This window comes from Propithecus coquereli, unplaced genomic scaffold (genome assembly GCF_000956105.1).
Source record: "Propithecus coquereli isolate 6110/MARCELLA unplaced genomic scaffold, Pcoq_1.0 Scaffold540, whole genome shotgun sequence".
In the NCBI taxonomy this organism is placed as follows: Eukaryota; Metazoa; Chordata; class Mammalia; order Primates; family Indriidae; genus Propithecus; species Propithecus coquereli.
In genome coordinates, this window is record NW_012151286.1 from 823,047 (window position 1) to 893,764 (window position 70,718).

At 45.8% G+C, this 70,718-nt stretch overlaps 2 protein-coding genes across 4 annotated transcripts in view; both read left to right on the forward strand.

The window, feature by feature from the left end:
- The first annotated feature begins 14,063 nt into the window (after positions 1-14,063).
- Positions 14,064-51,104, forward strand: NUP93 (nucleoporin 93kDa). The gene is made up of 19 exons (XM_012657442.1): positions 14,064-14,126; positions 19,683-19,811; positions 30,228-30,302; positions 32,636-32,725; positions 34,657-34,796; positions 37,698-37,830; positions 38,616-38,773; positions 39,882-40,047; positions 40,318-40,411; positions 41,236-41,427; positions 42,296-42,422; positions 42,525-42,597; positions 42,839-42,883; positions 44,376-44,492; positions 45,223-45,341; positions 46,273-46,390; positions 46,841-46,924; positions 48,367-48,495; positions 50,835-51,104. The coding sequence occupies exons 2-19, from the start codon at positions 19,692-19,694 to the stop codon at positions 50,943-50,945; spliced, it is 2,091 nt and encodes a 696-aa protein (XP_012512896.1). The 5' UTR covers positions 14,064-14,126; positions 19,683-19,691; the 3' UTR covers positions 50,946-51,104.
- Positions 51,105-67,601: 16,497 nt separating this feature from the next.
- SLC12A3 (solute carrier family 12 (sodium/chloride transporter), member 3) overlaps positions 67,602-70,718 on the forward strand; it is a 37,421-nt gene continuing 34,304 nt past the window's right edge. For 2 of the 3 annotated variants that reach the window (XM_012657451.1, XM_012657453.1), the window contains exons 1-3: positions 67,602-67,894; positions 68,690-68,836; positions 70,196-70,271. In XM_012657451.1, the coding sequence (XP_012512905.1) occupies positions 67,622-67,894; positions 68,690-68,836; positions 70,196-70,271 (496 nt within the window). In that variant the 5' untranslated portion in view covers positions 67,602-67,621. The remainder of the gene's footprint in view (positions 67,895-68,689; positions 68,837-70,195; positions 70,272-70,718) is intronic. The other variant, XM_012657452.1, reaches the window with a different exon arrangement.

Sequence of the window (70,718 nt, forward strand, 5' to 3'; positions counted from 1 at the left end):
AAGAAATTAAGATAAATGTACCTGGTATATAGAGTGACAGCATGTTGTACCTCTGAAAGACAAAGTCTTGGTTCGTTTAAAATTTTGAGATAAATTCAGAAGCAGTTAACTCATTTAATAGAAAAAGTACTTGATTCTTCTGAGAATTGTTCAGATTTGTGCCTTGGCATTCTAATATTTTTCTTTAAAAAAACATTTCTTGGGTGGGGCAGAGAGGTATTTGCTTAAAGATTTAAATAGTTGGTTATTTAGGATTTTTGCGGACTTCAAGTAGCAAGTAGTGTGGGTTTTCTTTAGGATTTTTAAAAGAGATACATGTGAAGTGCACAATTCTTGTATGAGGTAAAATATGAAAATAGAATTTCTTTTCTTTGCTAAAAACCAGGTCCTTTGGTATTGTAGGGGTGTGTGTGTGTGTGTGTGTGTGTGTGTAGGATGCCTTACCAAGGAATTTAGTCATTTATATTTGGTGATTAGGGGAAAGTACTATTAGAGATTTTTGCAGTTATCTCACAGGAAATGTTTTAGCATAATGATTTAAATGAGAAGAATTAAATAGTAACACCATTTAAGGATTCTTAAGTATTATCAAATATTGGCAATTTGAATTAAGATAGTTACTTTTTGCTTCTTAAATTCACCCTCAAAAGATTATGATGTGAGTCCTTTAAGTATATTTCAGATTTTTGGCATAGAGCATGTGATTTGTATAAGTGAAATGAAAACTTCCCAAGTCACGTAAGAATTATCTGGAAGGTAATAAAATTATAAATGTTGCTTAGAACACCTTTAATGCCTTGATTAATACCAGAGATAAAATGCTTTTAACTCAGCATTAAAAAGTAGCTTGTTTGTTGTCTTGTCTTAAAAAGAACAACAGAATTATCCCAAGGAATGTATTTGTATTGTGGGACCTGTAGGGTCTGGACCTCTTTCTGAAGCACAGACTTGGAAATTGCTCACCTAGTTGAAGGATTTAGTTCCCTTCGGAGGTGTGGGACTTTCTTTACTCTTAACAATAGGAAGGCTTGAGGAGCTGTCAAGTGGGGAATAGAGGAGAGCTGCTGGGGAAGGGAGAGGAACTGTTGAGAATTTGGCTCCTCTAGCCTCTGGAGGTTTGGATTTACCCAAGAGTAAGATTCCTTTAAAACTCTGACCCGGTGCAGCATTGCAAAGAATTGATTTCTGAGATGAGACAATGAGCTGTGGTTTGCATTTTGTAAAGATGGAGGAAACCTCTAACACTGACCCTGTACCGGAGATGACTCAATTATCCGTGCCTTGGTACAGTTGCAAATTATTTTCCTTTGTCTGAAGTGGGTGGATGCCAGCGCCTTCATCAGAGCTCCTTAATTTAATGTATGGAAAATGTCTCAGCCACCATTTTTAACAATTAGCTGTATCATGGTCGAGGTGAGCTGGGTTCTGAAGGCAACAGCAGGGCCATTCCATTTACGTTAGTTCCTATGGCACAGGAGCTTTGTTACTATAAAACTAAGAAAATAAATTTGCACACTGTATAGAAGAGTTCTCTAGGAGGGTGGAGAACATTCCCAGAAAGAAAATGGAATCCTTTTGTCTACAGTAAGTATTTCTCATACTCATATAGTGGTGACAGGTTGAAAATTTGTCTTTGGTTGAATGGGCAAAATAGACTTTTAAATGAATGCTGCAAACGTGAAAGGTGTAACACGGAGGTTTGTGGATGTATTTTTCTATGTATGTGTTAAAAACCAGGTGTGATATATATACTTGAAATATAGGTTTTATGAATGATTTTAGCACATGATTTTAATTAATTATTCATTAGTAATTTAAGTTAATGAGAAGTGTGAATTTATCACTAGTCACATATGGAAATGACACTTGAGAGAAAAAAGAAATCTGAAATGGTAAATTTAAAAGAGCTCAGGCTTCTTTTCACTTTTAAGAACAGCGTGTTTTCCATTCCTGAAAAGAATTGCTGAATTTTAGTGTCTTATTTTTTTAAGAGAATGTTTCCATGTCGATAACCTATAATAGCTGATTAAAATACATAAGCAAAAAATGTTTTGACAAAATAAGATTGTGTCCTGTAAGATCAATAGAATGAGGCTTTCACTCTCACTCATGGGGACAATTTTTAGTGCCTTCTGCTTAATTAATAGTTGTGATTTCAGAGCTACTTGTTTAAAACTGTTTTTTGTAATTATAAGCTTATAAATCTTGATTCTTAAAATTAATTGGATTTGACCTGGCTTATTTCTTTGTTCCTTTATGCTCTTAGTAAGAGGAAACAAGTGGATTTTAACTTTGATTTGTGTGTTTCTTTTAAAGGCTGAAGAATTTTTATGTTTTAAACCCAGAAGAATTTATAGTGAATGTATTTTACAGTAAACTATACCATGAAGTATCTGCTCAGAATGCTTTAGTAGCTGCTTCAGGAGTTGAATCTTCACAGAACTGGGTATCTGAGAATCCTTTTAACTTGATACCAGATTTATAAAGCCAGCTGTTCTTCTGGGTCTTGTTGCACTAACTGCTATTCATCCTAGTCACTGAATGCTGTTTTCTCCAATTAATATATGTTTGAAACTAGGGAGAGAACAGTTTTCTTTACATCAACCTTTTCGTTGACATAGGAAGGTTCAGTTGTTGTAAGCCCTGGTTAGAATCTTGTAAAGATTCCATAAATCTGTGGTACAAATTTTAACTTGAGCATGAGAGCCTAGATCCCAACATAATTTTTTAATACTGAGAGCAGTGACATTTAATATATTAATTGTTTAGATATATGGTAGAATGCAAAGGGATTCTTTTCCCTTGATTTTTATAAGGCTGGCACCTTGAAATGAAGAGTTTTAGGGTAGCAAGTTAGAACTCCATTTTAACTGCAGCCTTGCTTGTGTTAAAATGTTTGATTGGATGGGATGGGGGAGGTGTCTCAAAGCCTTTCATTGAAATTTTTAAAGTAAAATTTGAAGATCCTGGTCTTATTTCTCTTTGCTGGCTTTATAATAAAGCTGTTTATTAAGTGCTCTGGGGAGGTGGCAGACACCCAGTTTCTTCCTATTTTCTTTGCCTCCACCATGGTCTACTCAAGTTTGGCTGCTGGGAAGAGGCTCTCGTTTCTAGTACTTGTAGGGGATTCCTGAATCTCTTCAATCTGGAAGCTCTTCAGTTTTCTCATGAAAATTTAGCCTGGCTGGTAGTATATAGTCAGGAGTTGGTTCTTTTTGTCACAAAAATGTATTCGTATCAAACCTTTGACTGCTCTGGCAGCCCCATAATGTAGATAAGAAGGCATGTCAGCCAGCCCGCTAGGAAACAGTCCGTGGCACTAAGATGGCAGTGAGGAAGGAGTAAAATGGCGTCACCAGGAGCACTGTGATAAGAGGTGGACTGCACGAGTTATTTTCCTTTAATCAAGTTTGAAGACAGCTTTAGCACTGCCTTGCCAATTTACAGCTACTTTTTATTGTTAGAAGATAGAAATTTTGAGATTTTTCCTGAAGTAAAGTCTTAATTAGCACTTATATCTAAATGGCTTCAAATACTACTTTTAAGAAATTGATGGCAAATGTGGTTAAAATAAAATATTCTAAATTTTATTTAAAATACAATTATCTCTTTTAAAAATATTTTGCATTAATACTTCTGGAATTCCTTGCTTTGTGCTTTCTTTTTCTTTTTTAGTATAGAAACTTACTCCTTCCAGTGTAGGATGGATTTTTAGAAAACAAAGGACAATATGCTTCTCTTTCATGGCAAGGTGAAACTAGCATTCCTGTGAAAATATGTTATTTGTCTCTGGTTTTCATTCTAGTTTTTTGTGGGTTTTGGTTATTTTTATATATAAAATATATGTCAGCTGCCTTCAGTAACGGAGCTTATTTCTTTTGCGGTTCAAGGTATGGATTATTTTGCAAATGTACTATAGTCATAGTGGCAATGACAATGCTAATTTTTCACCTATTCTCACATTTCGTGAAGTTGGAATTTCTGGAGCTGGCCTTAGAGTCTGTGTAGTGTGATCTGTTCATCTTACAGTTAAGTAAAGCAAGGTTTACTGCAGTTAAATAACTTTTCTCAAGGTCATACATCTGGAAAGCAGTTGATTTTTGCCCTAATTCCGGACACCTGACACCTAAAACCTAATCTGTGCTGTGCTGTGCCTCTGTCTGCATCTGACTCCATTTCTTTCTCTTTGCGGGCTTGCTGGTGACTGACTGATCTAACGGATTGAGCTTTCAGCAAAGTCTGTCTTTGCCGTAGCAACCTCCCTCACAGAGATGTTCCTTTTAAGCTGTGTCAGAAACGACTTACTAAGCTGTGCTTGGAGTCTTCCTGGGCCCATGTGGAAGATGATAAGCATTTATAAATTTATCATTTATAAACAAACATTTAAAAACAAGATTTATCCTGCAAATTGAGCTTTTACGTCCATCGCGTTGGCTTGGTCTAAGGGGTGAAGTACTCATCTCCTGGAACGGGCAAAGTCATCACATTCACTCTCTGTGAGCTGGGTTGGAGCTGGTTGAGGGGTCCCGAAGTGCAGAGCCCAGTAAGAATGGACAGGGTGAAAGGTTTTAGCTCCCTGTCAGTTTCAGGAAATTTGTATTTGAAAAATGGTCTTGCCCTCTCTCCTTCTGTGCTTGTATCTGCCACTCCAGCTAAATAATGTTTCATGTTTTCTATACCTGCGACGACAGTGGTGAGTGGTACATTCTACAGTATTCCTCAGCTCTGACAGGGTAAAGTCACAATGTTTCCAAACTTAATTAAGGTTTTAGAGAGTGTGAAATTACATATACCATTAGCAAAGGAATGCCTTGACAAATTCATTTAAGACTACATGGAGTTCTAAAAGGAGAGCTCTCTTTTTTCTGTTAGTAGTAGTCTCCCAAACAAATACATTTTTGAGAAAAGAATTTCTGAATAAGAAGAAACTGCAGCAAAACCAGCACTCCCTTTTCTGTGACAGATCTGTGATGATTGGTGCTCCAATCCCATCAGCATAAGCATTGCTGCATAGCAGTAGGAGCTGTGATTTTCAACTGCAGTGTAAATGACTGACACCGTGTACCAGCAGGGAATTAATGTGAGACGTAGTTCCCAAACATTGTCCTGACTAACAGCGCTCCTTGTGCTTGCTAAGTAGAAGTCTGAGGTTTAATCCTGAGCATTGTAGGAACCAGCCTGGCAAAAGCTACTTGGCTCCCACCTGACTGACTCCGAGATGCACCCTCACTATCCTTTCCTGCTTGTGGCTCCCAAATCTTGCTTTTGTTTCCTTCTCCAAAGGGAACAAAGCACTAGATCTGACAAAGCTGGGCATCTCTGTGTGTATTTTTTTATAATATAGGATTGCTTTAGTGGGTTCTTTAGGGTGTGTTCCAGGGGCTGCGGGAAGGGATGCTGGCCATGATAAAGGCCATTATCGATGTGTTCTCCTTTTATACTGCAGTGCGGTTTTAGTACCCCAAGTTCTTTGGATGTGGACTGATCTGTCTCCAAGATGGAAATCAGGTCTCTAAAGACATAGGGAGACATTTTTATCATCCCTTAATTTATTTTCCTTATCTTTCCATCACCTTAGAGTGACTATGGGATTAATATTTTTTAGATTTATTCACCTTGGGGTGTGGAAATGGTTCTGCTGCAGCTCTTTGAAGCCAGACATACTTCAGCACATGGTTAATATTGCATTTGCAAAGCTAGATTGAAGAACTTTTCTCTTCAGAATCCTTCCCTTTCTCGTGTCTCTAAAGTTTAGCCCTAGCAAGTGTGCTGGGCATTTTGGGGTGGTTGGGGGAATGGGATAAAATGCTCAGAGTTGTCCTTGCTTTTTCTCTGGGGGCCACCTCAGCAGTCTGAGAGGAGTTGCCTGGCTGCCCTTTGTCCCTCCCTGGATTTCTAGTGCTCCTGCTTTCCTTGTCCCCAGCAGAGGCCCCTCCACCACATCATGGCACACACTGCTGCATCACGGTCCTTCTCACTGGGCTGTGAGTGATGGCCAGCCTGTTTTTCTGGAAGTGGTGAGGTGGCAGTACTGAGCAAGTCACATTTCTCTCCCCAGCCCTCTCGTAAACAGCAAAGGAAAGTTGCTTATACGATCTTGAAAGGGTATCGGAGGGCTTTATTGGATTGGGGAGGAGAAGGGGTTCTGCTAAAAATCATTTTTTCCTCCACTAGTGCCTAAGTGGCCATCATTTATTATTTTACTTATTTATATTATGCCCTTAATACTTGTTCTCACTCTCTACAAGTATCCAGAGCCTTTCAGTAACTGAGCTGGATAGACTGTTTTCCTTCCCAGGATGACCAGAGAGAGAAGTAGCTGATAACAAAAATACTCCAGGGCCCCTAAAAGGGGCAGTACTGGCTTTGCAGCAGTAGCACAGAGATTGAAATGGCCCACGCCTATAGTCCCAGCTACTCGGGAGGCTGAGGCAAGAGGATCGCTTGAGCCCAGGAGTTTGAGGTTGCTGTGAGCTACGATGACACACTGCACTCTACCCAGGGCAACAGAGTGAAACTCTGTCTTCAAAAAAAAAAAAAAGGCCCTCCTAGGGATGAAGTCCTTAACCTTGGCCTTCCTCTCTAAGTGCAGCAACCCAACGGGCCAAGCAGCCCCAGCTGGATGCCTGGGTGATAGGAAGCGGTATCTGGTAGCTATGTGCCTACACTCGGTTGACAAGGGAGGTGTGCCATGCATCTGTGCATCCCTCACTGACCTACCAAAGGAGTGGCACGTCCCTATTCTTGCAGATGACTTTCTCTTTAGCTTTTCCTTCTGGATCATGGTGAGTCCCACCTCTTACTTTCTTTTTTTATCCAATGCTGAAATCTTTGAAGTTGGGCTTTTGTTATATGGTGATTTTTTTTTCTTTTTTGTAGGGGGTGCCTAGTAGGGGGATCTGTAAAAGGCAGTTAGGTAGACTTACGTTAGTGGCTCTCTCAAAGGCCTATGGCTTTCGCAAAAGACAAAAGTGCAGATGGACTTATTTCACAGCTGTATTGGCACGCCCTTGAAGAGACCAAGCGTGCCAGTATACTTAGGTAAAAATGTTGCCTGTAAGACCCTTTGCTGGTCCAAGAAGAGGCACTGCCCCATGCCATGTATTCTTGGGTTTTGAACCTCCTGTGCTCATTGAGTTCTCTTCCACCTGTGAGAATTTATAGACCATCCTGAAAACCAGTTTGATTCATGGGGCAAGTAATTTGTTTTGCCCTAATGGACTCAAATCTATCACATAATTGCGTGACCCTTTTTTTAGCCCAATAGCAGAAACCATGTACAAAATGGGACCCGGCAGTCTGACAGTGACAGATGGCCTGGTGCCCGCTCAGCGCCATGTTATATCGCCAAGGTCTGCCACCTGTGGCTCCAGAGATGCCTGCAGCACCGATGGATCTGTGGAGCCAGCAAATGGTGGAACTCCACAGTCACTCTTGCAGCGTCTGCTGCCACCTGCTGAATGAGAGCGGCTAGGCTTTTGCATAAATGCATAGTGAGAAATCATTTAACAGCATTAAAAACATATTACAGTTGGCAAATGTCAGCTCTGCCCGCTTAGCACTGCTTTCTGCAGGGGTATTTTTGAAGTTATATATGCAATCTGTGAACAAATAATTTAAAGTATTAAAATTTTTATAGAAAACAAGCAGAGGGACTTGTTGGGGAATAAACCCTGGACTTGCTATGCAGTCTCTAGTTCTTACGGAAGGAAATTCAGTCTCTCATGGGCCTTGTAAGCTGACATTTTATGTGTTCTTAATTTATTGCAGTAATAGTGCTCTAATAAAATAAATAAACATGCTCTAAAACCTTATGGAAGTTCCCCAAATCTTGAAAATGCCCAAATTTAAGAATTTCTCTGTTCATTTTCTGTGCTTTATCAGTAATGAACATCTCTTTGCATTTGAAAAAGTCCTGGAGGCATTCTCAGCATAGGCACCACAGAAGAAGCTAATGAAAAGCATGTCCACACCATCTGATGAGCCCAGCGGCTGGCTAGCCGGTACTGGCAGGATTTCTGTTGTGCTCATCTGAAAACAGTATCTTCTTCATCCTTCCTCATTTTCTCCATAAGTAGGAATTTTTTACCTTTGTAAAACTTTCATCTAAGAGAAGGTTTCAGAAGAGGTCATTTGTTCAGAAATAGGGAAGAAGGTTTGGGAGAGGTGAAGGGAGAGTAGGGAGTAGTAGTTACTCAGAATGAGTTGAAGCAAAACAATGGATACAATTCTCACTCTGTCTTTATGGAATTTGAACACTTCTTCATCACGCTAACTAAAGTACTAATGAATGTTTACCAGTACTTGTTGGAATTCTTGTTTCATCTTGGAGAAGATCCTCTATTGATTATTTTTTAAGTTTATTTTTTGATCTGCTTTAATTTTTTTACTTCTTCATTGCCTTCCTAGCTGTTGCTTGTGTCTTGGCAACGTTTTTTCCAACAACCCATGATCATTCCCAATGCCACTGCTCACTTTGTGTTAATATTATTTTGATTTGACATATTGGTTACAGATTTCCTATTAATTTGTATATATTCTGTGTATTAAATGAGAGATGATACAAGATATTTGTAGCACCCACCTTGTATTTTGTGTTGTGTTGACACCTTTTGGTAAATGTCTACTCTGTTGTGGCCTCACTTTAAATTTTGACAAGGTGGATTACCAGTTGGTTTGTTTAAGGGAAAGAGACATGAAATAGTCTTTGGTGTTTTGAGGGCCATGTAAAATACGGCTGTTGCTTTGTGGGACCAACTTAGACTCTTATTATTTATTTCTGTTTGAAGTTATATTTAATGTATATGTTCTTCAATTCAAATTATTGAATGTAACTTTTCAACAAATCACTTATTGGTTGTAGATGAGAAGGAAAGAACCATGAATGAATCAATATAAGCTCTTTTTTTTGCCATCTTTCCCGGCTAAAGTGGATACTGAAATTTTTCCCACAGAGACCCTTATTTCTTGCAGTTTTCACTTTTGGAAAGCAAATAAGCTAAGAGAATTTGGCCCTTTGGCAAAACCAAACATCCTTTTGCCCACTCCCCTTTTCCACAGAAGGAATTAGCTTCCATGTGTATTCTGAAACCCAGAATCTGCGTGGCAATTAAAAATAAGGCGATCTCATGCCTGTCTTTCTTGATCTGAGCCATTTACGAGCCACCTCAGCTGCTGGTCCTTGACATGTGACAACATATTTGATAGGAGAATCGACTTACCTTGAGGTTACATTCTGGGTTGTTCTCAGCCAGTGCAAGGCAGACCAGCATGTCCTCTGTCAAAGATGGAACAGGTGGCTGGAGATACTACTTGGACAGATGTATGGTGTTTATTGTTTCACAACAATAATAGTAATAATATTTTGGAGCGCTGTGGAATTGACCTCTAGATCAGTGATTTCAAGCTTTTTGGACTGTGACTCATAAATACAAATACATAGAAATAAAATGCATATAAATATATATAATTGAAACAAAAGTTTCACAAAACAATACCCATACCACATATCTCTGTTGCATTTTATTTCATTAAAAAATGCTAGTTGATTTCATGATGTCTCATTCCTCCCCTGTGTGAAGTGGGGCTGGAGGGGGGAAGGAATAAATATGTAACCATAAAATATCTGTTTATCCCACCTTGATTTACTGTAATGAGAGACAGCACGGTAGACAGTGAAGAAGGGCAAATAAGAGGTCACAAAATTGGGGTTCTAAATCTGAGCTTTGCTACTTATCAACCAGGTCATTTCAACATGGAACCCCACCAAACCATTTCATATAACTTGCTCTCCTTTTAAATCTCCGTTAAAGATTTCCTTTAAAAGTACGATCCAGTTAAGTAGTATTGAGAGGCAGTAGCATTGGGTTAAAAGTGAGGGCTAGAACCAGATGTTGTAACACATTTATGCCTGCCACAAAGTAATCACCGTTTAAGTGTTAGCTGTTATTAGTACTGCTGTATTAATGTTCTCTGAGCCTCAGCTCCATCATCTGTAAAGGAGGTCTAATAACCCGATAAAACAAATTTAAGGATATTTTACTCTCCTCCTGGGCTTCATCTCTTTAAAGAGAGAAATTTTTCTTTACTTTCACAATTTAGAGGTTTACTATTTCCAAGTATCTCAGAAACAATTGGCCTCGAGAGTCAGAACTATGTTGGAATCCTGCCTGTGCATCTTCCTGGTTAGGAATCTTTGGTCAAGTTATTTAATATCGAAACCTCAGTTTCTTACCAGTGAAATGGGGGGAAGGAGGGGTGTGGGAGAGACCAGGGTGATCTTGTCTATTCTTTCATATTGTTAAAGTATTGGCAATAATGTCTCTGAATTGCCTAGAGCAGTGTCTGGCCCTTAATTGCTGCCTGAATAGGAAGCTGGAAACCAAAACACATTCAAGGAGCCAGTTAGAAGAGGATCTATTTCCAGGACTCTGGCAGTGAGGAGCAGTGTACAGACGGGGAAGTCAGGAGTAATCTGCTTACTTAGCCAGCCTGCAAGTGTTTGTGGGGTGTTCTTTACTGAGTGGACCAGCAGTAGAAGGGTTGGCTGGGGGGCTGAGAGCAATTAAAAAGTGCTCGTTGATGAGATCAGGGGATACCAGTGATGGGCGCTCTGAGGATCATAGTTAGACACTGGCATCTCAGAGCAGGAGGTGAGCTCTTGGGGCCTCTCTGTGCCCAAGGAAGGGTCTTAAGGACAGCAGGGAGCTCATTCACCCTTCGGGCCCGGTTCCCCTCTCCAGAGAACCCACTTTCCAGTAAGCTCTGCAAGTACTCTCAGGGGTGAGGACACGAGAGATGCCTCACAGGAGGAGCTGGAAGGAAAGGAAAGACACAGGTAGAAAGGGGAAGTCAAAGAAGAGATCTGTGGGAAACCTGGGCTGAGGCAGGGATGTTTCCACCCAACTTTTTAGTTCTTTAGTTCCTGTGGGCTGTTACTTTTCCTTGAGGTGTGTGTGCTTTAAAAAAACTTACCACCACTAGGTGGCACACAGGTCCCAGCGCTATTCTGACTAGAAATTGTTATTATTTTTAAGATTCTTTTTGAAAGATAGGCCAGTATTATGTTGTTTAAAAATGTGGTGTGTAACCTGTTTTAGCATTTCATTTTAGAAGGGAATAAAGGATGAAAAATTAAAATTCAGAATTTATTTTGTGGGCTCAGTTTACTATAGAGAAGGCCCAATTTTTGATGTACATGATGATTTTTTTTTAAGGTATATAATGGTTAATAGTATTTGTTCATATGGGGGTGAGGTCTAAAATTTGACTCTCACATACAAATACGTCATTTAATTTATTGAGGTTTTTAAAATGTAGCTTTACAAAGATGAGAGTTATCTGCTTTAAAGCAGTAATGTCTTTTCTTTTTTCCTTAACTTCTATTTGAAATTTCATCTCTTAGAAATTGGAGGTTGTGTTTCTTGCAGAATATTATTTTGCTTTTAAACAAATGTGTCTGATTATTGCTTGCGCTTGTGTTTTAATTGTGTGTGAGAGAGAGAGAGATGTGGGTGTGGGTGCAGGTAAAAGACTGGACTGGGCTGGACATTGACTAGGAAGCCGCAAGGGGTGGGGCAGGACATCCGACTTAACCCAGACACCCCCGCCACTACCAAAAAGGAAAAATTAGACCAGGCGTTGTCAGGCAGTGGCTGTCTCTTCACCCGCAAAGGTGGCTTGTTTAGACAATCAGCAGCTTAAGGGCAGCCACAAAAAGGTGCAGCAGAGCACAGGCTGTGCCTGCCCTCTGATAGGGAGCATCGATCATTGATAGTAGTTGCATAGCTGTTTATAAACCGTGACACCAAAGGCTTTAGCTTTAGTCATTGAAGACCCCTCACGAAAGGGAATTCATACCAAGGGTTTGTTGACTTGATGAAATCATTTGCTGTGAAGGGAACAAACAAGGCCCGTTAAAATTTGGGGCATCATCTTGTGTCTGGCTCCCCTGCGATGGCCAGAGGCAGGCATGCAGTGACAGGCTGCCCACTTCTGAATGGACCACGTGGGTTCCTTGCTTTATGACCTCTAGTTTATTGAGGTCATTACACCCCAGCCCCGCACCCCAATTATCACTACGCATATTTGGAGCAGTCTTCCTGTTGTGTCTTCAGAGCTGCCTCAGAGACTGCCCTGGAGGAGTCTTTACGAGGAGACGTTTTGCTGGGCCTGCCAGCCATTGTCCCTCTCCATCCTGGTGCACTTCCCAGGTAGGGGTGTGGGAGTCATGGGCCAATACATAAGGGAGCTGGAGAATCTATGAAGATTAGTAATATTTAAATTTATATCCCGGTATTATCCTGTCCCCTTCCCCCATTTTTTAAAAAGACTATTTGAATGGAACACAGTCATGTGCTGCATAATGAAATTTTGGTCAAGGACAGACCAGATATATAACAGTGGTCCCATGAGATTATAATGCCATATTTTTACTGTACCTTTTCTATGTTTTGATATGTTTAGATACACAAATCCTTACCATCGTGTTACAGTTGCCTACGGTATTCAGTACACAAACATACTGTACAGGTTTGTAGCCTAGGAGCAATAGGCTGCACTATATGGCCTAAGTGTGTACTAGGCTATACCGTCTTAAGCATCTTAAGTGACACATGACTGTATACTAAAACATTACAGTTGTTAAAATGTAGTAAGTGATCAAGAACTAATTAACCATGACAGTAAGTTTCCCAATACAAGAAAACTGTCAAGTGTGTTTTAATTTAGCTTGTCATTTTAAAAATTTTCACAGAATTCTGCTTTGTATTATATTTCTTCAAAGTTTCTTTAAAAAGCAAAAACATGGTTCTGAAAAAGCAAGTCATTTTAAACACGTATAAATGCACCATTAGTGTGCTTAACATGCTTGTGCCTTGCATGGGAGTGTAGGTGGATCTGATGTGTAGGGTAACTTGAATTCTTCCATGTTATAGCTAGACTTTGATCTCTAGTTGATGGATCATCTTCCTTGTTCCTACTCAACCCCATTCCCCAAGCTTCGGAAAAGAAACTCCACCCTTGTATGAAGGGCAAGGTATTAGCATGGAAGCCCACTCTGTATATCTGCATGTGTGTCTGTCTGCTGCTGTGGCTGTCAGGACAATGTCTTGCCCTCTTTCCCACCAGATCTCAGCTCGAGTAAATAAGGACAATGAATAGCAGCAAGCAGGTCACCCTGGGCATGTTTTGTTAATGAAAATCACCAATAGACCTAAATCTAATCAATTCTAATAGAACTATGTGTGTTGAGCCTTGGGCCAAGAACTTGATTACATTATCTTACTGCTGCACGTGGGTAAACTGAGATATGGAAAGTTTGGGTGACCTGGGTAAAGTCCTGCCTTTAGTAACTGGAGGCACTAGGATTTGAAACTGTCACATTTCAAAGCCTTTTCTTTCAGCCATTGTGTTATTGTATAGTTTCATTTTGCAGGGGTTTAACCTGTGTACATTAAACTGGATTTGTAGACTGTCTCTTCGCCTCACCTATATTTAACAAGCAGTGGATGTCATCAGACCTGAAATAGGGAATGCACATGGCAGAACCCTGGAAGAAATGTGCAAATAAATGATTTATAGGGTTTCTCAGCCATTGGCCAACAAATGAATAGCACCCAGCCAAGTGGGCTATGATGGTGTCTTCCATGTAAGGAAGAAATCGAAGAATTAATTGAAATCAACAGAGAAATATGGACTAAGAAACAGAGGAACTGTGAATGGCCACGTAGCCAAAGCAGTATGTACAGTATGAGCCATTTAGGAATTTTGAAGGATAGTCTTGACTGTTCACTTTTTACATGTTTATGGCACATGGGACTCCCCACTACTGCTTCATAGGGTCTTTATCTTAGAACAGTCATGTGCTCCTAGATTGAAGGAAACTAGGAAATATCTGTAAGAATCATTTACTTTGATGTTTTAAAGTTGAGAGAATTTTGTAAGATGGAGGTGGGCAGAGTAGCAGATATCCTTATGGTTATTTTTTTTGTCCTATGGTATACTTTTGATTACTTGAAGGTTAATTTTAACCTAAATTGTGTCATCTTTCTCCCCTTTGATAGGGCTTCCTAAAGAATGAGAAGGACAATGCCCTGCTGTCTGCCATTGAAGAGTCCCGGAAGAGGGTAAGAAAACGAATCAAAATGTAGATGTGTATAGTTACGAGGGCAGCAGTATATACCAGGGGAATGCAGGTTCTGGAAGCTGGAGTCTGTGTTCCAGACCCAGCTCTCTCCTACTGGAGAGAGTTCTTCAGGAACCATTTTTGAGCAAAATACCATGCTTGTAACTATATGTATTTAGTGACTGAAATGCATCCGAGACACTGGACTGGACAATTAATTATTAAATTAATGTGAAAATGGAAGGCCCAGAATGTCTTTTGGTTTCATTATTGTGTAAGTGGTATTTTGTTTCTATCAAATCACTAGTTCAGGAAAGAAATTATGATCATTGATAATTTCCCTCAACTTCTTTTCCTTTTATTATGCAATATGGCTGTACCACCTTTTACATTAACAATTTCTCCAAGTCTTAAAAAAAAAACTAGCTCTGTGCTTGAAAAGATGGTAAATAAGTCAGCCAGAGCAGCCATTATATGTGCAGCAATATTTTGCAAAAAGCATTCCTGCAAGATGCTCAAAGGTCATTTACTAACATGTGTGTTGTCGCCATTTGTTTCCAACAAGAATCAAAAGATCAAAACCTATCCAAAACATCCCCTTACAGAGAAAGAGATTTTCAGGCCACTGGGGTCTTTGGGGGAGGGAGGAGAAAGTTAGCTATCCTGTGGAGTTGGTTCTAGAAGGGCAGCTTTCCCCAGGCAGGAGGCTGGCAGAGTCCATGCCGTCTGCTATCAGTGTCTCTCTGCAAAGGGAGTAGGCATGAAGGGAGACCTCTGCTTTGCTGTTTCCTTATTTAACCCTTGATATAGCAAGTGAAATGTACTTAGGTATCATTTGTGTAATTTAAAAAATAATAAAGTGAAAAAATGCTGCTTCTCAGTGTGCTTTATTAAAACATCTTATGAAGGTGAACATGTCTCAGTAGGACTAATGTGAGACAGGGCAGCGGGGAGGCTTGCCAGCTCTAATTTATAAGACAGTGTTCCAAATGCGTTATTTAAATGACTGATATGTTTGATTATCAGAGTAAAAGTCCCAAAAATTATGTTGTTGGCAACAGTACTTACTCCTAGAAATAGACAAATTCACTTGATTCAGATTTGGAAATAATAAAAAAAAAAAAAATTGTTTTTTTTTTTTTGTTCACACTATGAGTTTCTTACTCACCAGCATTGATTCTCTTGCTGTAAAGGACCAATGAAATTAAATTAGGATTGTCGAATGCTACCAAGCCTTATTAATCCATTTACCCCACAGAATGTGTTTCTGAAATTGGCAGTCTCTGAACATTGTGGCATACTGAGACTAAATGTGCAGCCAGCCAAAACATTTAGGTGACATACCACAGTGCAAAATGTGTGCATATGTGTTTGTGAGGGAGGCATTCCAGTGTTGGGAGCTGGCCTAAGGGGAGACCTTTGACCTGTCTGGACACCAGGAGACTACCACTGAGCAAGACTCATTTTCAAACAAAAGGTGAGCGGCTTTCTGGCATTTTAGTGGCAATTTCATGTTTGAATAACTTGCCAATGTCCTGCTGAAATGCCAAGAAAACAAGCTACAAAACCACAAATGTGTCCTATCTTTTCCCATTTGGTACATCCCAGCAAAAACAGAACAACATTATCAGAACATATGCAGTGTTTCTAAAAGCCAGCAACAGCTCAGTGATAAACTGGTGTGAAGTCAAAGCATATTGCCCTCTTCCCTTTACGAAAATGGGGTTCAAGTGCTCCCCACCTGTTCTTACTTCAGTTGCCCAGTTCTATCCCTGCCTTTTTTTCTTAACTGTGTTCAAAGAGAAATATTTTCCACACATAACAATAACTTGAAAGGTTCAGATTGAATTTCTAATAGTTTCTCCACTGTCTTGTCATTTTCTGTGATGTGTCTTGCCTTCCTTGTAATTTCTAGATCCCCCTTCCTTCAGTTTATCTCCTCTTCCCTTGGGTCTCTTTCTTTCTTGTCCCTACCTCCTACCTCACCTCAGACTCTCACTGTCCTCCTCTTAGTTCTTATTAATAGTTAAGTAGCTCTATTGATTCTCTCTCGTTAGTTCCTCTAGTTAGCATTCTTCTTTGCACCTAATCCACTGGTTTAGACATGGGTATAAACAGAATAGGCTGGAATGGGCAGGTGGGTGGCTGATCATCCCTGATTAGCTCACAAATTGGATGTTCCATTGCCTCTAATGTAATTAAGGTAAGCTGGGGGTGATGTGGTCAAGGGAAGAGAATTTTAATGTTGGGCCATATATTTTTATTTGAAGCTCCTTATCACACTAGCAATGGATGGAACCATAGCGCTATTCATTCAGGTTGTGGGGCAGTTAGTTTCTAAATGAGTAGCCTGGCATACTTCTCAGATATATCTGAGGATTTGAGCCCAGAAAGCTGCTGGTTTTCAAAGTACTTACAAAGTACTGAGCAGGAGTTCTTGACACACAGGTGGGCAGCCTAATTAACAGAGGGTGGTTAATTTCTACTGTTGTCATTCTGACCCTCACCTGGTGCTGGAAATCTGTCGCCCCACTGTCCTGATCAGCAGTTTCTGTGAGTGGTGTATTGTCTTGTTTTCTTCAACTGCCTTTACCCACTCTGCCATTCTTTATTAGCCAGAGATCTTGTCCTTAAGAAGTCTTGTGACACTTTGTGGTGATACCACAGTCTAGTTTGTGCCTCACTTCCTGTTGCAAGCTCAAAAGCTGTATAATGTGTCAACCTTCCCCCAACTCCTTATTTCTACATTCTCTGGTCCTCATTCCACACGGGCCTCCATTTTACCTTGCAGAGAGAAGCTCAAGACTGAGGAGGCTGTTGGTTTGAACACTAAGTAGGAAGAGTTTTAGAAGATGTGGCTCACTTGTGCATGCATTCTTTCTGGATAACTTCTAGGAGAAGTATCTCTTCCCTTTCCCTTCACCCCACCTTTCTGTTCCATCATACTTCTCTCTATTCAAAATGTATAGCTTTCGTGTTTAAGTTTACTAATGAGAATAAGAGGCAAGGATTTTTCTCTGGGATTTCTCAGCTCAGGTTAACTAACTACAATAAGCCATTTTGCCTGTCAGTGAAAAGAAGAAAACCAGGTGGAAGATTATTTTTAAAGTTTATGATTGACATTTCTCCTGTGTGTTAAGAATGCATATTAGAAAGGGGTCCAATGTGCCAACCTTCTTCCTGATCATTTGTGTGCGTGTGTGTCTGGTGTCCCCTTTTCACATTTTAAGAAATATTGGTCCAAAGTCAAATATCCCATTTGTAGGAAGAGTATATGTGGTTTTCTAACAGTTCCCTGAAGTTCATGTATATGGATATTATCAGTATAAATTATCTACATTGCCAAAAATAAAGCAAGCATTACTAATACTCATTCCCTTTATGCTGCCTAATTGGATGCCAGTCTGATTGTAAATGAAATGGCTTCCTGAAAAGTGGGCTTAAGCTGATGGGAAACCCGGTTCCAACTAACATTAACTGCATCTGAGTTGTATTTAACTCACAATAGTTTTGAGCCCGGGGCCTCGTGAAGCTTATGTAACTCACACGTCTCTTCATCTTGGAAGCCGAGAGAAATACTTTTCCAGTTGCATATAACTCATGCACAGAAAACAATAAAGAATAAATTTTTCGTTAAATTGGAAAGGATTGTTTAGTTTTTGAAGTTTTTATTCTGTTTTCATAGTAAAACACCATGGTCCCGAGGAAAAAAAAATTTCTAGTGTGGCAGTCAATGTGTTAAAGAATAATAGGCTAAGAATGGTCATAACTCAGTTTATCTCTGAAAATTGTTTTAATTTTCTCCTCAGAGTTTTTTTGGCCTCTTCTTTCTTCTCTTTTTCCCTTCTACCTTCCCCCCCCCTTCCTCTTTTTTCTTCTCTGCCTGAATGCCTTTATTTTGGCAACTACCAGCAGGTATGGTGAGTCTGGTGAGGTTTGGCAGACTTTTCAATGACTTTGAGTAGACTGGTAGGAAACTTAAATCCAGAATGCTGTTTTTCTTTTATTGGTATGCTTCCTCCTATGAAAATATTAGCGTTTCTTAAAAAAATAAATAAAATCACCAGGAGAATCTTTCATCTTTGTCTTTCCTTATCTTACATGCTTATCAAATCTTAAGATACCCTTGATTTTATAATACATCATTATTTTATGTACTACAAAGAAAAATACTACTATGACATGCCATCAGTTGTAATATACAGCCTAATTTCAGAGGTTTTAAAAAGATGTTTGTCTTAATAAGCACATGGAAAGATGCTTGATGTCACTAATCATTAGGGAAATACAAATCAAAACCACAATGAGATACCACTTCACACCCATTAGGCTGGCTGCTATCCAGAAAACCCAGAATATTAAGTGCCAGTGAGGATGCAGAAAAATTGAAACCCTTGTGCACTGTGGGAAGAATGTAAAATGGTGCAGCCTTTGTGGAGGAGACAGTATAGAAGTTCTTCAAAAAAGTTAAAAATAGAATTGCCATATGATCCTGGCAATTCCACTTCTGAGTATACACCCAGAAGAATTGAGAGCAGGGACTTGAAGAGATGTTTTACACCCGTGTTTATAGCAGCATTGTTCGCAATAGCCAAAAGGTGAAAGCAGCCCAGGTGTCCATCAGTGAATGGATGAGTAGACAAAATATGGTATGTACGTACAATGGAATATTTTCAGCCTTAAAAAGGAAGGAAATTGTGACACATGATACAACTTGGATAAACCTTGAAGACATTATGCTGAGTGAAATAAGCTAGTCACAAAAAGACAAATACTGTATGATTTCAGTTAGGCGAGGTACCTAGAGTAGTCAAGTGCAGAGAGACAAAAAGTAGGAAAGTGGCTGCCAGGGGCTAGAGAGAGAGGGAAATGGGGAGTTATTCTTCAACGGGTAGAGAGTTTCAGTTTTGCAAGATGAATTCTGGAGATGGATAGTAGTGATAGTTCCACAGCCGTGTAAATATACTTAATACCACTGAACAGTACACTTAAAAATGGTTGAGATGGTAGATTTTATGCATATTTTACCACAGTTAAATAGTTTTTTTAGGCCGGGCAAAGTGACTCACACCTATAATCCTAGCACTTTGGGAGACCGAGGTGGCAGAATTGCTTGAGGCCAGCAGTTTGAGACCAGCCTGAGCAAGAATGAAACCCAATCTCTCTACAAAAGATTTATACAAAAATTAGCCAGGTGTGGTGGCGTGGGTCTCTAATCCCAGCTGCTCAGGAGGCTGAGGCAGCAAAATTGCTTGCACCCGGGAGTTTGAGGTTGTAGTGAGCTATGATGACGCCACTGCACTCTAGCCTGGATGACAGAGTGAGACCCTGTCTCAGGAAAAAAAAAGATTTTTAAAAATGTCTTAGTATCAATGAAATAGGGTCGTGTAAACAGTTGTCAGTAAATTCTTTAAGGATAATTTAAAAAGTAGATTGCTTTTGCTCCTCTTAGGGAGAAATGGTAGGTCTGGGGGACTTTGAGCTTCTGTTGGGCTTTAAAGGAAACCGTGTGCTTTGTTCTTCATGTGGGTCATTGCTCTCTGCTCCTTTCTGACAGACCTTTGGCATGGCTGAGGAGTACCATCGAGAGTCAATGTTGGTTGAGTGGGAGCAAGTGAAACAGCGAATTCTACACACACTTCTGGCATCAGGAGAAGATGCCCTTGACTTTACTCAAGAAAGTGAGGTAGGTTGAATCCAAAAGATAAACCACTCAATAAAAATGTGAAGTTGGAGAATGCTTCTCTACTTGACTAGTATTTTTGGCACAGTCGATTACTATCTCCTCCTTGAAACACTTTCTTCACTTGGCTTCTAGGATGTTGCATTTGCCTGGATTCCCTCCAACACGTCTGGCTGCTTCTGCTCAGTCTCTTTTGCTGAGTTTTCCTCAAACTCTCCAACCTCTATATGTTTGAGTGTCCCAGGCTGGGTCCTTGACCTCTTATTTTTTCTTTTAATCACTGCCCTGTTGATTTCATCTGGGCTTGTGGCTTTAAATACCATCCATATGCCAAAGACTCTCAAATTCGTACCTGCAGCACTGAACCACAGACCCATGTACCTAGTTGCCTTCTTGGCTCTACTCGAATGTCTCATAGCCTTCTCATGCTAAATATGTCCAGAACTGAGTCATGATAGCAACTCCCGCCTAACCCGCCTTCTCTCCCCGTAGAGTTCCCCATCTTTATAAATGGCAATTCCAGCTTTTCACTTACTCACATCAAAAACCTCAGATTCATTTTTGTCCTCTCCCTCTCACCCATCTCACACCCAATCTCTCTCACATGTTGATAAATCCAGTTAACCCTACCTTAAAATATACCCAGAATCCACCCACTTCTCACTACCCCCACTTTTAACACTAGTCAAACCACCATCATCTCTTGCTTGGATTATTAAACTGGCCTCCTGACTTACTGTCTTAGTTATCATTGCTCTGTAACAAATTACTTCAAACCTTAGTTGTTGAAAACAAGCATTTAGCTTAGCTGAGTATTTCTGGCTCAGGACCTCCAGAGGCTACAGTCAAGGTGTTGGCGGAGATGGCACTCATCCCAAGGCTTGATGCAAAGCAGATCACTCCCAAGGTCATTCGTTTGGCTCTTGGCAAGCCTTAGGTCCTCTCTGGCTCTTAGCTGGAAACATCAGTTTTTTGTCTATTGTGCTGCTCACAGCATGATAGCTGGCTTCCCCTAGAGCAAGAGGAAGGGGTCTGAGGGAGAACTAAAGAGCCCCCAGGACAGAAACCATAGTCTTTCTGTAACTTAATCTTAAAAGTAATATCCCATTACCTCCGTTGGTTAGAAGTGAGTCACTAAATCCAGCCTACACTCAAGGGGAGAGAGTTATACAAGGGCTTGAATGCCCGGAGGTGAGGATTATTGGTGCCATCTTAGAGGCTGCTGACCACACTAGTCTCCCTGCTTTTGCCCTTGTACCCTACTATAGTCTCTTCTCAACACAGCAGCCAGAGCAACACTATTAAAAGACTGATTAGATTGTGTCACTCCTCTGCTCACAACCCTCCATTGATACCCACCTCACTTGGAGTGAAAGTCAAAGCCTTCACTGTGACCTGTGAGTCCTTACATGACCTGGTCTGGTTGCCTTTCTAAGCTCATCTTAGGCTGCTCTCCCCGTTGCTCTTGCCGCTCCAGCCAGACAGGCTCCTTACAGGTTCCTTGAACAAACCTGGTGGGCTTGCTCCTGCCTCAGGTCCTCCGTGTTTCCTGTTGCTTCTGCCTAGAATGCTCTTCGCCCAAAGAACTACATGGCTGCCTCCCTCACTTCCTTCAAATATTTACCCAATGCCATCTCAGTAAGGCCTTTCAAGGCCCTAAAATCCAAACCAACCGTTTCTCCTTGAACACTTCCTATATCCCCTTTTCTTGCTGTATGTCTCCTTTAAACACTTTCTGACATGTGCCATAGTATATATTTTATGTCTTTAAATTATATATTATCTGTTTCTCACTGTAGAATGTAAGCTCCATGAAGGTAAGGATTTTGGGGTTTTTTTGTTTATTCCTCTGTCTCCAGTGCCTAGAAGAGTCTCTGGAACATAGTAGATGCTCAAGAAATATTTGTTGAGTAAATCATTTGGCTCTAGCTAACTTTGTGCTAACTGAAGTATTAGGGGTATGTTGAAACTGATGGTAGAATGGCTATGTTAAATAACATTTGTCTGAATTGCCAGCATGAATTTAAAAAATAAAGGCAATGTAGTTGCCTTTATGGGGTAGTTGTCCCCAAGTACCCCATTCCCTTCCCCCTTTGCCTTCTCTATAGTTAATCACCATTACTACTTTCTTGTATATATTTCCGGTGTTTCTTTATACAAGCACATGAGACTATGTATTCTTATCCCTGCTTCTTCTTACACAAAAGTTAGCTTACTGTATGCTCTGGTCTGCATTTTTGTTTTTGTCTGAATACATCCTGGAGATCTTTCCTGAGAGGGATTTTGAGGCTGCATCTGGAATCGGCAGGAAAGGGTGTCTTGCTTGATCAGTGATGTCTGCGTTTGTGCCAGGGGAGGTCATAGCTTGCCATACATTTACCGCTCTGGTGTCGGGAGAAGACAGCCCTGGGCTTCAAATCCTAGCTTTTCCAAATCAGCAGTGACTAGGTCTTGAGGCCTTGTCCAAGTTGTTTAACCTGTAGACCATCAGGGTCCTCACTGGTGAAATGGAATTATTGGAGAAGATTAACAATAATGTAAAGTACGTGATCTATAATGGCAATTCCTTGCTGTTGTCTTAAAAAAAAGGTAGATTCATACAATTTGGAGGTGGAGATAAAAAATTATAGTGTTATAAAAGTCACAGTGATAGACATCTTTAGGTAGTGTTACAAGTGCTTCCTGTTAAGTCTTTTTCCCCAGAAGTTGTTTCATGGGTAGCTGGCATTGTCTGTGCACGTTGAGGCTCAGAGAGACATGTGATATGCTGGTGGGTCCCAGGGCTGTTGGCATCTAGACCATCCCTCTATTAAAGTCTAGGTCATGGATAGGTAGGTTGGCAGTTCGTGGTGTCCGCAGGTAATTTTGCACATCCTGTATCTACAGATTTGCTCCTGATTTAAATGCCAGTTTTTCTATTTTCCCCCAAATAAATAGATGCCAAACTTATTTGTCTTAGAAATTGCTCATTAAGGACCCTATCCCATATTTCTTATACTCAAAGACTTCAGACTGAAATCAGAGTCTTTGGTAAAGAAGAACTAATTTATAAGACTCTGGCCAACCTAATGTTTCTTTCTCAATTCTTTGTGAATCTGGGCAAATAACTAGAACGGCTCATGATTTTATAAACTTCATTTTTTAAAATGGTGTTAATAGGTTGAGTTCCGTGTTGGGATTTGGAAGTAATTATAAATTGCTAATGAGATGTTCTTTCTTGATTGCCCTTCTTAAAAATAGAATAGTCTATTTAGTAGACTTTTCTTCCCCGACCTCGAGTCCCCTTGGAAGGGAGTTAACGATGCTTTTGCTATTCCCTATTGTGACACCTAGTAGAGTGGATAGCTTTGCTGTAAATGTTGGCAGGTGATGCAGTTTTCTCTTCAGATTATTCAGGGAATTGCCCTTTTGTGGAACCTTACAGATTTGTTGGTTATTGTTGTTTTGAACTTTTATCCTGAAGTATAACAAATATGCAGAGAAGTGCACAAATTGTAAGTATACGACTCAGTGAATTATCACAAATGGAACAAACCCAGATGAAGAAACAGAACATGACCAATCCCCCAGCAAACCCCTTTGTGTCCCTTTCTGGTCGCCACCCTCTACCAAGAAGGGAGCCATTGTTTTGACTTCTAATATCATAGATTAATTTGGCACTTTATGTCAGTGGAGTCATACAATATATACTCCTGTTACTCTTGTTTCTGGCTGCTCTTGTATAACATTCTTTATATTGTTGCATGTAGTTGTAAGCCATTCATTCTCATGGCTGAACAAACTGCAGTTTGTTTATCCATTCTAGTGTTGATGGACATTTGGGTAGTGTCTACTTGTTGGCTTTTATAACTAGCACTATTGTGAACATTCTTGCATGTATCTTTTGGTGACTATATGTTTGCATCTCTAAGATGCATAACCTAAGAGGGGAATTGCTGAGTCAGAGGGTACGCATATCTTCAGCATTAGTAGATACCGCCAAAATGTTTTCCAAAATGGTTGTATCAGTGTACCCTCCCACCAGCAATATGTGAGAATTCCATTTGTTCCATATTCTTGCCACACTTGGTGTTTTCTGTCTTTTTAAATTTAACTATTCTAGTGGGTATGTGGAGCCATGTGTTTTTATAGGCTTTTTCCACATAATTTCCTTTAAAATGAGGGAAAGGTGATATTAACTCCACTTGGACAGGTACCTTGTCCATTGTGTTTAGAGGAGACCACACAGTGTTGAGGTCAGAAGACAGGTTTTGGAATTCAGCAAGCCTTGGGTTCCTGCGCCTGGGTTTCCTTGTTACGAAATTCCCTTCTTGAAGAACTGTTGTAGGGGAATGTAGAATACGCATAAAGCACCTAGCCCAGTGCCTGGCATAGAGCCCAAACTCATCGTACCCTAGTATTATTTGTGTGACTTAGTACTTGCTAAGATACACATTGTTAAGTTTACTTGCATCATTTTAATATGGATCCATCTCTTTTTAAATAGTTTCCTTGCTTTATAAAGTATTGCTAGGAATGAAAAAATCTTTGGTTATAAACAGAGGAAATAAAGAAGTATGACTTGATAACAAAAACATTCTTTTCTGGGCACCTTATTGTCAGGAATAAGGTTCTTGGACTCTGAAGAGTCACTAGTTAGAGAGGATGCTTCAGATCATTTTGAGCTAACCTTATATTTGAAAGAAAATGCCCAGAGTTGTATACGTTAATAAAAAGAGAGGTTCAGAGCTTTTTTAAAAAAGCAAAAATGGACTAGGATAGGGTGGTTCCTGAAACATTTTTCCCCCAAGCCTTCCAATAACAGGAGTTTCCCCCAATTCCTTCCACGGAGACATTGGTATTATCTGTTCCTGGCAAGTTTTAGTAAAGGAAATGATGCTTCAGTAGCATAAAGTCAATTTGGGAAATTAATTTCCTTAGGTTATCACTGGAAGAAAGGGGTATAATTTTTTAAGGAAGGTGGGAATTAAAAGATTCATAATAACTTTTCAAGTTGTGGTCTGAATAAAAATGTGCTTTGAAGCAAGGAAGTGAGACTTGTGGCTGCAAACCCTCGTGCCCCAGTTCTTGCATGCATCTGGTCCCTGCGTCTGGTGTGTGTGAGGAAGAACTCCCCAGTGCCTCGAGGCCTGCGTGACAGCAAGGGGTATTTGAACAGTTTGGGGAATCCTTGATGTAGCTTAGCCAACTTTTAAAATAGTGTTTAAAGGTAAATTTATCTAACTTCAGTGTAGTCTAGTGACTGGTATTGGACATAGTCAGTGGGTGTCCCTTAAGGTACTGTCTGGAAAAGAGCTTACAAGGAACAGACTTTCTAGAGAATCTAAACTGTACCTTAATAATTATAGATAATGATGGTGACATTCCATACCTGTGATATGTGGACTGTATATGTTGAACATAGTCTCTATTTTTAATAACTGACTTAATACCATATTTCATCAGCTCCTAGTCATGCATCGTTTCTACATTTTGATACCTCTGAAATGAGGATATGTCTTAAATTCAGTGATAGCATTATTTTTTTCATAGTGGTACATAAAGTGATATGTCTTACAATAGATGGTGTAGTAGATTCAAAGAAATACAATAAAATGTAGACTGACGGAGTTTGAATTGGAAAACTCCAGACTAGATGATTCTGAGATATATTTTGTGGCTCCCTGGCAGTTTCCTTGGGGATGGACCTGGTTCACATGTTGGGGTTTGAGTAGGAATTCAAGTATAGAAAGTGCTCTGCCGTTCGTTCAAAAAGATTTTTTTAAAAACCCCAACACAACAGGCCTTTCATTTTACCATCATGATGTATTATATACATGAACACGTGATCTTGCGCACTCTTCTGATGGTAGAGAAAAATAGACCGCCTTGGGAAAACTCTGCTGCCGTCTCCATCCCCTCCCCAGATAAAGCCTCTGCTAGTGGTGCGCCCCCTTCCATTTCCTCTCAGGTACTTACGTGCACATTGGTATGTGGATGTACATCCCATCAATTTATTACAACTGTAAATGGCATCGTTTTATACATTAGGTTCTATAATTTAGCATTTTTTGTTTGATGTGGTTTTACTTATTTTGGAGCTTTTCTAGTTTAGTACACATAGGTTTCTGTCATTTTTTAGTGGCTGTGATAGTGTTCTATCCTATGAATGACCCAAGAATTATTCTCCTGTATTATTCTCAAGTATTATGATTTATCCATGGTCACGCAGTCATTAGTTGGGTTGCATTTAGGACCTAGGTCCTCTGGCCCCCGGTTGGTGTTTTTTTTCTAGAAGTATTGGGCTTTTACATATAGATTTTATAGTCAACTACTGTAAATTAATCACTTTGGTTGTATTTTGCTTACATAAAGCAAAAACATTCCATGGAAGTAAACTCTCTTCCTTCTGCAGTATCACCATATTTTCTTTTTCTCTATACTTGTTTTGCTAGGACTGCTAGTCACATTCCTTTTCCCCCAACTAGAACGTGCCCTACAGGGAAAGAGAGTTTTGTGCATCCCTGGATACCTTTGTACAATAGCAGGTGCTTAATAAAAATTGGCAGTTCCCTCTTGCCACCCTCCAGCCCCATCCTGTCTGTCCCAGGGCTGTTTGGGGAACACCGTCTGCTCTGGCAAGACCCTTCTCAGTTTGTGCTCCCGGAGGCTGCTCTTTCTCCACATATCACCAGACTCCTGGGTGAGCCCCTTGTTCTCTCTGGCTTTACCCTGCTGTCTTCTGTGCCTTTCTGGTCTCCGACTCCCTGCTGCTATCCTTACTGCTGCTTTCCTGTCCTGTTGTTCCTGCTGTGGCTTAGTCAAGCCCGGTGCAGAGAAACCCAGGGATCCATCGGAGGCATTTGGAACGTTATTCCCACACGGCAGACTGGCACCTGCTTTCCCAGCCCTCAGGCAGCCCCTGGCTGTGGAACTCCAGCTGAGCGTTTGCCGGTTACTCTGCTCGGGAATGTGCACGTACACGCCCTGTTGATGGATAATTGACTTTTTATGTGTGGTGAAATAGCGGTCTGGCCAAGGGTAGCTGAAGGAGAGGTACTTCTGAAAACAAGAGCATTAGGCAAAATTAATTTAAATGGAAATTTGAAGGCTGAAAACCAACTACTTTTTAAATGGATAATTTTAAAAATTAGGTTTTTAGTACTGGAAAATATTTCTAAAGGCTATTCCTGTGTATTTAGCTGAAACAACTGTGTCCTTGAAGAAATGCTTCAGTGCTGTTCTCGTTTTCATTCCCCTGTTTATTCCCCTCCAACTAGGTAACTGGAATTAACAGGCTGACTGCTCTGTTCTTTAGAAAGACTATGGGATCTTCAGCTTTCAGATAGTTCTTTTCCAGAAAAGTGGCTGTCTTTTAATGGAACAGTCCTCAACACAGTGTTACCGGAAACACTCAGAATTAGTTTAGAAGTAGAAAATGCTCTGGTCGGTGGGGTTCCCTTCCAACAAGGAATGTGTGTTCCTTGTAGAAAAATGAGATGCGACTTTCCAGCCAGCACAAAGTAAAATATTTTAGGTCATGTTTCTGCATGTCCCTATCTATCCATTGTTCGTCGTAGGATTCGTTCCTGTGTTAATTGTGGTGGTTTATTTTTTGTTTATAAAGTAATAACAGCAGCGAGTGTTTATTGGCCACGTGTTGGGCACTGTGCCAAACTCTTTTTACCTATTCCTCACAGTAGTGCTGTGGGGTAAAAACTGTTTTTCTCCCCATTTAATCTTCAGTCCAAACCTGCGGGGTGAGTACCATCACTACCTCCATTTTACAGCCAAAGAAAGTGCAGCTTAAAAGAAGCACTATGCTCAAGGTCCTGTTGCTAGTAAGAAGTAGAGCCAGGAGTTCTAACCACTGCTGTCTCTATTGTTCTGTGATGACTGGCCTTGGAAAGAGGCCCTGGGCTGCCCTGGCATGCAGGATAGCATAGTGGCAAAGAGTGCAGAGCGTGGTGCCTGACGGTGGATTCAAGCCAGGGACCCTCAGCTTCCTATTGCCGTGAACTTGGGCAAATTGCTTCACCTTTCTGTGTGCTTTTGTGCCTTCAGATGTAAAGTGGATATGATAAAAGTACCTGCTTCACAGGGTTGTGGCGTTAATACATGGAAATTCAGACAGTGCTCTGCACATAGTAAGAGCTCATTGAATATAGCTATCATTATTATTGTAACTGGGTGGTTTTTATTAATTCTATGTTTCGGGTAGGAATGCTTTCAGCTGTGAATAATGGAAAACTTGAGATTGAGTGGCTTGAATAGGGGTTTATTTTTCTCACCTACCAAGAAATCTGCAGGTGTGAAGAGTGTTGACCTTAATTCAATTATTCCGCAGTGCCGTCAGAGACCCAGTACCTTTCTGTCTTTGTACACCACCGTCTGTGGCACATCCACTTACCTTAGGTTCACGAAATGGCTATAGTTGCTCTACATATCACATTCACATTCGAGGCAGAAAGAAGGGGAGAGAGTTGAAAGGCCATGCCAGCTCTTTCCCCACCTTTATCAGAAAGAGCAGACGCCGTCCCCAGATGCACTAGCAGACTTGTGTTTTCATCTCATTGGCTAGAACTCGGGCACTCCATTCCTGGCTGTAAGAGAGTCTGGGAAAGGGTATATTCAGTGGTGTGTAGGGGCCAGCTCATGAGTTCCTATTGTTAAATTTTCTAGGAATTTGCAATCTAATTGATAGCACCTTGGTGGGAGTATTTATACCACAAAAACCAGCAAATACTACACATCAGGTCCCCTTTCCCAAGAGCTGGTTGTTAAACATTCACCAACACACTACTGGATATATCTAATTCTATTTGCCAACCTGAAAGGTGACAGGGAGTAAAGGTGTGAGAGGTAGGGATTGGGAATGGCCATTGGGTCAGCCAGCCAGCAGCATCTATGAAGATCAGCGAACTGTTTAAGCTCTTTTAACAGCATGGAGATCAGAGCTAAGTGGGATCTCTCAGGATCATCTAGGACAGCCCCTTCCTTGACCGGTGCGAGTCTGAGGCTCTAAGTGGTGTGCTCCAGACCCCAAAACCAGGCATTGAAGTGGCCCTCCTAGGACCCAGGTGTCCTTGATAGCGCAGTGTTCCTTCTCCAGAGTTGAGGGTTTAAAACCACCTTTCTGCCACCTGCCCCTCCCCTAGCCCCTACTCCAGTGCCTGCTTCCTCTAGTATTCCTTTACCAGCTTCACAGTGCTGCGAAGTTTGTCTGCTACCTTCTGTTGGTTTCCCAGGAAGCCTGGTCTTAACTGCTGTACTTCAGATTTTAGAGAATAGAACATTTTTAAAAAGTGAGATAAGATTTATTTTAACTAAGATAAGTTTAAAGAATTTGATCTCTGTTATGCTACAGCACAAACTAACATATTGGAAATTTAGGAATATGCCTAATTTTGATGCGTATTTGTTTACAGTAAGAAATAAGCTTAGCTAAAGATGAACTTTAGTCTTTTAAAAAAGACTGGTAAATTTTTTTCATATACAGTCATGTACTACATACAATGGCGGTCCCATAATGCCTTATTTTTACTGTACCTTCTATGTTTAGATATGTTTAAATAACACCAATACTTACCATTGTGTTACAGTTACCTACTGCATTCAGTACAGTAACATGCTTGTAGGTTTGTAGCTTAGATAGGCTTTACCATATAGCCTAGGTGTATAGTAGATGTCTGCACGACGAAGCACCTAACCATGCGTTTCTCAGAATGCATCCCCATTGTTAAGTGACCCATGACTATATTTGTATCTGACTCTCTCCTTCAGCTGGTAAGCTCTTTGAGGACAGGCTCTCTAGGCTGGCTTGTTTTTGTCCCTATAGAGATGGATGTATACACAGCTGTGCACATGGCAGGCATTTAGCAAATATTTACTGTATGAATGAATGACTGCTCAACTTAGAAGCCAGGCTTAACATCTTCAGATAACAGAAAATTAATCAGCAGCTGTTGTCGTAGTGTAGACTCTAGATTGGAAATGTCTAAATCTGGTGTTGTGACCTATAAACTGTGTTCCCTCAACTGCCTGATACAATTGATGGAAACAGGAGGCCCACCAATGAAAGTGATGGCCTCACAAGTGTGAAGACATGGGGAGGGAAGATGAGGCAGAGAGGGGGCTTGGCATCAAAACCGAACGTTGAAAAGATATGCGTTTCCAGAAACAGTCATTGAGATATCAGTAGGGCTTATCTAGCCTCCTATTATTTTTTAGTTAATCCAGTCCAGTGCCTGCTCTCTTCCCATGTGTTCATGGTAAGAAAGTTGCATTTTATTGAAATCCCTAAAATCATCATTTGGAGGAAATCTTAACTAGGAAACAGACTCCTCACAGCTGTTAAGACAAGGATGTTTATGTGATTTTTATTTCTTCACATGACCGAATACTGTTCTTAACCAATTCTGAACGTGTGCTTATCCACAGCCAAGTTACATCAGTGACGTGGGACCCCCTGGTCGAAGCTCTCTGGATAGCATCGAGATGGCCTACGCCCGGCAGGTGAGGGTATGCTCAAGGAAGACTTAACCCAGGAAAATCCTCTGTGAGCCTCTGGGGAGTAAGAGGGAGCAAAGACTCCATGTGAAGGTCAAACCCCGAAAGCAAGTTGGGTTTTCAGTTAGAGGACTGGTTAATATTTTGCCATATAGGCCACTGAGGAAGTCTATCAAATAGGGAACTAGAATGACTCAGATTTGATTTGGGGAAATTGAAATCTATCCTCTGCACTGACCAAGGCATCTCAGTTTGCATTTCTGGCAATAGCGCTGTGTAGAGTAAAGCCTTGAGCAACTGCACTGCTTAACAAATGGAGTTCTGTATTAACTGAACTGCGTGTTAGGCTGATGGTATTACCAGAAATCCTCCTTTCACTCCTTGCTGAGAGAAATTTTCTACACACTTTTCTGCCTTGTTAAGCATGTTGTATTTAGCACTACTTAATATCATTGTTGTCTTGGAAGAGCTCACGATGTTTTGGGGATCAGGCTTCTGGTTATAGATCATGGCCACGCGATAATGAGGATGTGGCTTGAGGTGCTTTGTGGTAAGCACAGGAACTCCGTTGGACTGAAAATGGAATTGACTTTTTGAATAAAGCAGTGCCAGCTGACCGTGTGTTTTATTGTAATTTGCCACTTGCCCCCACAAAGTATCAAGAAGGGAGAACATTCCTGTTGCTTAAATTGAGGGTAGTGGGCTTCCATCCCCTTAAGATCATCCTGTACCAGAATTGGCCCAGGAACATCGCTCAGCTGTTACCACCTCCCGTGATTCTCTAAGGGGTACACGTCAGTGCCACTTGTGACCCTCAGCAGTACCCGTCTCCTTCCTTCCCTCCAACTTGGAGTGGGGTGGTTGGAGGCAGAAGCAGACAGCAACTGTGGAGGTAAGCAGTGGGCGTGGAACTGTTAGACCCTGTGATCTGTAACACCAGTCAATTAGCCAGTGGAGTTCTGCATTAACTGAATTACCTGGCTGGCTGATGGTATTAGCAGAAGTTCCCTCTTTTACCCCTTGTTGAGAGAAATTTTCTAAATGCTTTTTTAAAAGCCCCTCCCCGTCAGTGTACCATTGCCACTTCAAACAGCAGGCAGCTGAAGCCAGCTCCATCAGCTTCCCACAGATGAGTTCTCCCTCCTTCTGACTCATGTTTTACCACCGGCCTCCATTTATTTCCTTCTGCTCCGGTTTTTAGATCCTATTTCCCCTGCACATCTACACCCTTTAAATTTCACCTTCAGTATAGGGCTGGCTCCCTCCATTGCCATGAAGAGAGGCCTAATGAAATTATAAGCTTCTGAGGAGAGAAACTGTATATCTTCTACATCTGCAAAGACTAAAACTTCATAAAACTAACATTTTATAGCACCTGGGATACCACCACACCATGTTTATGTCTGTTTACATGGCTGTCCTCTCCATTTTAGAGTGAATGTTTATATCCCATGTTGAACACAGCACCTTGCAAAGTGAAGGCCCCTAGTAAATGCTTGTTGAGTGAATAAGCACTACTTTATAGTTTAAAACCATTTTATTTAATCTTTATAATAGCCCTGGGAGCGAAGCGATACCAATGTCCCCCATTTAAAGTAGAGAAAATGAAGGTTCAGTGGGGTCATGATTTGTCTAACCCCTCCTTTGTTCAGTCCTTGGTAGAGCAAAGACTTCAAATACAAAATGAAACCTTCCACAAGAGTAGAGCTTACTAGTTTTTACCATCATTATTTTAGTTCTTTTAAAATAAAATCCAAAGTAATAGTGGCTTTCCCATGCCTTAAAGCTCACATAGGTAGTATTTCTTGAGAAATTTTACCTAAAGACCAGAGATTCTTTCCAGAAGAAATGGATATTCCAAGTGTGCGGCAACTGCTATTCCAACACATGTGGAAGGGACTGTACCCTGACATTCTGTACTCGGTCCATGAGCGCTGGACCAGGGGCCGTTCAGTCCTTTTGCCAGAATTTTACCGAACTTTGCTTTAGTTCTTAGGAAGCAGCAGCCAGAGTCCTTCCATTGTTTCATCTTCCCCTTGTCCTTGCTCTCTGGGACAGAGAGGCACAGAACTGCCTGTGGCACTCCTCCCACTGGACCGCCCTGCTCCCATTTCTCCTGTGTTTGGAGGGCTGGGGTAACAATTATCTTTGGTGTGCTGCCCACAGCTCAAACACAGAGCTGGGGAGCTGGCTAGTGTGGATAGCTCAGCCACTCCGAGGAAGGAAAAGTTGGCTAAAGTTTCTGCTGACCATTTCCTGGCTTCAGAACTGCTTCAGGAGGTTTTAAAAAGAAGTGAAAATAGAAATTGTGCCGTTTACTTTGCTTTTCATCATTTCAGATTTATATCTATAACGAGAAGATTGTAAACGGGCACCTGCAGCCTAACCTTGTGGACCTCTGTGCTTCCGTGGCAGAGCTGGATGATAAGGTAGCGCCCAGAGCTAGCCTAGCCCGGGGAGAAAGCTGGGGCCCTGGGGGCCGTGTTCAGATGGGATTAGCAGCCTGCTGACTTGGCGGAAATGTGCTGCAGAGACACTCCATTCTGTGGAATCAAATGTTAACTCTTTCCAGAATTTTATTTTAAATAATTTTGGGTGGTTTTCTTGATGATGATTTTTTTTAAGTACATCTTCGAAAGGCCCAGCTAGGATCAATTAATGGTCACAATAGTTCTCCTCAAGCTATATTTGCTTTGAAGTCCTGTCAGCCTTTGACTCCCCGCTCACCATTTTTCCTCCTTAGAAGACTAATGGGTCCTTTAACAAGAATTGTAAAGGTGATGCAGTTTTCACACCTGTGAGCCCCTTAAACTTGAAACTTGACTCAGGTGGGGTCTTTGTGAGCATTCTTGGTACACCTACCACTGGTTCCATCACACACACACTCTGTTCTCTCTCTCTCCCTCCCCTTCCTCTCCCTCCCTCCCCCCTCTCTCTCTCACCCCCCCCATCCAGTTTTCTCCCCCAGGGGGCAAAAAATGAACAAAGAGGTGGATGGGTGAGTGGGTGGGTTAGTAGGTGGCTAGGAGGAAAGATACCATGGAAACGAGCACACATACACAGATTTTTTTTTTTTTTTTTTTTGTCTTTTCAAAAATGGCCAGGCGCAGTGGCTCACACCCGTAATCCTAGCACTCTGGGAGGCCAAGGCGGGCGGATTGTTTGAGCTCAGGAGTTCGAGACCAGCCTGAGCAAGAGCGAGACCCCGTCTCTGCTAAAAAAAAAAAAAATAGAAATTATCCGGACAACTAAAAATATATAGAAAAAATTAGCCGGGCATGGTGGCGCATGCCTGTAGTCCCAGCTACTCGGGAGGCTGAGGCAGTAGGATCATTTGAGCCCAGGAGTTTGAGGTTGCTGTGAGCTAAGCTAACGCCACGGCACTCACTCTAGCCAGGGCAACAGAGTGAAACTCTGTCTCAAAAAAAAAAAAAAACCACAAAAATGTATCTAGCTTTTAATTTTTTAAAAATAGCAAAATATAAGGCAAAACAAACAGACCTAAAGAAGAAAATAAGAATTCACCAATCATCCCACCATAGAGTCCATTTGGCTGGATGTTCAACAGTTGTAATTTTTGAGACAGACCATGAGAACAGGCAGGCTTTTCTCTTTTGCTTTGAAAAAAGTGTAAACCTCCTTTTCTCTAAACAGTGCTATCCTGCAAGAATTCTTAAGTTCAGAGTATTGCCAAGGGTTCAGGGAACACATTTTTAAAGAGAGATTTATAGGCGGGAGGATTCTGGGGAGAGGTGATCCCAGCTGTGTGGTGGTAACACAAAGGAAGAATGCCCACTCCTTTCCTGGGAGTGTCTTTTGAGGGAGCGAGTGGGAAGGAGAACGGGAATGGGCCGCTCACCAGATGGGATAAGACCAGTGGCCCCTGGAGAGTCTCTGGGAGAACAAAACCTGTATTATTTAGGTTAAACTCTTATTTTAAGCCTTGAGAAACTCAAATAACCTTGTAAGGACTGAAATGCAGCTCTTTGAGTTTAAACTCCTAGAGCTTTGGATGATTATAAATGTATTCACTCTCTCTTAAGGGATAACCCACAGAGATTCAGTGTTCTTGTTACTTTTGTGTGCTTTTAATTATGTAGGTGGTTATGTCAGACCCGGCATGTAATTGATCTGTAAACCAACTCGGGGCAGGAGCAGGGGTGCCCTTCGGTGGTGGGAACTCTGAAGGCTGACAGGGCAGCGACGCAGCTTCTGCGCTGAGCTTAAGCTTGCAGGTCTCAGACGGCGTTAACCTCACCCCCTCCTCATCCTGCCTTCCTTTGAGATCATAGTGCCATGACGAGCCACGTAACTGCTCCAGCCCTGCAGCATTGTCACGTGCAGTCTCGTTTGTGCACAGAGCATTTCTGACATGTGGACTATGGTAAAACAAATGACAGACGTGTTGTTGGTGCCAGCAACCGATGCCCTGAAGAGCCGCGGCAGCGTGGAGGTGCGCATGGAGTTCGTCAGGCAGGCCTTGGGGTACCTTGAGCAGAGGTAAGCCGGCGGTAGCACGGTGGGGCTGGCTTTCATTGCCGCTGCAGTAAGCTGTTTCTCCGGTCCGCAGTAGCCCTTGGGCTGAGTGCTCTGTAGCTGGTATAGTTTAAGATTTATTATATTAGATTGCACAAGGCTGAGAGGTGTAATCCTGTTTTCAGAAACACTTCCCTACCAGGACTGGTTCTGCAGTGGTATCACATCACACATGTAAAATCACAGTAAGTGGGAACGCTGTTAGACTACTCTTCTCTCTCTCTCTCCGCTCTCTGTCCCTTTATTGGGAGAGGCCATGATGCCATAATGCCTTAGGTCATAATCCTGTTTCCTAACGTGCCTCAGCCGTTGCTCCTTAGGCCCTTTTGCTTTCAGCATTTTAATTTTTACCCCCAGCAATATTACCACCTTCAAACCTTAGGATGGCCCCTAATCTTGTTTCCTTTTGACTCTACTCAGTTAACCCCTATGAGTCAGGGTCCATCCCAGCTGCCAGTGCCTGTGATTTGTGCTTGTGTCTCTTTGCCACCTCCTCACTAATCGGAACTGGCCACTGAAGGGTTTGTGGCTGCGCCCTTGTGCCTTATCGTCCCCTTTAGTAGGACCATGCCATTCATCCTTCCCTGCAGACACTCCTTCCAACTCTGAATTGGCCAGCAGGGGTTGTCATGAGTGTGCAACAGACTCTCTTTATTTCAGAGACAGGGTGCTGGGCCTCTCCCTGCTGGCTCAAGAGGGGAAAGTGAACGCACTTGCTAAGTCGCAGGCCTTTGCCACTGAGCCTCTGCAGCTGCCAGCAGCTTTGTAGTGTGGTCTCCCTTTGTCAATGAAATAATACTTCATTAGGAAGTCATAAGATTTCCTTGTATGTAACTGAGGTAATTCAGAGTTGGTACAGCAGAGAATAGGTTTTTATACCAAATACTATGTTAATTATATAATAGCTACATGAAATGAACACCAACAGACATATCACACTCATTAGCCTCCATTCCTTTTTTATTAATAAGAGAAATCTAGAACTCCAAATGGTTTTTTATTTCCCTAGCATAGGTTTAAAGGGTTTATAAAATAATACTTCAAGCTTTGGCTAAATTTTTGTTATTGGGTTTTGGTGTATTGCTCTTTAGCCATAAAGAATCCAGTGTACGTAGTAGTATATATTTGTTACAAGTCAGAAAAATATGAATCAGAGTTTCTTACACTATATAAAAACCTTCAGGAATTTTTTTTTTTGAGACAGAGTCTCACTCCGTTGCTTGGGCTAGAGTGCCGTGGCGTCAGCCTAGCTCACAGCAACCTCAAACTCCCGGGCTCAAGCGATCCTTCTGCCTCAGCCTCCTGAGTAGCTGGGACTACAGGCATGCGCCACCATGCCCAGATAATTTTTTCTATGTATTTTTAGTTGTCCAGCTAATTTCTTTCTATTTTTAGTAGAGACGGGGTCTCGCTCTTGCTCAGGCTGATCTCGAACTCCTGAGCTCAAATAATCTGCCCACCTCAGCCTCCCAGAGTGCTAGGATTACAGGCGTGAGCCGCCGTGCCCAGCCATTTTGCAACCACCAATATAATAGCTGGTTTAGCAAGGACCATCAATGGAAACTAAAATCATTGGATAAAGGAAAGATTGTGAACAGAATATTTACGTGACCTCAATGTGTTACCCCACTTATTAATTAAAAGGAAATAATATTAAATTATAATGTAGAAATCTGGTTGGACAACACCTTTTAACCAAGTAAATCAAATCTAGTGTTACCAATAGCGAAGCAAACTAATTTTACCTACCTCATTGTGGGACTCATTGGGAAGTGCCAGCATCAGCTGTGTAGAGTTATTGGCAAAAAAGTTGAACCTGAATCAGATCATGAGGAAATGATCCAGCTTGTGAGACATTTTACCAGACAGCTGGCCTCGATTCTTTATAACAGGTCAGTGTCAGCCAGGTGTCATGGTGCACACTTGTACTTCCAGCGACTCGGGAGGCTGAGGTAGGAGGATTGCTTGAGGCCAGGAGTTCGAGGCTATAGTGCACTATGATCGCTCCTGTGAATCATCACTGCACTCCAGCCTGGGCAACATAGTGAGACCCTGCCTCTTTAAAAAATATATATATGTCAGTGTCATGAAAGACAAAAAAAGTGGTTGAATTATCCTAGATTAAGGGAAATGAAAGTGGCATGATAATTGCCATGTATTTCCTTGATTGGATCCAGGATTTAAAATAAAAACAGACTATAAAGGACGTTATTAAGAAACAAATATGGGTTATGATTTAGATTTATGATTTAGTAACATATTAATGTTAAATTTCTTGGTGTCATAATGGTGTTGAGGTTCGGTAGGAGAATGTTCCTAGTTCTTAGCCACGTAGTAAGAATTTACAGATGAGGTACTACCTGATTTATATAATGTTTTCAAATGGTTCTGGAAAAACAAAGCACATATGTGTGTGGATAGAGAAAACATGCACACAAATGTTAAAAATTGATGAATCTAGGTAAAAGGTATATTCATGTTCATTGAACCATTCTTTTAACTTTTTGTAGGTTTGAAATGTTTCAAAATAAAATGTTTGAAAACAATCCACTAGTATTAGGCTGTGAGCTAGAGCAGTTATTGTTCTGCACATCAGCTCTTAATGCATTTGAAGTCCACAGTTGTGTTCCTCTGGGGATTCTTTCGTGTATCAGCAGTGATGAGAAATCTCTACAGTCATCCACTGCCCACTGAATAGATAATGCAGTTTGCTTCATTAACCGTGTACCATTTCCTCTTCTGTGTTGCGTTTGAAGTCCAGGCCCTGCCCTGCAGAGTCCACAGTGTAACGTCATGGATATGGACGTAGATGTATGTGATGTGTATTTTCATTCTCCCCTGTTCTTTCCTTTACAATTTTTCCAGTTATAAGAATTACACCCTGGTGACTGTCTTCGGAAATCTGCATCAGGCCCAGCTGGGCGGGGTGCCTGGGACTTACCAGCTGGTTCGAAGTTTCCTGAACATTAAACTTCCAGCTCCCTTGCCTGGACTTCAGGTACTGGCAACTTTCTCTTTGTGATCACTTACGGTCCCAGATAGGTGTTTTCAGTTAAAATGAGGTTATGTGTGGAAACTGCTGTGTGGAGAAGAGAACAGAGAGGGGTTAGTTAATGAAGGATAGAAGCTGAGAAATCTCTTAGGAGGCTAACAGTGTAGGAGTCCAGGCAGGGTACAGGGGAAAGATGTCATTGAGTTCTGGACATGTTGCACGGACAAGTGACAAAACCAGGTTTAGGATAGGTGAGCTGTAGTATCAGAGTGGGAACAGATCTGCCCCTCTGATCCCTGTTGCCTCACAGTGTTTAATACCAAGATACTCAATAAAAAGTTTATAACCTTCTAGAAACTCCAGTATGGTGATGAAGGTCTCTTATTGGTCAGTGACGTCTTTAGCGCTTGCCTTGTGGGGTTGTTAGGACTGTGTGTGTGCACGTTATCACAGAACACATCACCCGGTCACTGCAGGCCACTGGGATTGCACAGAGAAGCCACAGGGCTGTCTTTGGAGCAGGTGGGGTTCGTAGTGCTTTGGAGGAAAAGCGCTGGAGCCACACTGCAACTTAACAGCTTGCTCTGAACAAATTACTTAACTTCCTTGTGCCTCAGTCTCCTTGTTTGTAAAACAGGGAGGAGGAGGGCGTTAATGGTTCTTACCTCATGGAGTTCTTCTGAAGCTTAAGTGACTTAGTACAAGGAAAAGGGCCTTAGCTGGGTGTCAGCACATCAAAAAGCAGTCAGCTTTTACTTGCTTATTTTGAGCATTTATCTTTCCTCTTTTAGGATGGAGAGGTGGAAGGCCATCCTGTGTGGGCATTAATTTATTACTGCATGCGCTGTGGAGACCTGCTTGCTGCTTCACAGGTGGTTAATCGAGCCCAGCACCAGCTGGGAGAATTTAAAACCTGGTTCCAGGAGTACATGAACAGCAAAGACAGAAGGTACAGTGAATGAGGTGGCGCAGCCAGCAGCAGCCACATGGAATCAAAGGCGTGGCCTCCACTGGTGTTGTTCTCTTGTCCCTGCCTGTGTCCAGAATAAGTTTCTTCTTGGGAAAAAAGGAGGTTAAGAAAGCGAGTAGAACTCTCTTGGGAATAACCAGTGGAAACATTAAAAGAGAGCCCCGTTCTGTCACAATGCCTAGACATGCATGCCTCTGTGCTTGGGGATTTTTCTGTCCCTGTAAGGGAGAGGGACTGTGTTTGGCAGCATGATTTGACTTACTCTATACATCCAAGGCACATCAAGGATTCTTCATAAAATGGGACTTTTTTGTATTATACTTTGTTAACACTTAGTGCTTTTCCGGTCAGCCCACTATGGAAATATGTTGTCATGTGCTTTGTAGCCTAAAGGCTAGAATTAGAAGTTAGTAATCTTGAATATAATCATTGAATTAGTTCACTAAGTGTTTTCTTGCATTAAGGAACTGCTAGGGATTAGTGTTCCCTGCGTTTTGCTAAGGTAATTGGACTTAAGTTCATACTCATACTGAGTTTATATATATGTACATGTATGTACAAGAGATAATGGTTGTTACTCCAGTTGTACTTGTGAAGAATCAGGGATACTTTTGGCAGCATTAATAAAGCCATGTCAAGAGATTGTCTTAAACCACAAGCCCCTCTCTTGCTCATATTAGAGTTTAAAGTAGGGTTCCCTCCGAAGGAGATTTGAATGCAGGTAGTTTATTTGGGAGGTGATCCCATGTGAATAAGGGAATGTGGAGGACAGAGGAGGCTGTCCGTCACTGCTTGAGTGCTGCAGGGGGGTGGAATGGAGTCCTCATCCCCTAGTGTTTCTAACTGCTTCTGCAGGCCTCAGCAACTGGAGAAAGCCAGCGGGCCAAGAGACACAGGTGCTGGTAGTTGCAAGTCAGGTCAAAGCGATGCTACCAAGAGGATGGGGCAGGGACAGTGTGTGTCACCCTAGATGAAGGAAGGCTTCCTAACTCTGTTATGTGATTGGGACCTTGGGTGATTTCAGATGCCCTTGAGGATATTTACTGAGTGTGTGCCTGTCTGTCTGTTCCCTTATGTCTTTATTTAGATTGTCCCCAGCTACGGAAAACAAGCTCCGGCTGCATTACCGCAGGGCCCTCAGGAACAATACAGATCCCTACAAGCGGGCCGTGTACTGTATCATTGGCAGATGCGACGTCACCGACAATCAGAGTGAAGTCGCAGACAAAACCGAGGACTACCTGTGGCTGAAGGCAGGCACTGTTTCTTCTGTCCCTTCCCTCTGCTCATGTTCCCCACACAGAATTTACGTGCTTGATGTATGATGCCAATAAGGTGATCAGGGTCAGTGGATTTCTCATCTCCTGGCCCCATTTTTTGTTGTGTAATTCCCAGGTAATAACCATAGCCTTTAACGCAGCCTCCCACTCATAGCATTCAGCACGGCTACTGAATAGCACAACCTGTGCACGTGGCTCAGGACGTGGTCTGTTCCAATGCATGTGTTTCTCTTGGGGATTTAGTTGAACCAAGTGTGTTTTGATGACGACGGCACCAGCTCCCCACAAGACAGACTCAGTCTCTCACAGTTCCAGAAACAGTTGTTGGAAGACTATGGTAAGAGCCTGGACATGACCACCTTCTCTTCTCTTGTCCACTTAAGGTGACTTACTTAAGTTTTCCTCTGGGAAAATCATCTCTGAACTCTGTCTCTCCTTCAATGCCCCTATGAATCTTCAAGGCAAAACCCAACAAGACCATTTCAGATTCAAGTAGAGGCTATGTGGCCTTAAGTGTGTATGACTTATATGGTCATGTGTAGTCATCTATTTTCTCTAATTCTTTGAACTGCTCTGGTAGACATTTCCTCAGGGAGAGACAAAGAGGACTTAGCTGTTGCTTCCTGGTAGACCTTGCCAGTGAGTGTATCTGAGCACAAAGGAGAGAGAAATACCTTTTCTTCTTTCTTCCCCCTCATTGTTGAGATACTCTGGGAAGAAGATTCCAAATAGCGGTCAGCAGTTATTGAATTCTACATTTCTTTGAATGTAATTGAACTGAAGCTTCTTCGAAATCTTCATTTGTCTCCTTATTGAGTGACTCTTAACAGGGCAGAGGAGATGAACAGTCCCTTTGTGGTCTGTGTTAAGGCCCTTAACTCTGTCTCGCTCCCACCTAATGCAAGCAGTCTGGGTTTTACAGCACGACCCCTACTCGCTAGTCATGTTATGAAGTCTAGAGAAGGTAGAGGAACTGGGTCACATGTCACTTGGCAGTTCACTGTGTCCAGGGCCCCCTCGATTAATTCAGGTTCATACTGGTGCTTCCTTCCTGCCCAGCTAGTCCTGTGGGCACACATCTCTGCTGCCTGGGGGCCAGGGCTGCCGGTGGGCAGCTTCCTTCTGAGTTGGCTTTACCTCCTCTCCCCACCCTGCCCCCAGGTGAGTCCCACTTTACAGTGAACCAGCAGCCCTTCCTCTACTTCCAAGTACTGTTCCTGACAGCGCAGTTCGAAGCTGCCATTGCCTTTCTCTTCCGGATGGAGCGGCTGCGCTGCCATGCTGTCCACGTGGCACTGGTGCTGTTTGAGCTGAAGCTGCTTCTAAAATCCTCGGGACAGAGCGCCCAGCTCTGTGAGTATTCGTGACTGGGTTGGCAGTAGTGTAACCACATCACATTCCGCAGTGGGCAACAGTGGCCACAAAACTGCAGCCAATAAGGATTTGGGCAAACCGTACCAATCATGTTAGAACACTGTAGACAGCTGAGCTTTTTGGATGATTAATGTTAGGATTCTTGTTCCCCCGCCCCCTCCCATTAGTATTCCCTGGCAGGGGTGGTGAGCCTGCAGCCTCAAGGCCAAATGTGGCCCTCCAGATTCCCCAGTGCAGCCCCCCGACCAAATCCAAACTTCACAGAACCAATCCCTTTGTTTGTTCTGTAAAATTAGGATTCAGTCAAAAGGCTGCACTCAGGGATCCAGAAAGCCACACGTAGGGCACAGGTTCCCCACTCCTGCGAGGTGCTGTACAAAGTGCTAGCTTTGTGGCCAGGCTGACTGCTGGAGAATGGTGCAGAAGAAGCAATCCCTTGAGGCATGAGTCAGGTTCCGTTTGGGGCTCTGGCTTCAATGACATGGGAAGCCCCCACCATCCTTTGTGCGTACATGCCTGGGATGAAAGAGTCGGGGGAAGGAGGGGAAGTAAAGATGGATGAGTGGCTGCGGGTTCCTCACAGGTGCAGCAGAGTCACCCCAGGGCACAGGCCGTAATGTGGGTTAGCTTTTCACTCAAAGACCCAAATACTAATAACTTACTGCAAAATGCCGTTTTCTCCACTCTGTGCGTGGGGAGGAATAGAGGACAGGGTGGTGAAGAGGATTGGCCAAAGCTTACATTGGCAAACACTGGCTGGGTTTGTGGATTCAGCTTCCATACTTTCTGAGTCTCGTGGGTCAGAAGGGCAGTGTGGTTGTGACGCATTCTTACCCCCATGGTGTAGTGAGCCACGAGCCTGGTGACCCTCCCTGCATGCGGCGGCTGAACTTTGTGCGGCTACTCATGCTCTACACCCGGAAGTTTGAGTCCACAGACCCAAGGGAGGCCCTCCAGTACTTTTACTTCCTCAGGTAACATTTGCTTCAGCTAGTTTTAATTTCGGCCGTTCTGAGAATGACTATCAGAGACCTCGCGTCCAGACCAGGAACTGAGTTGCTTTTGTTCCCTTGTAGGGACGAGAAAGATAGTCAAGGAGAAAACATGTTCTTGCGCTGTGTGAGTGAGCTTGTGATAGAAAGCAGAGAGGTATGTCTGTTCCCTTCCTCGCCCACAGTGTTCAGTGTACATGTTCTCATGCCCGTGCGACACTGGACGCTTACCTCGGTGTGGCCTAGGGAGTTTTAGGCGTTTGCTTTCAGTCTCACTGTTTTCTAGTTCATGTAAGACTTTTCCCTTCCACCTCATTTTCTTCCCGTCTTTTGTCTCTGAAGAATTTTGGATTATGTTTATGTCTTTGTCCAATAAATTAACTTTTTTTCCTCCACAGTTCGATATGATTCTTGGGAAACTGGAGAATGACGGAAGTAGAAAGGTGGGTTAAATGCATCCCTAGAGAAGTGTTCATTTGCAGTTGGAAGAATAGTTAGATTTTAGGAGTCACAGTACTGTACATGCAAATCTGAACCAAGTTGCTTAGTTTAAAACACGGAAAATTACAGGGCCAGATGGTGACCTTGGTTTTATACACATTTGTAGCTCCTTAAAATATGTTAGTTTGTGATTAGATAACTTTTTTATTATGTTTAGAATATTTGTTCACGCTTGCCAGTTTTTGAGCTGAGGTGGCTACATTTCTGCCATTCTCAGCTCAGAAAACATGCAAGAAAAAGAAATTGATTACTGCACCTACCTCTCCCCAGATAGAAAGTTAGAAGTGCCCTTGACCTCCCGCAAAAGGCAGGGCTCAGAACGCCACGGTGACCTAGAAATGTAGCTGCTCCCAGGAGCCTTAGCAATTCTTGAGATGTGTTCTGCCCGTTGGTCATGATAGCAGAAGAGACAGAGGCCCTGTTGTCAGAGACCAGTCCTCACCCCGACTCTCCCTGTGGCCTTGGCAAAGTCACTTGCCCTCAGGGACTGACTTTTCTCCATTGTAAAAATGAATGGCTTGGACCCAGCAATCTCAAGATGAGCTCACACCACTCACACCATGCAGCTCAGAAAGGGGCCAGTGACAGTGGTGATGACAGTTGCCAGGCACTGCACTGAGCGCTTTGTGTGTAGTTTCTTGTTTAATTGCCACAATAACCTGAAAAGGTAGGAACCGTTATATCTGTGTTTTCCAAGTGAGGAAATGTAGACACAATGAGGTTATTTTCCTCAAGATCACACAGCTAATAAATAAGAAGGGAGTTGGAATTTGAACCCAGTCCTTCTGACCTCAGAGCCTGTGATCTTCACTGATGCCCTCTGCTGCCTCCTGAGCGGCAGGGCCAGGTCACCCCAACTTGGCCGGTGGAGAATCAGAATGGCTAATCCGAGAAGTCACAGTTGCCTTCACTCTCCCACAGTTCCTAAGGCCTCTTAGACTCTCCTGACCATTTGGTTGCTGTTGAGTGGTGATAATGATTTTTTAAAAATGTCCTGATACCATTTGCCATGTATTTTTTCAGCACTGAGTTTCTTTTGCCATCTGTCTTAGAGAGCAAATCCAAAATCTTTCAGATATTTTCTCTAAGCCTCCTGATATTTTTCCCTAGTTCCTACTCATCAGCAAATTTAAAATCATTGATTTCACTGACTCTGGGTCATTTTGGAAAATTAGAAAGCACAGATGTCTTATTGCTGACTCCTCTGTGCTTCCAGTGAGTCTGCCCCTTCATGTGTAGTTTCCTTGGTCTCTTTTCAAAGTTTTAATAGGGCCTTCTAGCTTCAAGAAAGCGAGAGTATGAAATACATGCATCGCCCAGGGCAAGCATTTTCAGTTAAAGTAATTTTGGATCCCATTTGCTCCTCTGTGTTTAAAATAAAAGCTCTGTACTTCCGTCTCTCTCTTCCTCCCCCTCCATAATTTGTCTTGTCAGCCTGGAGTCATAGATAAGTTTACTAGTGACACAAAGCCTATTATCAACAAAGTTGCTTCCGTGGCAGAAAATAAAGGACTGTTTGAAGAAGCAGCAAAGCTTTATGACCTTGCCAAGGTAAAGTGTACCCTCTTCCTCCTCCTGCACTTAACAAATCTGTTGGCCTTTTGGCATTAAATGTACAACCATTTCAAGAGCACCATTGTTCTCCTAGTGCTTAGGCAATTATTGGTCCCGAGTGAGATTCCCATTTTGCAGAATTATTTCTGCCTGTAAGATATTTCTGGCCAAACTAGTGCAATACATTGAAAGGATGTCCTGCAGGCACTGAACTGTAGTCCCACTTGGCAGCAGAATAAGCACCCATCACATTTCAGTGGTGAAGCTACTGGCAAAAATGCCATCGTACTTACCCTCTGGGCAACCACAGACATGCTAGTGAGTATTGTGTGTTAGAGAGTAAGACCACAGCTGGGCATTTTGAGAGAACTAGAATAAATATTTCTACATAAGACCACATGATGACTGCTAATGATTATGTGACCTAAAAGAGATTACATTCTTGTCTTTTATCAGATGAGAAAAGTAGGCAAAAAGGGCTATAAGTCCTATTATTTTTTAATTAAAAATTTTCGTTGAGGTGTAATTATCATGTAGAAAATATATAAATATTATATGTACAGCTTGCTGAATTTTCTATAGGTATCTGTAACCACTACTCAGATCAAAGATACAGAACATTTCCATCCATCACCCCAATAAATTCTCTTTTTCATTTTAGTTATTTAGTTTTTCCTTTTATTCATTATTTTCTTGATGATTTCTTTAATTTTAAAAACTTGAACAGAATGCTGACAAAGTGCTGGAGCTGATGAACAAACTGCTGAGCCCTGTCGTTCCCCAGATCAGTGCCCCACAGTCCAACAAGGAGAGGCTGAAGAACATGGCGCTCTCCATCGCTGAACGGTAAGGCCAAGAGCTGGCGCAGTGGGCCCCTGAGGTGCCACTGCTGCTGCCAGGCCACCCGTGCCCACCTAAGTGCATGTTCAGCTTTAGTAGGTAACAGCAAACAGCTTTCCAAAATGGCTCTACTAACTCACCGTGCCACCAGCCCTACATGAGAGTTCCCATGTCCTCACACCATAACCAGCACTTGGTACTGTCAGACTTCTAACATTTTTGCCAAAGAAGAGGATGTGAAAATGTATCTCAATATTTTAATCGTGCACATTAGGTTTTTCCCCTTTTTTCCACATTAGCTTTAGTTCTGGGCGTTATGCTCATCTACATACTGTTGGATATACTTTTATTAGCCATCTCAAGGGCATTGAGGAACAAAGCTAGTGATGAATGGATGGGGAAATTCTTAGAGGTGTCTTGGCCAGTGTTTCAGAATCTACCTTTCTCCCCAGTCAGTTAACACACTTTAACTAGTTTAAGTTCCAGGCTAAGGCAAAGGATGTTACTTTTTGTGCCCTCTACAGATACTTCTAATAAAGTGATCCAGAGAAAACTGGGTTTGGGATGCTCTTCTGGGCTAACACAAAAGAACATTCTTTGGCAATAAGGTATCTCCACTTAGCAAACAATCCCTAGCGATGGCTGCCGGGACTTTTTCCTATCAGGACCTCCTGCCCTTGCTGGGGATTCGGATGCCGAGATGGTGGTCAAGGCTGGAGAACCGTGCTTCGTGCCAAGTATTTGTAGGTGGAGTCATGCCAAAGCCACCATCAACGCTTGGCCATTTCAAAACACACACCATTTTCCATTCCTTAATTAACCTCACCCAGAAAGTGCAAGAGGTTTTGATGCCTTTTAAAATGCTATCCCACAGCCGTGGATCACGCAGAAATTCATGATGCGCACTTGCTGCCCCCGCCCCTTTTTTGTCTTTCAGGTATAGGACTCAGGGAATAAGTGCAAATAAATTTGTGGACTCCACGTTCTATCTTCTGTTGGACCTGATCACCTTTTTTGACGAGTATCACAGTGGTCATATTGATAGAGCCTTTGACGTAAGTTTCAGGAGGGGGGGTTGAAGCGCAGGCTAACGTACGCCCTTGAAAATTCAAAACACGTCATGGCATTCATTTAAAACAAAGGAGGTGTCACCACTGTGCCTGTTAAATGAAGAAGGACAGGTATAATCTTGGGACTTTCAAGGGGATTTCTGTGTGCTTTTTTTTTTTTTTTTTTTTTTTTTGCTTTTTTCTATTTCCGCTTTAATCTGAAAACAGTTTTCTCAAAGTAATTTGAAATCTCTGAATTTTTTAAATTGTGTCAGAAAACAAGCATAAGAATTAAGTTAGTCAGCAAGTTAGAATCAAAGCCTTTGTGTGTATGAGGGGGAATGGTGTTTTCTATTAAGAAGCCCTTTTGAACATGTTACATGCCGACTGTATGTTCAGGGAGATGAAATGACGTGAGGGCTGTGTCATATGGGGCTGGTTGTTTGTTTTAAACAGATAATTGACCGCTTGAAGCTGGTGCCCCTGAATCAGGAAAGTGTGGAAGAGAGAGTGGCTGCCTTCAGAAATTTCAGTGATGAAGTAAGTCCTTTTCTTCCTGAGTGATAGAATTCTTTTTTTCCCCACTTCCCTAGCTTTTGGTTTTAATATAGCTAACAACTTTAAGCGTTGTAGTTACGGTAATCATCCAGACTGAGTTTTCCAAGGTGGGTCTACTTAAAGAGATCCTAGACTGGCTTTTCTGTGCGTGCACACATCCCCATCGATTGTATAAATTCCCGATTCAGAAAATACAGCCACTTCAGCGATTGACATGTGCTTAGGAAAAGCAGGATTCTGGTTGATCCTGTGAAGTCTGGTTTAATTCTTTTATTACCTACATATCCTAGAGAGCATTTTAGTGCTTAACTCTGATCTTCTTTAAGTAGTTCCATTGGGTACATGAAACACACATCACGATTCACTGCAATCCTCCTCCTCCTCGAAATGCTTTGTCTAAAGAAGCAAATGCAGTGACCAGGGACTAAGTTATCACCCCACAAATCCCAGGTCGCTGTCTCTCTGTAGGGTCTCTAGCATGTTGCCACGGTCTAGCCCAGAGTCCTCAGCTGGGCTGCACACTGGAATCTATAAAAAGCCTCCATGCCCAGGCCTTACCCCGGAGATTCTGCTTCTCCTGATCTAGGCCACAACTCGGACCTCCCCCAGTCGTTCCTCTTCTCTTGAACCACAGATACTCAACTCTAGACTCTATAGACTCTAGAACCAGCTACCTGGTTCTGGGATGTCACTAGTGGCATTTCAGTTTAAAATTATTCCTCATTAAGCACCTGTCTTTTATAAAAATCACACTTTTGTTTTAGAGGAAGAAGTAAGACCAGCTTCTGCACATAAGGAGGGGCACTGGCTGCTGTGGTACACAGTCGGAAGGTCTTGCCCCTTGCTGACCTTCCCTTCACACCTGCTGCGGCTTCTTCCCTTAGCCACTTGTTCCTTTGTTATTTCTTGCCTTTCCTGGATGCGTCCTTCATTGCATCCCAGACTAAAGTAGTGCGCCAGGGCCTGCCCTTGCAGATGCTCCCAAGGATTGTGGTGGGGTCATGCAGGTTCAGCGGAGACAGCCTAGTGGGTTTGAGACAGTGGGGAGTGGTGGGAACTGTGGAGAACTGGCTGTACACCTTCAACCTACTGACGTGCAAGGCCGGATTCTTTAATGTAATCGCTCTGCTGCCCAGATGCCGTCAGCATGCTTTTGGCCCGCTGCCCCTGCCTAGGAGGAATGGCATACAGAAGGGAGCAGGAAGAGTGACCACCTGACCTGAGCAGCATCGTCTGGGGATTGCTCTCCCACTTGACCTTTCAGTGCCATCAGCTCCTTTTTGGTGACTGTGTAGCTCTTCACCTGGCAGCTGTGGGATGTCTTGTGCCCAGGCCTGCTTGGAGCCACCCACCCTCCCTCCACCTTTTTTTGGCCGTGAGGGCTTGGTCCTTTTTCCTTACTGCACGTGTTTCTCTCTGTGTAGATCAGGCACAATCTCTCAGAAGTGCTTCTCGCCACCATGAACATCTTGTTCACACAGTTTAAGAGGCTCAAGGGGACGAGTCCATCCTCGGCGTCCAGGCCCCAGCGAGTCATCGAGGACCGCGACTCTGTAAGATCCCAGCGTTCACGAAACACATTGCTGAGAACCACATGTCTGGTTTGGAATCCCTTGCACTCTTAAGAGACCACATAACCCGAAACTGCTCTTTGCTCCCTGGCAACTGGGTAAATCTTGTGTCAGGAGGCTCTCAGATCAGAGGAAATCGAGCACTTGATGGGATTGCAGCTCTTCTCAAGCCAAAAAGAAAAAAGTGCTAAGTCTGCACATATCACCTTTTAAAAAATCAAACAGAATGCTAATTTGTAGTTGATTCCACAAGAACTTCCTGGTCATTTTAAAATATAAGGTTATTTTGTGAGTCTCAGCTCACTTTCATCAAAAGCGAACACTTTGATCAAAAAACTATATTTTTGATTAACACATTAATTTGATGCAAACCCTTATTTCTCCTCTCATCTGTGTGTCACAGTGACCCTAGGAGAGGTAACTAGGGCAGCATTTATCCCCATCTTACAGCTGAGGAAACTGAGGCCTGGAGTTGAAAAGCATCTTGCTTGCTTTTGTGGGCCCCCAGGCGGTAGGTAGGTGGAGGGGCCATGTCTGGAATCAGGTCTGTCTGACACCTGAGCCTGTGTGCTTTCTACTGCCTGTGGGGCCTCCAGCAGTGCGTGGGTCAAGTAGAGTCTGGGCGGCCAGAACCCTGGGACTCACACAGCAAATGCTGTCTGACTGACAAAAAAGAGCAAAGGTGTTTGACCCAATGAACCCATGAGGTGGAATAGTCCAGTGGTGTTTTTTAAAAATTACTTTCCACTTAATTTTGTATGAGACTCTCAGGACAGTGTCTAACATCTAAACCTGATTTTGTCAGTTAAGCAGCCTGGAAAATCCTGTCTTATTCCTCCAAGGATGTCTGTGGGCTCTCTCTACTGTGACCCCACAGGCACTGCCATAGACAGAACTTCTGCTTAGTGAGTGACAGTAGCCACTTTCACCCTAGGAATGTGGATAGCAGTGCTCGGTCAGCCTGTCCGTGTGTGCACCAGGGACATCTGGTCTGCCACCTGCCCTTGGGCAGACAAGAGCCTAAATGCCAGATGTGCCAGTGGTAGGCCCACTGTGCTTGCCCCTCAGCAGGAATCTGTTTTTATGATGAAAGAAACCCGGTGCAGTGATACCAGTATTGAAATGGTAGGCATTTCCTGGTGCTCTGTGTGCTGCTTACAGGTCAGGGGAGGGCTTGCCCACAGAGCTGGTGGCCACATCTAAAGGGAGCCGTCTGAACGGCACCTTCTGTGTGTGCTTTAGTCTCCCTTTTTAGGGACTTAGTTTTTACATATCACGAATAAAGCCATTCTCCTAGCTTTCTCATAGCCGCCACTCTCCTTTTTCTTTTTCTGAAAGTTAGGGATGGGTAGGATTGAGGGGAAGCTGCCTGCCCAAGAAGTGGTTTCATGGTTTACAGCGAAGTGCTGCCTAGTAATGGGGTGGATCCTTTTGCCTGAACATCCTAGAGCTCATTTAAGGTAACTGAATTAGGCACGAAAGCCCATGCGCTTTTATTCACTTCTGAAGGAAATACAATGGGTATTCTCATCACAAAATAAGGTTTCATTTCGTTCAGACTTTAATAAGGACATACGCTTGCCAATTTGTTGTACGCATCAAATAAAAACGTTTGCCTTTCAGTTTTCTTCTGGAATGGTACTTAAGTAAGCCTAGTAAAGGACCCTTGAGTTTTCCTTAAAAGCCATGTTACTGGGCCAGAAAGGTGTTTGTAGACTCTCCCATTTTAGTTCAGATTTGGTTTAAATTTGTAGGACCATCTTTTTCCCTCCTGGAACAATCCCGGAATTGCGTTAACATTGTTGCCTGGGAAAAGAGGGCCAAGCACGTAAGTCAGGAAGGAAGACGGGAGAAGCAGGGAGGAGGAGAGCTGGATTGGGACTGCACGCAGTCACGGCCTTTGCCTCTGCTGTTGCAGGGCCTCATGGGGGCCCTGGAGACTCAGATCCCCATGGAAGAAGATGGATGGAAACCAGCCAGGAGAGGGGGACGAAAGGCTCAGAAAACTGGAACGGGCAGTTCTTAAGCTCATGGCTGAGTCAGAGCTAGTCAGATGTGTTGGGGCGAGGCGGCTTGCCCGACAAACCCATCTGCCTTTTGCTTGGTAGACAGGCTTGGATGCCTGTGGAAGTGGGGCCCCTGGGAACAGGCTTTGCTCACTCTGCACCAGGCTGGAGGAATATGACAGTGGAGGGTACGATTGTCATCTGCCCACCAGGGCTCTGTCCCCGACACCATGGGGTAGAGGATGGAAGAACGTGGAACAGTGCCCTGACTTGGAAGTTAACTGGTTTTCTTCTCTTCTTCCCTCTTTCTCTTAGCAACTCCGAAGTCAAGCCCGTGCCCTGATTACCTTTGCTGGGATGATACCCTACCGCACATCCGGGGACACCAATGCAAGGCTGGTGCAGATGGAGGTCCTCATGAATTAGATGCCATGCTTTGGGGGGCTCCTGGGACCGCACGCTGTCGGTGCATCAGGCGCATGGGCCCACTAGGGTGGGGTTTCCGGTTTTGTTTCTGTTGTGTTTTGTTTCGTTTTTTTGTATTATGTATTTTTGTCAACAGCAATAAATTTGTTTCGTTTGTATTTCTTTTCAACATTCTTTTATTTTTATTGTTTGTTTTTTTCCTTTGAAATTTTGTTTAAATTTTTGTTTGTGTATCGGGATGAAAAGCTGCCACTACTTCTTGGGCCACAGAACGAGAGGCCCTATAGGCATCTATGATTTAGTTAAACTGACCTTAACTAATTAAAAATCTACCCAGAATGAGCCAGGAAACTAAGCCTTTGGGAGTTACTTTTATTTAGATATAATATTCTATGTAGCACAGTCGTAGTTCATTTTCACATTTTTATCTGAATGTGAAGGTCAACCTCAGCCTTAGAAGATTTAAGATTTGTATGTGAAATATCAAGCACTCCATGTCCTCCCTCTTCTTAGGTGTCTCTTGGAGTCCATGTGGTCCGAGATCATCCCCCAAATTACCTGCTCTGATTGCAGGATTAATCAGCTTGCTGTTCTGTTGCAGTCCCACTGGAGATAAAGGTGAAGTCCTAGAAAAAGTCTTAAGAAAGAAGGTTGCAGGTGCCCAGCTCGAGCTTGAGGAAGAGGTAAACCTTACCGCCTCGCCCCGCTAGCTGTTCCACCGAGCGCCGACTGCCCTGGCTTGCGCACACCTGTCTTCTTTAAGCTCTTCTTTTCCCTTCTCTAGTGGTCAGTTCCTCTGCTTGGATGACCCCCTTTCCCCACTCAGGAAGATAATTGGCTGGGCAAGCTGATGGGTCACATTCTGAGTGTGTGATGTACACAATTCCAGACACTACATGGCATCAGCACTGTGGGTATTTGGTTCCTGAGCAGTAGTTGTCACCCTTCATTGGCTCTATTTCTCTCACCACCTGTCTCAAAGTCCTGGACTAAACTGGACAGGAAATGGGGATAAGCGTTCGGTCCTGAATGGGCCAGCTGGAGCCACGACACACTGCTCTGCTGGCTTGATGGACCACTTCTAAGGCGAGCCCTTTCCCAGGAGGATCCCCAAAGGGCCCCTAGAAGCACTTTTGCTCATAGGGAGAAGTTTCTTTGTCACAGAGTATGGTCACCTTCACCATCCTCTAGTTAAAATAGTTGTTACCTTTTCTTTTGGGAAAGAGTTGATCTATAGATAATGGAGCCATCTGCTCCGCATCGGTTGGATGCCATATTCCATCAAGGCCTGAGGGTCAGCGGGTTGTGTTCTGCCTTCCTCCTCTAGTCCCATCTTGTCACCCTGGAATGCTCCTTCCATTGAGCTTCATTAGAAAGTCTCAGAACATGAGCCCTGCAGGGGACTTGATTTAGCAAGTTGTGCCCTGCTTTTATGCACGGATTTAAACAAATCAAATGATTTAACAATGCTTTTTTAAAAAGACCACTCTGTGGACTTTTGGTAAAGTGTGACTTAATATATATACTTCTTTAATATTAGGTCTTACTTGCAGATAGAAATATAACAGGGCCATAAATGAGAGATGGCTCAAGTTAAATACATATTTGCTCCCGGCTCACCTCTTGTTCGTTATCCCATGAGAATTGCAGTTTTGCCTTTCCTTGCATCATGCAATCCTGCTGGGTCCAAATAGAACTGTGTGCCGGCCCTGCATGGGGGATGAGGAGCCTTTGACTGGTAGATAAGACCTAAAATCAGAAGGGAGAGAAAAGCAACCAGACCTCGAGCTGCCCTGCTGGGGGAGCTGAGTTGGGAGTGAAGTGGTCACTGGTCGACAGTGAGGACTTGCTGAGAGAGACATTTGTAGGAGAAATAAGGTAACTAAATTCATGCCAAGAGGGCCAAGCCTCACAGAGCAAATCCCAGTTCTTGTCCTGCAAGTTGATTCCATGGTCAAGCGCAGCCTTCTGGGTCTGCAGAGATGGGGAGAAACAGGCTGAGTTTGCAGGGCCACAGCATCAGGTTCCCACGTCCCCGTGTTTACAGCTTGTGCCCAGAAGTCGTGACCTGTGACAGGTTATGAGCTTAAAAAGTCATCCTTAGCTCACCTGTCCAGAGAACTAAACCCTTTCCCTAGATGTCAGGCCATTAGTTCACTGTTTCCCCCCAGGAACTAAGAAAAAGCAGCACTAGGGGTCTCCCTTGTCTTCCAGGGATGAGATTTCGATCTTTCTAATGAAATCAAGTGCACTTGGAGACTGGCTCAGAGTGGCTTTTAGTGAACTGAATGAAAAGTTCAGAGGGAAGTACCAAACGATCTGGATCCTTTTCAGAGGGCTGGAGTTTTAATTTCATTGATTTGGGTCCTTTGATTTTTTTTTTTTAATCAACTCTTGACTACTCAACTTCAGTGAGCTCTCTTACAGCAAATCCTGCAGTTTTATCACTCACGATCTAGGTGGACTCATCAAAGAGACACTAGGGCCAGAATGTAGACCCAGCTCCTGCCCTCCAAGAACTTACAATCTAATTAGAGACTTAAAGACAATTGGGCAGCCACTTATTCTTTTGATGCATCATTTAAATCCTAGGGTAGGTTACTTTAACACATTAACTGCCATGTGAGTTGTATTTAACTCACGCTAGTTTTGAGCCCAAGGTCTTGTGAAGCATATGTAAGTCACACATCTCTTTACCTTGTGAGCCGCATGATGTGCAGGCGACTGACACTGCCATGCTGTAGCATACATGTCACGTGATGGGCAGCCCCCTGGGTAAAACCCTGCAGTTGGTTCGTGAAAATCTTGTTGATGTTCTTATTGTTACAATTAATATAACAATTTAATTGCATCTAACACACACAGAAAACAATAAAAAATAACAAATTTTTCATTAAATTAGAAAGGATTGTTTTCAAAGTTTTTATTCTATTTTCATAATAAAACACTGTGGTCCCAAGGGAAAAATAAATTTTTCTACTGTGGCAGTCATTGTGTTAAGCAAAGAACTGTAGACCTTTCTGCAGTGTCCAGCATTTGCTGATTTGAACACTATTTTCTGTTTGGATTTTTACTCTTGCCTGCTCCTGGCCAAAACCCTGAATACTAAATCTAGCAGTTACTCGCGGATATGCCAATATCCTACTGCTTTAGACAGGCTCTCTGCAATCCTTGTTTCTGCATTAGGCATGAGAACCTTTGTCTAGTTCATTAGGTACTTCACATCACCTGCCAAATTTCCATCAGGCTACTCAGGAAGTGACTCGAACATGCCAAATGCTGAGTGAGGGAATAAACCACCCCCTGCCAAATTGTTGGCCGGCCCCACGCTGACGGAGGACTCTCGCTTAGCCCCAGTGAGCCACGGAGATGGATCAAACCCTGCATCCAACAAATTGGGAGAAGGTGTTACTTACAAAATTCCTGATGAAAACGTGCATTTTATATCAGTTAGTTGGGCTTTTGCCCCTGCATTTCTCGAATATCAGGAGGAAGTCCACAACTCAGTAACAGGAATTGTCTAGAACTGTAGAGGAAAAAGAGGCTGTTTTCAGGGTCCTGAATGTCCCCCATTCATAATTCTAGGCTGAATCCAGAAGTCACCCCACCTCTTCTGACAATTGCATAGTATATTAGTTTCTTTCACTGGGCAGGGACAGGAGAGAAATAAATCTTTTTCTGCCACTTGTTTCTAACTGAAAAGGTCGGTGGAAAAAAAGCTTAAACCTACTAAAATGTTCTGAAAGGAGATTTCAAATGGTCTGTACTTCTTCTTACGCACATAACTGTCACATACTGACTAAATAGGCTCCATGTATTTATGTATCATCCAGAATTCAGTTTCAGCAGATACTTAACAAAACTCCTGCTTATGCTGGGCTATGCTAGGTAGCCGGGATATCCAAGTAAATCAAGCACTGTCCTCATCCCAGAGTTGTTCATAATTCTTAAGAAGTTGGTTCTTTTTTATTCTTTTTGCCAGGATCACCTAAGTGAAGTACTCATGGTTCTAAGCTGCTAACCCAGGGAAGGAGGAAAACTTCTGTGCTAACCTTGGTTTTTGAAATATGCTTCTCCTGTGTGCCCTCCCATGGGTATCTATCTGGCCCACGGTGGATCGCTCAGCAGATGTTTGCATGAGCAGACACTTTGCTTTGGCGGCCTGTGCCAATCCCTTCCCCACAGACCAGCTCCACACGGACCTGGGTGCAGACTCACGTTGCAGTGTGGGGTCCCTTAATAGGCATTCAGTCTGAAAGAAGGTGGAAGAGAGGAATGTCTCCCAGGGTCAGATAAGAGTCAGCGCTGGTCCTTCAAAGACAGAAACTTGCAGGGGCTACACAGGCAGCAGGAAAACGCTGAGAATTAGGGAGTGGAAATTTGATTTACTGTTAATAATAAAGGCTAGATCTTTAAAGGGGTGGGGTGCAGGCAGAAGCCCAGCCTTGCACTGGCACACTCCGTACTCCCGGCTGCCTTCACCCTTGAGCATCAATTCTTGGAGATGGGGAGGCTGAAAAAGTTTGCCTCGGACATTGGCTTCTGTGTGGGCAGGAAGTGGGGAGCCAATGATCCTCGAGGGGGCTTCCGGCATCGAATGGATGTGCTGCAGCCCCTTTGGTGGCCCTAGCAGACCTGGCCTAGACAGGCTCTCATGGGACATCCAGGGCTGCATGGCCTGCAGGTAAGGCCCCATCATCCAGGCCAGATTTAGCAAATGAAAATATAGGACATGTACTTAAATTTGCATTTCAGATGAACAGTGAAGATGTTCCTAGTGTAAACCCAGTTTGACCTGGCTACCCTATCTGGGCTCGCCTTGGCTGGCCTAGAGAATTTCGGGCCTGGCACAGGCTGCTAGGAGCTCTCCAGCTAAACTGAGTTACCCTGAGTTGGTGCACTGTTTGCACTTCTGTGGGCAGCGGAAATGACAGTGAGATAGGAAGTCGCTTGAGAGAGGGCAGTCACTGGAATTGAGTTTTGAACAGCCAGGCAGGCGACCGAGTGGGGTAATGTTGGCCTCTGTTGACCTCGGCTGCTGTCATCACTGGTGTTTTCCACCAGGAGTTTCAAATGCCATGCATTTATAAGGAGGGGAAGGGGCAAAGCACAGCCTTTTCTCACTCGATCAGTAATTTGTATTAGAAACTCGGTGGGAGAATTCTTTACGTTTTTCAGTCGACTGATTATTTTCCTTTTTTCTGTCTTTGCTTTTCTGACGTTGCTCTGTGTGGTGTTTGAGGGGTGGGGAGAGCGTCAGTGTATATGTTCTGCATGTTCCTTTCCGCACAGTAACTTTTGCGTTTACTCTGTTTAGGATGGTTTCTTCACCACCACCCCTGTCTATAGGCAGTAAATTTCTGGAATGTTCTCCCAAAGTGCCATGTGCCCCTTTGTTCAGTCCTTCAGTGGAACGGAAACCTCTCTCAGGCCTCCTATGCTGGGAATGTCCTTAGCACAGCCCGGGGGCGCCTCTTCCCAGCAGAAGTGCCTCTTCCCGGCCTCTGGGAGCGAATGAGCCAGGCCCCTTCTCCACACCCTGCAAGGAAGGCTTCTAAGGCCTGCCGGTCCCTGGGTCTGCGAAGTCCGCAGAGGCCTCTGTAAGTACAGGACTCCTGTCCCAGCCCTGAAGTCTTGCTCTCCCCACATCAGCCTCAGAATTCTGTCCCTGACCAGGGGTCCGTGGAAGGTCAGGTTCTGGCTGGAGGTGCGGTGGATGATAAATCGAAAGCACTGTGGTGATAAGTCCAGCATGTGGCATGCGTTCTGGGGCTGGGAGCAGTTACGATCTGTGACCCTTTATTCTGGACCTTAGTGGAAAGCATTTTAAATGGGGACTGAGAGCCAGTTACTGGCCTTGAGGAAGGGGAAGCAGGACTGGAAGCTCTGTTTTGGTCAGATGGTGGAAGAGGCTTGGGCCTGTGTTTTGACCAGGAGGGGCATTTTCAGGCCCTGGGCCATGGGATTCTGCTTGGGGATCTGCAGACGGCTAGGGAGGTGGGGCGTGTTCATCCTCTCTGCCTGAAGTGGCCGCTCCAGCTGCCTGGGGGCCTGTGTTCTTTCCCTGAAGGGGGCTACACAGAAGAGTTCTAGCTCATTCCCTTTGCATGGCCCCCCACCTGCTGCCTGCACCCTGGGGGTCTGGGTGGCCATTTCCTTATGGATCACCTGGGAATCTGGGTCTCATACAAGTGCCTCTGCGACCCTGTCGTGGGGTTCGATGGTACCCTGGGGGACAGTGCAGCTCCTCCCGCAGCTGGGGCTGGCAGCCTGTGACTGCCGAGGGTGTGGCGGCAGATGGGGAGGGGCCACTGAGGTAGATGGTGTCCCTGTCTATCCAGCTTTCTTAGAGCTGAAGGCTTTTCAATGGAGTGAAGCTTCTTTCTGAGTCCTCTGTTAAAACCATTCAAATGCCACCCAGGTGGCAAGGGAAGAAGACAAAGTGGGGGCCACTGGTCACCCCAACATGAGCGGCACCTCAGCTGTTCCCTGGAAATGGCCAAATGTGCATTAAAGCAAACAGCGGCAGGCACACGTGAGGAACGATGGTGGGAAGGGAGGCCACAGCCTGGGAATGCCCCTGCTGGCAGTGCTAGATTGGGGCGGGGGAGACATGTTTCCTGGGGCGGTTAGCTGGAAATTCTTTTTCCTCGGTTGTCCCAAACGTCACCTTCCCATAGCACCAGGCTGGAGGCACCAACCCTCACCACACTGGCAACCCTCCCACCCTCGGGGTAGGTCCCTTGGGTGAGCTTTTGTGCTGATCAGCCTGGCAGATCAGCTAGCTTGAATTTTTAGGAAAATGTAAACCAAACCAAAACAGGCACTTTGTTTCTCAAAAACAGATGTTTGGGAAGTGCCGCCTGGTGGCCGGCAGCAGTCATTAGCACCAGAAAACACAAACTGCCCAAGAAGGGTTTCGGAGACTTCTTTGAAAACTAAATTCTGAAAGCAAGGAGCTCCACAACAGTGGGGCCGGGAAGAGGAAGGGGTGAGGAATGTTGGGGTAACAGCCCCCAGACTGAAGGCTCGCAAAGCACAGAGCCCTGAACGAGGGGGCAGTTCTAGCTAGCCCAGCCGGGCATCGTGAGGAGATGGCCACAAGCTGGCAGCTGGACTGAAAGTTCAGATTCCTTTTCCTGCGCTGGGCAGTCGTGCGACTGAGGGCAGCCATTTAATCACTGAGCCCGTTTGCGTGGGTGGGAAGCAGGGCCGCCAGTTCCCATCCCATCAGGCCACTGGGGAGATTAAGTTAATTCGCATAAATCACCTGCCCGTTGCCTGTCACAAATGGGCCTCAATACGTCGGAGTTAGTTCTGGCCGCCCTGCTCCCTGCCGCATCTGGATGGGTGTCTAAGGCTGTAGGTGTGTCCTCTACCACTGGGCTTCTGCCCTTCACGACAGATTCACCACATGCATGCAGGTGGAAGCCATTGCCCCCACCACGGGGATGGTGCCTTTGGGAGGGTGAGCAAGAGGCAAAATTAGGTCAATATTGGTGGGCCAAAAATTTGCTATCAGGGGACAGCAGACAGTGATACGTCAAGTTCCACTGTGGTTCCTGTTTATTCAGTGACTGCAAAATGGAGAGTGCAATTCAACGAATGTTCGAGGGCCTACCCTGTGCCAAGCACTGGGGACACAGTGGGGAACTGAACGGAGATCCCTGCGCTGCAGTGAGTGACAGTGAGGATGCCTGTAAAATGGGTCTCTCCTTCCAGGTGACTCAAGAGCTTCACTCACTCATCCACTCAGCGCTCACCAGGGCCTCAGGGGCTAAGGGCCACAGGTGGCTTCTGATGCTGAGGCCCAGTCCCTGCATTCTGAGGCTCGCAGCGTGGCTGGGGAAAGAGAGAAGCAGGTGTATGTGCACGTACACACAGACACGCCATAATAAAATAGAAGCCTTAAGCGATGCCACAGGAAGGGACATGTGAAGGATTCCCAGTGGCTGGGAGTGCGGGAGCCATCTGCCAGTGACCGGAGGCAGGCCTGAGAGCTGAGAGCGCTGCGTGGGTGTGGCCACCCTGCTAGCCCAGGATGTGGTGAGCCCCAGGGCCCCTCTTGGCCTGGCCCCAGCTGGCCTGCTTACGTCCCCAGCAGTGCTGTGCAGCTGTTAATCTCTCCCACGACCTTGAAGCAGGAGAAGCAGCAGGACTCAGGTGAGTGGAGGGGCCTGCCTGAGGTCACAGGCCTCACGTTCGGCCCTGCCCCAGCCGAGCAGAAGCCTGACTGTAGGGCGTCCACCTTGTCCAAGAGGTGAGTATGTGGGAGATAGGGGGACACTGGGGTATGTGTGGCCCATGAGGCAGAGAGATGACTCAGGGGTGGTCTGATTTGGGGGCACACACCTGTCTGTGCAAATGAAAAAGGCTGCCTGTTGCCCTCAGGCAGAGTCCAGCACAAAAGGCTGGTGACCATTTTGTGTATTCTTGTGTCTAAACAGGAGGAAAAAGTTCTTTAAAAGCCTTTGATGACATGAAAGCTCATTTTTTAAAAAATTCTAAATCAGCAATCCCTATATTGAAAGAGCCAGATTCCGTGCTGCACACCAGCCTTGGTCAACGTGTCTTCTTTCCTCTGGTGCCACCTCTCTAGTTCCCAACCCTGGCTGCATCTTAGAATCACCTGGGCAGCTCTTACAACTGGTGATTTCCAAGCCACTGTTCCCCCTGAGCTCCTGACTTACGGCCTGGGGAGGGGCCTAGGCACTAATTCGTGCTTTTTAAACGCTGCCAAGTGATTTTCCTGCCCTGCCAGGGTCGGGAACGCCTGTTCTGACTGAAGGCAGTGAGGGGCCAAGCAGGCCTGTGGGCCTAAGTGTGGACACCACCGCTACCACCATTCCCCAACACGGTTTTCGTAAAATGTCAGAGATGTACTAAACAGGAAGATAAAAATTCTACCTGGTTAGGAAGAAATGCACCATCCCTAGGCCCATGGAGTCAGCTTGCCCTCTCTGTACCCACCAAGATCAAAGCCAGCTGTCCAGCGTGGTTGTTGATGTTGGGTGGTTAACCAGTAAAAACGGCATCGGATAAAGATCGTCATTGTGTGTGGGTGTGGGGGCGGTCAGGGGACACACTTTCCAGGAAATCACAAGTGAATGAGCATCTGACAGCTCTGGTTGAAGCCCTGGCCCCTGATCAAAGATGCTTTTTTCTGGTGTCCAACTGTCCCCGACCTTCCTGTGTTCACCGCTGGCAGGCACGTGCTTTGATGGGGACTTGTCCCGAGCCTGCCTCTTCCGTGCACAGCGCTGCCGCTAACTGCCAGCTCCCTCGGGATGAGGAGCTGACTTCTGTTCTCCCTGCAGCCCCCCAAACTTCCTGCTCTGGGGCTCCATACCCTGCAGGACCGCGCAGAGCCAGAGCTCGAAGGTCCGCCGTGGACCCGGTCTGGAGTGGAGACTCCGCTCGGATGCGACCCCTCTCCCGTTGCCGCACACATGCAGCCCCAGAGTGTCACCTTGCATGTGAACCCTGGGGGGCTGGGCGACCACTGGCAGAGGATCCTCTGGAACTCTGCTGTGGGATGTTAAGGAAGTCAGCAGCTTGTTTCAGTATCTGGTAGAGGGGCAACCAGTAGAGCCTCTTGACTCAGCTTCTAGAACTCTCTGAACGTTTTTCTGCTTTTACATGCAACTCCTGTGAAGGCCTGAGCTCTCATGACAGCAAACAACCAGAGCCAACTCCCTTTGGGTTTCTGCTTTCAGATCCTGAGATCCTCCTCCCCAGACTCCTCCCCAGACTCCTCGCCATGCCCTAGCTTTTTAAATTAAAAAAAAAAAAAATGTTAGCAGTTGCCCTTACCAGAAAGCACTGCCTTAAACAAGTCGAGGACGACTTGTTTTCTCCCACCCTTCTTTTCTGGTAGCTAAAAAGCTGGGACACCCCCCCAAAACCCCTGCCAATAGTTTACATTTGCAGGGCACTATTAATGTCCTCAAAATGCTTTTTCACAAATCCCCTCTCTTGACCATCAAAAAAACCATTGGCTGGGCAGAACTGTCTTCATTTGACAAACAGTGAAACTGAGGCACCAGGCCAGCAAGTAGGTGGTACAGAGCCAGGCCAGGCCTCTTTCGGCTCATATCCTTCCCACTCCCCTCCTGTGTCCAGGGCTGGGCCTGGCTTGGGGTCAGGGAGCTGAGCTTTCAAAAGCAGCGCTGAGATTCTAGGCCGCTAGTCCCTGTCGCAGGAGCAGGTCTAGGCTCCTCGGCTCCAAACTTGTCCTTTACAGAGTGTTCTGATTAGAAATGCACCTGTGGGAATCAAAACGGTACAGAATGACCACGCTTCCCCTATTGCTTTCAAGAAAAAATAGTTTCCGATAAAGTTTGAGAAGGAAAAGGTGTATTTAAAAATGAAAGGCCGAGGGCGACAATGGCCTGACGCCTTGGTTTCCCAGGAGAGCACATTGGCAGAGCCATCAGGGTGGAGGAACGCGTGGTCTTAGCTGTTAATACAGGGCTGAATTTTCACTAGAATTGCTGCTGCAGTTTGTGTTGCTGCAGCAGGGCTGAGCTCGGGCCACTCTGTGTTGGAAATCTGGGCTGAGCCTAGATGGAGGGATAAAGGGTCAATGGAGATTATTTTCTGTATGAGGAGTAGAAGAAGGAAAAAAATGAAATCTTGTTCTTTTATCAGGTAGCAACTACTGAGCGTGGTTCCACTTTTCATCTTGGAAGCCAGGAAGCTCAAAGCTAACATTGGGCTTTCTCTCTGTTAAATAATTGCTTATCTTTTTGCTTTATTCTAACTGCAATGTCATATACCCCACTCTACCCTGGCCCCAGCCAGAGGAAGTCATCCCTTCTCTGAACCCATGTAGCGTTTTATCCAGGGGTTTACGCCTTTATGCCTTGGCATGTGGCTATTTGCTGGCCTCACCTCCTCTGACAAACTGTGTGCTCCTGAGGACGGTGACCGTGCCTGTCCTCCTGTGTAGCCTCCAAAATAGCCAGATTGTGTCTGATACATTATTAATATCTACACTCCTTGTGGAATGAATGTTGGCCAAATAGGTTTGTTTAAACAGGTCTGTCCACGAAGAAAAAGGAACCAGTAGTCCTTCCTTCAACAATGAAAATGTCTTAACTCATATGTATGTTTTCCTTTTTGCTGTAGCTTTCAGTAGCTTCGAGTACTTCAGTGTCCAACTGCTGTGACATTGTTCAGGTAGAGGACCAGGTTTGCAGTAGTCACAGCCGTGTGCCCCACGAGGCCCAAGAGAAATCCCGTTTCTTGGTCCTGGTTGCTGGAGAGGCTGCAGCGCAGCCCGTGGCCCCCAGGCCTTCCCTGCACCTGGTACCTCCCCGGCTGCCCTGCTGTCCCCACACCGCGTAGGGCTTTGTGTCTGTTCCCTCTTCCCCAGTGTCATCAAGTCTGTGAGCCCCTCGCGGGCAGGGACCCAGCTTCCGCTGGTCGGGGAGGATGTTTGCACGGGCTCGTCGCTGTCTCAGAACCGGAGGAGCCCAGCCCGGAGGAGGAAGCCGGCGGAGTTCTGGTATTGTTGCTGCAGCTGGTGTTGTGAATCAGGCCGACGAGCAGCGCATCCTCTTACCCGGCTATTTCACGACACCAGGGTTGCATCATACCCATCCTCTCCAGGCGAGCCTCGCGGGACCGGGTCGGATGCAAGGACATGGGGCTGGGCTGGGGGGGGGGGGTCTGAGTGCGAAAGATTGTTCTGTGTGGCGCACCGGATCTCAGTCCGGACCGTTCCTCAGAATCACCCGGGGAGCTCTCAGTGCGTGCTGATGCCTGCCCCTCACTCCCTCCTCTGCCCAGGCCTGTAGAGTCTCCAGGGTGGGCTCCGCAAAAGCACCTGTTAAGGTTCCAGTGTGATGCTGACGTCCGGGGGCAAGCCCTGGGGCTCATAGCTGGGGCTCTTGGCTACTTTGGCCTGACCGTTGCCATAGCCGCCTCCTGTCCCTGTTGCCCTGGGCCAGCTTGCCAGAAACAGATAGGATCTGATTCCCCAGGACAAAGGCCGGTCTTCTTGCCTGGGCATCCAAGGCCTTCCCTACTCAGAAACAAAGCCACCATTGCCCCCTTTCCCTCCGTCCTTCCAGCCCCTGCCCTACACGGATCCATATGTTGGTTCTGTTAGCTCTGCCTTCAAAATGTATCTCGACACCCTGTTGTCCTCAGGTATAGGGCTAAAAAACAACAAAACAAAACAGAATGGGTCTCAACTTCCAACACTTCTCGCCATCCTGCCAGCCCACAGCTACTCCCCTGGCCTGGCCCCCACATCACACACCTGCGGTGGCCTTGACTAGCTTGCTTTGCCCTTGTCTCCCTCAGCCCATTCTCCATACAACAGCCAAAGTGATCTTTGAAAAATATAAATCTGACCATCACGTAGTAGAATATGAAACTTCCAACCCCAGCCTGTAAGGGCAGATGTTCCCTCTGCCATGTCTCTAGTCCATGTCCTTGGTCTCTTTCCTCCAGCCACATGGGCCTCCTTGATGTTCTGGAAGCCCCAGCCTCACTCCTGTCGCAGGGCCTTTGCACATGCTGTCCCAGCTGTCTGAACCCCTGTGCTCGTACCTGCTCACTTGTTGGAGCCCAGCTCAAATTCCTCATTCTCAGAGAGGCCTAATGCTCTTCCTAAGAAAAAGCTTTGTTTTCTTAATGGCACTTATCACTAAATGTATTACAAAAATTGCTTGTTTATCTATTGTCTGTCTCTCTCACTAGAATGTGAGCTCCGGGAGGGCAGGGTCTTTGTCTTGTTCCCTGCGGTGCCCCTCTTCCCTATCACAGGGTATGGTATATAGTAGGCACTCAATAAATGTAGTGGAATGAAGAAACAATTGGACCCGGAATCTCCCCCCATTTCTTCCCTCCTGTCCCCAGCGTGCAGCACTGTGCTCAGTCCCATCCGCGGGGTCCCTTGCACTCACCACGCCCGCCTGAGCTCCTTCCCCAGCTCCATCCTGGCCCACCCTCCTCCCTGCCCCTCTCTCTCCTCACAGCCCCCTCCTCTGCTGGCCGGCAGCCAGGCTGGGCTGTGAGGTCCAGTGCCTGGTACACAGGAGGAGCACAATAAATGCCGAGTTGCCTCTGTGGCCCGGAGAGGCAGAGGTCGCAGCAGCCCCCACCTCTGGGGTTTTCACTCCCACATTTTCCTGACCGCTGAGTCTTCCGGGTCCTCTGCTGCCCCTCCTGTCCTTCCCTCTGACAGCCGCTCAGCCAGGGCCACCACGGACGGGCGAGAGATGCCTGGCCCCGGTGCAGGTGTCATGTCTATTTTGCCGCTGCGGAAGCTGAGACTCGCTCAGGTCAGGCGACCGACGCAAAGTCACAGGGAAACTGTCAGAACTGAGACTGTCTGAGGCCAAATCGCAGGGCTGTGCTCAGGCTGTGTGGAGTCCCGGACCCGCAGGGCCCCGAGGCTGCCTGGCCCAAGGGTTCTCCTGGAAGCTAAAGCCCTGGAAGGCAGGGGCTGTGTGTGACCCAGCACTGTGTCCCCTCAGCACGATGAGTGCCCCTGTGAACGCTTCTCAAGTTGGTTAAATCCCACCCAAATGCAAGAATCCCCTTCCTGGGGGTCCGTGCTTTGGGACAGGTGTCAGACGGCTCCTTCAGCTTGTCCTGCTGCCTAACCCTGCCCTGCCCCACAGAGCCATGGGGGAGCACAGACCTTTCCCCGAAGCAGCCAAGTTCCCCTTCGGGTCTGGAAGGGACCTTGGCGCTGACACAGGCCAGGGGTTCTGGAGGGAGGAGGAAGGGACTTGCCCAAGGTCACCGGGCACAGTCACGCCGCTCGCTGCCCACGGGCGGCGCAGTGTTGCTGGAAACCAGCCCTGGCCCCCTCAGGCCCCTTCCTCTCCCCAGATCTTAATCAGGAATTTTCCACGCTGCCCAGGCTCCGGGTGTGTGGGACGGCGTGAGGGTGCGCTGGGCAGCGGTGATTTTCGCCAGTCAGGTGGCAGTTTAAGAGGGAGAGCGGCGATAAGATCCGCCCGGGGGGCTCAACGGAGGGAATGAGTAACTGGCAGGGAGGGGCCCCCACAAATCCTCTCCTGACAGCTCCAGGACGGGGCCCAGGGAAGTGGCAAATGGGCCATGACTGGGCCTGGAGTGGGGGCTGGGGACACACGCCTGCAGACGCCGCTCTGAGGAGGGGCTGGAAATCCAGGGAGGGGGGCAGCGAGAGGAGCCCCGAGAAGATTGAAAAAGTAGCGCGTATGGTAAACATACACGCTTTGCAAAAAAGTGCAGTTGTCGTAATCTTTAGGGTTTGGTGCTGGGTCCTGTTACCCTCAGCTGGCCTCGTGGTGCCAGACTAGGGGCCGAATCTGGAACTGGGAGAGTCTTGGGGACCTGTCCCCTGCATGGGCCCTGCTGGTGGCAACAGTCAGCCAAGGGTTTCTGCGGCAGCTGCGCAATGCAACATCTCCTTCGTTATTCATTCAACGAGCGTCTACTAGATGCCTACTCTGTGCGACAGTTGCTCAGCGTGATCACTGGAAAAAATAGGGCCAGAGCCCTGCCCCTGCGGGCTTATGTTCTAGTGAGCTGCGTGAAATGTATGCCCCTCCCCCAGAAAAATGCACTGCGGCGTGACGACTTGACCGCGACTTTGTGGGGCTCCTGGACCCTCGCCTTGGAGGCCGACTCCACGGTAGTTTGCTAATCTCGCCCAGTGTGAGCGCCGCCAGCTGCCCCCTCCTGCACACCATCCCCTCTGGACAGGGAGTGAGGGGCAGTCGGCACCCCCTCCGCAAGCTCTCAACCAGCTAGTGCTGACTCGCTGTTGAGGTCGTGGAGCCCCAGGGACACTGAGCTGGTCCTCTGGGGGCCTGTGTGAGCTCTGAGAGCCCCGGCCTGAGAGGCAGGGATGGGAGGGAGAGAAAATGTGTCCCCACCGTGTTCCTCCCAAGGATGACTGGAGCCTGAGCATGAGCCAAGCTCAGATGCCCAGGGCTGGCTGTGGCCTTCTGGCCTCTGGCCCTCCCCTGCCTCCAGGAGCAGCAACTCATCCCTCAAGGCTCAGGTCAGGGGTCCCCTCCTCCAGGAAGGCTTCCTTGGCTGTCCCCACCCTGACCCTCCTCTGGGGGCATCTCTGCCGTCACTGCCCTCACAGCACGGCTGTTTCCAAGCCCAATGCCCCTAACTCAGCCCCGCGCCTGGCCAGCACGCGCAGTGCCTGCCGTCTGTGCCTCTGGCGCCCGCCACCACCCACGGCTAGGTTGTCGAGGGAATGGCTGCAAGACGGAAAACCCAGAAGAGGTGACAAAGGGATCAGTGATTCTCTCGTGAGCAGCTAGGCCGCCCCGCCCCCGGGTAGCAGACTCTGAGACAGAGGTGAGCCTGCAGGGCGTTCATCAGGGAGCTCTCAGGGTCGGCACCTGCGGGCAGAGGGAAGGAAGAAGAACTGGGCAGAGGGAGGAAAGGACGGCAGTGTAGACTCAAAGCCCAGCCGACCCCAGGGAGCGCTGGAGCTGGGGTGGCCCTTCAGAGCTGGGGCAGGGCTCCAGGCCTTCTACCCCACATCCAGCAGCCATGGGACACTGGCGTCTTGGGGGAAGGTGACTGCAGGTGAGGCCATCGCCTTAGAGGTCGACACCAAGAGCCCTCGTGGCAGCCGGGGGGCTGCGTCATTCATTTCTGGAAGCACACCGCGGCCTCCCGCTAACTCGTCTGTTCAAACCTCGACCCACCCCTTTCATCCCCCCGAGCTCAGATTCCAGCCGCTGCCCCCCGCAATGGCCTAAGTGTCTCTGTGACCAGAGTGCTGCCCCCACTGCCACTGTGCATTCAAGGCAAAGCCGGGTCCCAGCGTGGCCCAGTGCTGGGGCAGGCCTGCGCCTGGGGGAGCTGGGAGCACTTTGTCCTCGATGGCATCAGTGGAGGGGGAAGGCGCTGGCTCTCCGGCTCTATAACCCGGCGGCCCTGCAGGCAGAGCCTGGGGCAGCCTGGCCCACGTGTGAGGTGACGCTAAGGTGCCCTGGAGGCCACTGGCTGGCCACAAGCCCCTGGGGCTTGTCAGTCCCTTGGCGGACACGGAGCACGCATTGGATCAGCAGAGCTCTGGCTCGGGGCTCCTTGCAGATAATGGCTTATACATACTGAGGAAAGTCTCTGGAAGGACACACAAGACGGTGGGAGACGGAGGCCGGAGCTCGGGAGACTAGATTTACATATATGTACATATGTGTGCATCTCTAAAAATGTCATGCCATTCACCTATTCAAAAACACTAAATAAATAAAAAATAAAAATAAAGACCATATATTCATATGAGAGGCTTTTGAACCTGCATGGAGTGGAACCTATAGTAGGTCCTCAGGCCACCAGGCCACCTCTAGCGTCCCTTACAGGGTCCCTTAGGGTCTTTTCTAGTGACTGCTCCTTCCCAGGTCCTGGCCGGTCTCCTCTGCTGCCCCCGGACTCAGGAGAGCCACTGCAGGAGGCAGGCCGTGTCTGGCTCTGGGCCCGCCCAGGTCCCAGGCGGGTCCCCTATGTCCCAGTGATCAAGTGCTGGGTGGGAGCCGTGGGCACGTGCTCCACCTCCCGCCTGTCCGGGGACCCTGCTGGCCAGCCGTGGGCAGTTCGGGCCGACCTCCCTGCCTCCTCCCCGGTGCAGGCCCAGCCTATAAAGCCTCCCTGAGTGTCCTTGCCGACCCTGGCCCCCTCCCTTGACACCCGAACGCACAATGGCAGAGCTTCCTGCCCCAGAGACGCCTGGGGACCCTGCTCTGTGCAGCGGGCGCTTCACCATCAGCACGCTGCTAGGGGGCGACGAGCCCCCGCCACCAGCTGCCTATGACAGCAGCCACCTGACCCACGGCAACACGTTCTACATGCGCACCTTTGGCTACAACACGATCGACGTAGTCCCTGCCTACGAGCACTATGCCAACAGCAACCCGCCTGGTGAGCCCCGAAAGGTCCGGCCCACGCTGGCTGACCTGCACTCCTTCCTCAAGGTAAGCGCTGTTTCAGAAGACCGGCCACTTCCCTGCTGTGTGGCTTTGCCCCAGTTACCTAACCTCTCTGAGCCTGAATTCTGTTTGTGCCATGAGGACAAATGAATGTCCTCATGGGTTGAAAGTCCCCAGTGACATATTGGGAGTGGGAGCCGTAAAGCTTTGGGCACATGCTGTAATGTTTACTGTCCAATCACTGACAGCCCAAAGGTAGAGCGGGCGGCTATAGAGGTAGTGAGCCTTCAGTCAGTGGAAGCATGCAAGCAGAAGTTGCACATACCTGGAAGAGACAGGGAAAGGAGGGGCATGGAAGGTCCACCCTGGAGAGGGGCTCACTGGGTTTGCCACCTGGGAGGTTGGACTGTGAACGGTGGGGGGCTGGAAGCTGGATTGTCACAAGCCCTGTCTGGCCTCCCTTTTCCCATCTGACAATTGGGCAGGATCATTCTTGGTTCTGGAGCTGGGACTTGCTGAATTCACAGGACTCCTCCCCACCCCAGAGCAAACCCCCGGGTTGGTCCCCATGGACCGGACAAGGCCCTTGGCTCCACACAGCGCTGCTGAGTTGCGGCACCGGGAAGAAAGCCCCAGAGGAGGGGGCTTCGGTCACCTGGGGCACAAACTCCCCAGAGGCAGAGGCCTGGGTTCCAGACCCAGCCCTGCCGGGGACCCGCCGTGTGGCCTTGGACAAGCAGCTTCACCTCTGCAGGGTGACACTAACCCTGTCCCAGGGGGCTGGATGCAGGGACCCGTCCCTCGCACCCCTGCCTGCCTGACGCATGGTCCTGCTCCCAGCAGGAGGGCAGACACCTGCACGCCCTGGCCTTCGACAGCCGGCCCAGCCATGAGATGACCGACGGGCTGGTGGAGGACGAGGCAGGCGCGGGCAGCGAGCAGAGCCCTGGAGAGCCCGTGCGCTTCGGCTGGGTCAAGGGCGTGATGGTGAGCGGAGGGTGGGTGGGTCTCAGGGTCCGGGCGTGGGGGTGGGGAAACACAGCTCCGTCCGGGCTCAGCTCTGACTCTCAGGTCCCGGTGGCCAGGCCAGACCCAGGGCCCAGCCTGGGCCTCAGTTTCCCCATCTGCACAGTGACCTCAAATTTTCTCTGGTTTGTGCTTCCAGACCCCCCTTTTATCCCCTAGGCTGGGACCTGGCCCTGGGGAACATCTCTGCTTGGCCACTCACTAGTCGTGTGGCAAGTTACCTAACCTCTCTGTGCCTCCGTTTTCTTGTCCGCGACACGGTGGGAATTAAATGAGTTAATGGATGTGAAGTCATTGGATCAACAACCTCCGGGGAGTTATTAGAAGAAGTTGTATTTCCCCCCAAAGCCACCAGGAGGCAGCACTAAACACACAAAGCCACAAACTAGTATAATAATTTTTTTCATTCTCCACGAAGGAAGGGAAAGGTTTGTCGTAGTGTGGGGCACGAATGAGTCCCCAGACGGGAAGGAAGCAAGGGAACTTGGCTTTGGAAGACATTATGGGACTTTACAGAGAGGACCACATGGGATGTAGGAAAAAGCTTTAGTCCTGCTCTGGGAGGCAGGAGGCCGGGGTTCTGATCTTACTCTACCAGCTGCCAACTGCCTGTGCCTCTGTTTCTCCATCTGAATCACGAGCCCTCCCCCACCCCCAGAGGCGCATATTCAGAGTCTGGGGTCCCCTCCCAGACTGTGTTGGCTGGAGCCTGGCGTGGCCCTGTTTAGCATCTCAGAGCCGATGGAGGACCTCAGAAACTTCCCTGGGTTGTGAACGCCACACGCCCCTATCCCAGCATGCAACTTGGTGGGGCCAAAGACCACGCCGGCCCCTCCCACCTGGGAACTGCAGCTTCAGTCGTGGCCTCTGGTTTTGCTTTAAATTTGGAAGCTGAAGTCACAGCCATCCGAGCTCTGATTTCTGCTTGTACACGGGGCATGGGCTCAGCTGGCATTTGCTGAGCTCCGCCTGAATGCCAGGCCCTGGGCCAACAGCCAGCCACTGGGGCCAGGCGGGGGCTGGCAGACACAGGATCCTGGGCTTGGAATCGGGTGCAGGTGACAATGCTTCAGCCCCTCCTCAGGCCTTGGTGGGAGAGCTGGAGAGGGCGCAGGAGGGATGGGCGGGTCCCGGCTGCCTCTCACCCTCCTGCCGCACAGAACCGGAGAGTCAGATCTACCAAAGCGGGAAAAGCACAGAAAGGACCAGGTGTGTTCTAGGCCCAGGTGCCCGGTGCCACGCCATGACCAGGGACAGGGACTTATGCGTTCGGCCTTGGGGTATCCACCCAGGTGGCCTCTGACCCCACTCTCCTCCCAGATCCGCTGCATGCTCAACATCTGGGGCGTGATCCTCTACCTGCGGCTGCCCTGGATTACGGCCCAGGCGGGCATCGGTGAGTGCCGCCTCCGGGGAGAGGAGGGAGCGCGTGCTTGCACCCTGGTCCTCCAAGGCCCCATGGGAGCAGGCTTGAGCTTGGCCGCAGAGACCTCGGGCCAGGCCCGCTCCTCCCCAGGGCAGTGCCGGGCCCCTGCAGTGACGGGGTCAGGGTGGTGTGGCAGAGACACCCTGGTTGTGGAGTCAGCAGGCCTAAGGGCTCTCCCTGACTCTGCCCTCAGCAAGCCACTTCACCTCTCTGAGCCGATCTCTTCTGCAGAGCATGCGCTCTGGACAGACCGGGATTCAGATGCTAGCTCTGTACCATGCTGTGTGACTTTGGGCAAGTTTCTTAACCTCTCTGAGCCTTGGATTTCTCCTCAATAAAATGGGGGCGATAACAATACCTGCCTCACAGAGCCATCGTGGGGTTTATATGATGCAGGTAAAACAGCACAGGAGTTGG

Coding starts and splice junctions, on each gene's coding strand:
- NUP93 (XM_012657442.1), top strand. CDS start 19,692: ATGGCTGAGGAGTACCATCGAGAGTCAATGTTGGTTGAGTGGGAGCAA. Junction 40,412..41,235: donor ACAGTTGTTGGAAGACTATG/GTAAGAGCCTGG, acceptor CCCTGCCCCCAG/GTGAGTCCCACTTTACAGTG. Junction 42,884..44,375: donor AGAATGACGGAAGTAGAAAG/GTGGGTTAAATG, acceptor TTGTCTTGTCAG/CCTGGAGTCATAGATAAGTT.